Consider the following 72,089-nt stretch of genomic DNA (forward strand, 5'->3'; position numbering starts at 1 on the left):
AGGCCTGAACTCAATAGAAAATTCAATGCTCAAAAGCAGCTCTCAGGAGAGGCTTAAAAAGGTAAATAAGTGAAAGAAAAAAACTTATTGCTCAATAAGGGCAAACTGTTTACTTCCACATAAGGGAAGATGATACTTGTTAACACTGAGAATTGAAATATGAAATATAAATAAGATATTCAGAGAGGCAGTGGGAAAAAAGTAAATGATATGATGATAAAATGTTATTTATGGGTGCAAAGGAATTGTAGCAGGAGATGTGAAAAGGAAGAGGCAGAAATGGTAAATTATATCATAGAAAGAAGCACAAAATTATATTATTGAAGAGTGAAAGAGGAGAGGGAGATGAACATTCTTTGAGAGATACTCTCTTCTGATTTGGTTCAAGAACAGAACAACAAACTTAATTAAATATATAAATGTAACTAGCTCTGTAGGTAGTAGGAGGGAAAAGGGGAAAGAAATGGGATGGGAAGCTAAATTGGAGGGAAGAAGTAGTAAAGGTAAAGGGGAGTAAAAGAAAAGGGTCTGGAAGAAGGAAGGGAATATTGTGGGAAGTAGTGGTCAAAAACTAAAACTCTATTGTAGAGGGCAGGGGTGAAAGGATAACTAAAAGCAAAAATGGTGGAAAAGAGGATGAAGGAAAATACACAGATAGTAAGCATGATGGTGAATGTGAATGGGAGGAATTCTCCCTTGAAACGGAGGATAGCAGAATGGATTGAAAACTATAATCCAACAATATGATATTTACAAGAAACACATTTGAAATGGGGTCATGCACACAGGGATAAGATTGGAGAAGAATATTTTGTGCTTTAACTGATGTAAAAAAGGCAGGGGTAGCAATCCCAATCTCAGACAATGCAGGAGCAGAAATAGAACATCAAAAGAGATAAGGAAGAAAAGTATATACTGCTAAAAGACACCATAAACAAGAAAGGAATATCATTACTAAACATATATGTTCCAAGTGGTTAGCATCCAAGTTCGTAGAGGAGAATTTAAGGGAGTTACAGGAAGAAACAGAGAGCAAAACTATACTAGTGAGGAACTTCAACCTACCCCTCAATGAAATAGATAAATGTAACCTTAAAATAAACAAGAAAGAAGTTATGGAGGTGAATAAAACACTGGGAAAGGTAAATATGATAGATCTCTGGAGAAAATTGAATGAGGATTGAAAGAAATATATCTTTTTATTAGTGGTACATGACACATACACAAAAATTGACAATGTATCAGAGCATATAAACCTCACAATCTACTGCAGAAAGGCAGTTTTAGTCAATGCATTTTTCTCAGATCGTAATGCAATAAAAATTGTATGTAGCAAAGGGCCATGGAAAGATAGAAAGAAAAATAATTAGAAACTAAATAATCTAATCTTAAAGAATAAGGTGGTTAAACAACAAATCATAGAAAGTACAACCAACTTCATTCAAGAAAATGACAATAATGAGACAACTTAGCCAACCTTATGGTATACTGCAATAGCAGTTCTAAGGGGAAGTTTTATATCGTTGAGTGCCTATATGAAGAATGTAGAGAAAGAAATCAATGAATTGGGCAATCAGCTGAAAACGTTCAAAAAGCAACAAACTAAATATCCCCAAGTAAATACTAAATTAGAAATATTGAAAACTAAAGAGAGATTAGTAAATTGAAATTAAGAAAAAATATTGAACTAATAAATAAAACTAAAAGTTGGTCTTATGAAAAAATAATATAATTGAAAAACCTTTGGTCAATTTGACTAAGAAAAGGAATGACAAAAACCAAGTTATCAATTTCAAAAAAGAAAAGAGTGAATTCACCTCCAATAAGGATCAAATTAACACAATAATTAAAAATAATTTTGCCCATAAATTCGACAATCTAAATGAGATGGATGATTATTTTAAAATATATAAATTGTTAAAATTAACAGAAGAGGAAGTTGAAAGGTAAACTACCTCATCTCAGAAAAAGAAATTAAACAAGTCATCATTGAACTCTCTATTAAAAAATATTCCAGGACTGGATGGATTTACAAGTGAATTCTGTCAAGCATTTAAAGAGTGGTTAATTCTAATACTGCATAGATTGTTTGGGGAAATTGGGGAAGAATCAGTCTTCCCAAATTCTTTTTATCATAGAAATATGGTTTTGATAACTAAACCATGAAGATGAAAAACAGAGAAAGAAAATTATAGACGAATTTCTCTTATGAAAATAGATGTAAACATTTAAAATAAGGTTTTAGGAAAAAGAACAGCAAATTATCATGAGAATTATACATTATGATCAGGTATGATTCATACCAGGAATGCAGGGCTGGTTGTATATTCAGAAAACTATTAGCATTATTGATCATATCAACGATAAACCTAAAAGAAGCCACATGATTATCTCAATAGATACAGAAAAATTTTTTGACAAAATACAACACCCATTCCTATTAAAAACACTGGAGAGCATAGGTATAAATGGAACTTTCCATAAAATAATAAGCAATATTTACTGAAACCTTCAGCAAGCATTTTAATGTAATGGGGATAAGCTAGATGCATTTCCAATAAGATCAGAGTTGAAATAAGGATGTCCATTACCACCTCTATTATTCACTATGGTGTTAGAAATGCTAGCTGTAGCAACTACAGAAGAAAAATAAATTGAAGGAATTAGAACAGGCAAAGAATAAACTAAGTTTTCACTTTTTGCAGATGATATAATGATATACTTGGAAAATCCTAGAGAGTGAAGTGAAAAAAAAAAACTATTTGAAATAATCAGCAACTTTGTCAAACTTTCAGGTTACAAAATAAACCCACACAAATCTTCTGCATTTCTGTATATTACTAAGAAAGCCCAACAGCAAGAGATAGAAACAGAAATCTCATTTAAAGCTAGGTCAGACAGTATAAAATATTGGGAAATCTATCTGCCAAAACAAATCCAAGGACTATACGAACACAATTACAAAGTACTTATAGCATGAATAAAGTGAGATCTAAATAAGTGGAAAAAACACCAGTTGCTTGTTGGTTGCCCAAGACAATATAATAAAAATGACAATTCTACATAAATTAATTTACTTATTCAGCATCATACCAATAAAACTATGCAAAAATTATTTTCTAGAGCTAGAAAAAAATCAAAATTCATCTGGATGAACAAAAGTTTCAGGATATCAAGGGAACTAATGAAAAAAATGCTGAGGAAGATGACCTAGCTCTACTAGATCTCAAACTGTATTTTAAAGCAGCAATTATCAAAACCACTTGGTACTGTCTAAGAAACAGAAGGGTAGACCAATGGAATATGTTAGGTACTAAAGGTACAGCAGTTATTGAATATAGCAATCTACTGTTTGATAAAAACAAGGACTCTACCTCCTGATATATTAACTCTCTTCTTGACAACAATAACTGGTAAAACTGGTTAACAGTGTGGCAGAGAATAGGCATGGACCAATGCCTGACACAGTACACAAGAAGAAAGTCCAAATGTGTACATGATCTAGTTTAAAATTTGATGCTATAAATAAATTAGAATAACAAGGTCTAGTGTATTTATCAGATTTATGGAGGAGGAAAGAATTTTTGACTAAGCAAGAGATAGAAAATACTATGAAGTCAGAATGGATAATTTTGATTACATTAAACTGAAAAGTTTTTGCACAACCAAACTCAATGAAACCAAGATTAGGAGAGAAGGAGAAAACAGGGAAAGAATTTTTGCAACTAGTGTCTGTGACAAAGGCATCATTTCTAAAATATATAGAGAACTAAGTCAAAGATATGAGAATACAAGTCTTTCCCCTATTGAGTTTTCAGAGGAAGAAATTAATGCTATGTAGAGTCATATGAAAAAGTGCTCTAAATCACTGTTGATTAGAGAGATACAATTCAAAACAACTCTGAGGTACCACATCACAACATGACAAAACAGGAAGATAGGGGGGTGGAGCCAAGGTGGCAGAGTGAGAGTGAAGACTCACCTAAGCTCTTGGACAAACTCCTTCTTATACTTCTGAAAGGAGAATCTGAGCAAATTATGGAGGTGCAGGATCCAATGGGAGACAGACTGTGGCAGATTTGTAGACCAGGAGAGAATGAAAGGTCCATGGAAAGAATTTGTTCTGCTGGAGTGAGCCCACAGCACACAGTGCAGCTCATGCAGCACAGTGGAGTGGAGGGGCCCCTGGAAACCTGACAGCAGCAGGCAGAACAAGCAGAGTGGCAACTGAGGGTGAAAGACCAGCAGAGCTGAGGCAGTGACAGCAGCTGAGCACTGGATATCAACGCAGCAGCTCCTGAGACTTTCAGCCCACAGATTAAATGTCAGTAAGTCACCTACTTGAACTTCCAGGAACCAGGATGGCGGAGTGATCAGTAAATTCTCTCTCCTCCTCCCCTGATGACCTTGAAAGAACCATAAACTATGTCCCCAGAAAAATCCTGGAGCAGCAAAACAGCAGAGGGGGAAAATAGTCTCATATCACTTGAGTTTAGGAAAATAGCTTAGGGGGATTCCTCCTACTGTGGCAGAGGCAAACTGGAAGGACAGAGGACCCAGGGTGGAGGAAACTCACACTAGGACCCAGGCAAGCCTCAGCAATAGTAGAGGAGCCCCAAGAGGAGTGGAAAATCACGCCAGCATCTAGGCATGCCTCAGCACTCCAGGGGAAATGGCAAGACAATAGGGCAGCTGTGATCACCATCCCCTGAACTTGCCTCTGCCACAGTGCAGCTGAGGAGCTCTCCCATGACCAGACTATCCCTGCCCCACACTTAACAAGCTAACCCCAGGGCTGATCAGGGAAACACAAAACAAAAACCTGCTGTTAGCTTTTTCACACAAGTCAGCTCAGCACCAAGTTCTGCAGCTTCTAACTGAAAGAACCAGCAGCCACAACACACAATCACCATCATGAACAAGAAAAAGCAAAATAAGCATGAAAAAACCATAGAATCTTTCTATGGGGATAAGGACCAAAAAACAAATACCAAAGAGGTCAGTACTGAGACTGTACTTCCATCTGAAACTTCAGAAGGGACTATGAATTGGTCACATGCACAAATAGCTCTCCTGGAACAGCGAAGAATGAAATAGAAGAAAAACTGGACAATGATTTTAAAAGTATAAAAAAAGAATTCACTGATAAGAAAATCTCTTTGAAAAGGAAAATTGAGCAAATGGAAAACTGAAGAAAATAACTCCTTAAGAGGAATAATTGGACAGATGGAAAAAGAAGCACAAAACCTAACTGGGAAAATTGGACAAATGGAAAAGGAAGTGCAAGAATCAACTGGAGAAAAAAATTCCTTAAAAGGAAAAATTGCTTATGTTGAAAAGGAGATGAAAAAGTTAAGTGAAGAAAACTATTTGATAAAGGTTAGAATTGGGCAAGTAGAAACTAATGACTCAATGAGACAGCAAGAATCAGTCAAATAAAATCTAAAGAATGAAAAGATAGAAGAAAATGTAAAATATCGAACTGGAAAAACAACTGACCTGGAAAATAGATCCAGGAGAGAAAATTTAAGAATTATTGGCCTGCCAGAAAGCCATGATGAAAAAAAGCGTCTGGACAATATCTTCCAGGAAATCATCAAAGAAAACTGCCCAGAAGTGCTAGATCCAGAGGATAAAATAGTCATCAAAAGAATTCACTGTTTATCTCCCAAAAGGGATCCCAAACTCAAAACCCCGAGAAATATAGTTGCAAAACTCCTGAACCATCAAGTGAAGGAGAAAATACTACAGGCACCCAGAAAGGAACCATTCAAATACTGAGGAGCTACAGTCAGGATCACACAGGACCTTGCAGCTTCTACATTAAAGGATGGAAGGAATTGAAACCCAATATTCCATAAGGCAAAGGAATTGGGCCTACAACCAAGGATCAATTACCTAGCAAAGTTCAGCATAACATTAAGGGCAAGGAGATGGCCATTCAACGAAGTAAGGGATTTCCAGACCTTCCTGGCAAAAACGCCAGAACTTAATAGACATTTCGATCTTCCAATGCAGATCTCAAGAAAGGCATATAAAGGTAAACGGGGGGCTGGGTAGGAAAAAAAAACCAAAAAAAAATTGTTACTCAATTTAGGAAAACTTTTTACCTACGTATAAGGGAAGATGATACCTGTGAATCTTGAGAATTGTGCACCTATTATGAAATATAAAAGGGATATACACAGAAGACGCGGGTATAAAGTAAATGATGTCAGGTTAAAAATATGATTTAAGAATGTGAAAGGATTGTAACAGGAGGTGTGAAAAGGAGGAAGCAGAAAAGGATAAATTACATCACAGGGAGAAGTACAAAATTACCATAGAGGGAAAGAGAGGAGGGAGATGAGCATTGTGTGAGAGGTATTCTCATCTAATTTTTTTCAAGGAGGGGACAATAAACTTAAGAACTTTCCCATAAAACGGAGAAGGATAGTAGAATGTATTAAAAGCCATAATCCAACAATATGTTGTTTACAACAAACACATTTGAAACAAGGGGATACACAGGTTACAGGTCAAAGGTTGGAGCAGAATATATTGTGCTTCAACTGATGCAAGAAAAGCAGGAGTAGCAATCCTAATCTGAGACAAAGAAAAACAGAAATAGATCTAATCAAAAGAGATAAGGATAGAAACTGTATCCTGCTAAATAACACAATATCATTACTAAACATGTATGTTTCAAGTGGTATAGCATTCAGATTCTTACAGAAGAGGTTGGGGGTGTTGAAGGAAGAAATAGACAGGAAAACTATACTAGTGGGGGACCTCAATCTTTCCCTCTCTGAACTAGATAAATCTAACCTCAAAATAAACAGGAAAGATATTAAGGAGGTAAATAAAACTTTGGATAAGGTAGATATGATAGATGGCTGTAGAAAAATGAATGGGAATAGAAAGGAATATACCTTTTTCTCAGTAGTACATGACACATATACAAAATTTGGCCATGTACTAGGATATAAAAACCTCACAATCCAGTGCAGAAAGGCAGATATAATCAATGCACCCTCCTCAGGTCACAATGCAATTAAAATTATATGTAGTAAAAAACCATGGAAAGATAAACCAAAAATCAATTGGAAACTAAATAATCTAATCCTAAAGAAGGAATGGGTTAAAGAAGAAATCATAGAAACAATCAACAACTTCATTCAAGACAATGACAATAAATAGACAACCTACCAAACCTTATGGGATACTGCAAAAGCAGTTATTAGGGGAAGTTTTATATCTTTGAGTGCCTACACAAACAAAATAGAGAAAGAGGAGATCAATGACTTGGGCACACAGCTGAAAAAGCTAGAAAAGAACGAATTGAAAATCCCCAAGAAAATACCAAATCAGAAATACTGAAAACCAAAGGAGAGATTAATAAAATTGAAATTAAGAAAACTATTGAATTAATAAATAAAACCAATAGTTGGTTTTATGAAAAAATATTAAAATTGATAAACCTTTGGTCAATCTGATTTAAAAAAGAAAGAAAAAAATCAAAATACTAATATTAAAAATGAAAGGGGTGAACTCACCTCCAATGAGGAGGAAATTAAAACAACAGTTAGAAATTACTTTGCCCAACTTCATGCCCACAAATTCGATAATCTAAATGAGATGGATGAGTATTTTAAAAATTACAAACTGCCCAGATTAACAGAAGAGGAAGTTGAACACTTAAACAACCCTATCTCAGAAAAGGAAATTGAACAAGACATCAATGAACTCCCTAGGAAAAAATCTCCAGAGCGAGATGGATTTACAAGTGAATTCTATGAAACATTTAAAGAACAGTTAATTCCAGTACCATATAGACTATTTTTGAAAATTGGGAAGATGGAGTCCTCCAAAATTCTTTCTATGATACAAATATAGTTTTGATACCTAAACCAGGAAGAGACAAAACAGAGAAAGAAAATTATAGACCAATTTATCTAATAAATATAGATGAAAAATTTTAAATAAGATTTTAACAAAATGAATACAGCATCTTATCACTAGAATAATCCATTACTATCAGGTAGGATTCATACCAGGAATGCAGGGCTGTTTCAATATTAGGAAAACTATTAACATTATCGATCATATCAACAATAAAACTAACAGAAACCACATGATTATCTCAACAGATGCAGAAAACATTTTCGACAAAATACAACACTCATTCCTATTAAAACATTGGAAAACATAGGAATAAAGGGAACTTTCCATAAAATAATAAGCAGTATCTACATAAAACCTTCAGCAAGCATTATATGTAATGGGGGTAAGCTAGATGCATTTCCAATAAGATCAGGGGTGAAACAAGGATGTCCATTATCATCACTATTATTCAATATGGTCCTAGAAATGCTATCAGTAGCAATTAGACGTGATAAAAAAAATTGAAGAAATAAAAATAAGCAAAGAAGAAACTAAGTTAGCACTCTTTGCAGATGATATGATGATATACTTAGAGAATCCCAAAGATTCAAGGAAAAAAACTACTTGAAATAATAAACAACTTTGGCAAACTTATAGGTTCCAAAATAAACCTGCACAAATCTTCTGCATTCCTATATATTAGCAACAAAGTCCAACAGCAAGAGATAGAAAGAGAAATCCCATTTAAAGCTAGGTTAGACACTACAAAATACTTGGGAGCTTACCTGCCAAAACAAACCCACGGATTATATGAACACAATTACAAGACACTTTTTGCACAAATAAAGTCAAATCTAAGTAAGTGGAAAAACATCAGTTGCTCATTGGTAGACCGAGCCAATATAATAAAAATGGAAATTCTACCTAAATTAATTTACTTATTTAGTGCTATGCCAATTAAATTAGCAGATAATTATTTTCTAGAGCTGGATAAAAAAAAATATCAAAATTCATCTGGAAGAGCAAAAGGTCCAGAATATCAAAGGGACGAATGAAACGAAATGCTAGGGAAGGTGGCCTAGTGATACCAGATCTCAAATTGTAATATAAAGCAGCAATTATCAAAACCACTTGGTACTGGCTAAGAAACAGAAGGGTAGAGAAGTGGAATATACTTTGCACTGAAGACACAGTAGGCAAGGAATATAACAGCCTCCTGTTTGATAAACCCAAGGACTCCAGCTTCTGGAATAATAACTCAGTGCTTGACAAAAATTGCTGGGAAAACTGGATAATAGTGTGGTGGAAACTAGGCATAGACCCATGCCTGACACTGTACATAAAAATAAAGTCCAAATGGGTACACGATCTAAGTATAAAGATTGATACCAAGGACAAACTGGAGGAGCAAGGAATAGTGTATTTATCAGATTTATGGAAAAGGGAAGAATTTTTTACTAAAGAAGAGATAGAAAGCATTATAAAATGCAAGATGCTTAATTTTCATTACATTTAACCGAAAAGTTTTTGCACAAACAAACCCAATGCAACCAAAATTCAGAGGGATGTAGTAAATTGGAAAATAATTTTTACAATTAATCTCTGGGATAAAGGCTTCATTTCTAGAATATATAGAGAATTGAGTCAAATGTAGAACAAGGCAAGACATTCTCCAATTGATAAATGGTCAAAGGATATGATCAGACAATTGCCAAAGGAAGAAAATAAAGGTATCTATAATCATATGAAAAAATACTCTAAATCACTTTTGATTAGAGAGATGTAAATCAAAACAACTCTGAGGTACCACTTCACACCCATAAGATTGGCAAACATGACAGAACAGGAAAATGATACATGTTGTAGAGGATGTGGGAGAGTTGGAAATCTAATCCGTTGCTTGTGCAGCTGTGAGGTCATCCAACCATTCTGGAGAGTGGTTTGGAACCATGCCCAAAGGGCTACAAAAATGTGCATACCCTTTGACCCAGCAGTATTGCTTCTAGGACTGTAACCCCAAGAGATCATAAAAATGGGAAAGGATCCCACATGTACAAAAACATTTATAGCAGCACTCTTTGTAATTGCCAAAAACTGGAAATCAAGAGGATGCCCTTCAATTGGGGAATGGCTGAATAAATTATGGTATATGAATGTAATGGAATGCTATTGCATCATAAGAAATGATGAACAAGAAGACTTCAGAGAGGCCTGGAAGGACTTGTATGATCTGATGCTGAATGAATGGAGCAGAACCAGGAGAACTTTGTGCACAACAAAGACCACAACGTGGGAAAGTTTTTTCTGGTAGACTTGGAACTTCGTAACAATGCAAGAACTTAAAGAAAAAAATTCCCAATGGTCTTCTAAGGCAAAATGCCTTCCACACTCAGAAAAATAGCTATAGAATTCATTCGCAGAATGTCACAGATCATGTGTGTGTGTGTGTGTGTGTGTGTTTGTGTGTGTGTATTATGTTTTGATTTGTTATATGATTTCTTCCATTTATTTTAGTTCATCTACACAACATGAGTATAGTGAAAATGTATTCAATAGGAAAGTATATGTAGATCCTATATAGAATTGTGTGCCATCTTGGGGAGGGAGGTGAGTTGTGGGGAGTAGGTGGGGGGGAGAAATCTAAGTTTTATGGTAGTAATTGTAGAATATTAAAAATAAATTAAAAATAGTAAAAAAAAAAGAAAAAAAAACCCAGGAACATGGTAAATGTTGGAGAATATGTGGGAGAGTTAGGACACTAATTCATTGTTGGTGGAACTGTGAGCTGATGCAACCATTCTGGAGAGCAATTGGGAACTATCCCCAAAGGGCTACAAAAATGTGCATACATTTTGACCCAGCAATACCTCTTCTAGTACTGTGTCCCCATAAGATCATAAAAATGGGAAAGAAACCCACAGGTACAAAAATATTTATAGCAGCACTCTTTTTTGGTGGCCAAAAACTAGAAGTCAAAGGGATGCCAATCAATTGGGGAATGGGTGAATAAATCGTGGTGTAAGAATGTGATGAAATACTATTGTGATGTAAGAAATGTTGAACAGGAAGACTACAGAGAGTCCTGGAAAGACTTATATAATCTGATGCTGAGCATAAGGAGCAGAACGTGGGGAACTTTGTATACAGCAATAACCAGAGTGTGTGAGGGTTTTTTCTGGTAAGCTTAGAACTTCATTGCAATGCAAAGAATTAACAATTTCCTATGGTCTTTTAAGGCAAAATGTCTTCCGAATTCATAGAAAGAACTACGGACTTCAATTGCTGAATGCAGAAGATCATTTTCTTTTGTACTACGTTTTGCTTTGTTTTATGATTTCTACCATTCATTTTAACTCTTCTATGCAACATGACTACAGTGAAAATTTATGTAATAAGAATATTTGTGTAGAATCTATATAAAATTAGATGCTGCCATCAGGGGGCAGGGTGGAGTTAGGAGAGAAGGAAGATGAGGCAGGGGAAAAAAATCTAAGTTATATGGAGATGATTTTAGAACAGTGAAAATAAATAAAATAATTATTAAAAAATTGATTCCATCAAATTCGTCAAGAAAAAGATTTTTCCCCTTAGTAAATATAGTTCTATTCTCTATTTGAAAACTGGATTAAGATCTATATTTTTCCTGTTATTATAGATACTTCATTTTTAAAGATATGCCTTTATTTGTCTTTTTTGACTTCTCAGTTTTTAGCATATAATTTGCATAATTTTTCCAATAATGTGCTTTGTGTTTTAAATTGTAGTTTTTATTGTTCTTTGGTTATTTTGTTGATTTAATTTTCTCTCTGCATTTAAAACCGGTTTTCTTGTCAAAGAAGAAGAAGATGATGATGATGATGATGATGGTGAGTATGAGAGTGATGATGTGACTTCACATTTTGTATTGTGTTTTGAAAATATTACAATGCATTTTAAAATTATTCGTTTTATCCTGACAACACCCACCTTAAGCAAGTACTATTATTATCCCCAGTGTACAGAATGCCTTTAAAGCAGGTAAAGGTTAAATGGTTTTTCCAAGTTAACAAAGCCGGTTAATTTCTGAGGTTGGATTTTAATTTAGATCTTCCTGCCTCCAGGCCCATTACTCTATCTGTGATATCTTCTTTTGTTAAGCATTCATCATTTTTGGATACAAAACTTTAAGAAGTTTACATAAACACTCTTCCCATTCTACTGCTTCCACTCCAACCCAGAAGAATTATTTGTGTTCCTGCAATTTTTTTTCATTTCCCTGTAATGAAGTTTATCTATTTCGTCTTTGATGATCTTATACTTTTTTTTAAAAACACTGCATACTGAAATCTGAGAAAGGTATATTATTTAATTACTTTCTAATATTCATACCATAATCTTTATAATCAATGTTGAATACTATTTTTTAACTTATTGTAAAGTATATTTTAGATTATTAGACTAATTCTTACTTCCTTTAAACTGTTTTTCAATTTTCACAGAATTTCTTGTTGTCAAATAAAGTTTCTTTCCTAAGTAATTTTTGCATTCAATTAATCTTTATCAATCTATGGGTAGGGATTTCCATGATATTTAATTTTCTGTATGATATACTTTGATCTTTTCAACTAAATATGAAATGACTTTGCTAACTTTGTTTATAATATATTTTAAGGTACACAATCCTATTTTCCTGCCATTCTTTTTTTCCCGTCGTACTTCTTGATATTTTGTGTACTTTGATAATTTTTCATTATTTTATTAAGTTCTAAAACTATCCACTTGATGTCTTGACTGTAGCATGAAAATTTTAAATTGATTTTGATAGCATTGCTATTGTTATTATATTGACATGGACCAGCTATCAGATATTAATATTATTCTATCAATGGGCATAATTCATTTACTCATATTTAACCGACAATATTTAGGGTTTTCGAATGGTAGATAATGCTTTCTTTTGTTTTGAAGCAGATAGTTTTTATACAAAAATGCCGTCAAAGCCTATATTTTAAGGTATTTGTCTAGATAAAATGGTGTTGAATATTATCAAAGTTCCTCCCATACATATCCATTGCAATAATTATAATTTCAGATGTTTTGTCATTTGGCACGATTAATTAGATTTTTTTCTTAATACTAAATCACGAGATGTCCATGGTATAGTTGCAACGACGTCATAATGAATTATTTATTGAACTGGTGTCTATTTAACAGGATTTTATTATATATTTTTTAGCTATGGTCAGTGGTAATGGTCACTATTTCTCCTTTTTTTTTTTTTGCTTTATCCTTCCTTAACTTAGATATTCAGATTATGTTTGACTCATAAAAGGAGTTTAGTAGAGGGCTTATTTTATCAATTTCTGAGAATAATTTGTGTAGCCTTACCATTAACTGTTTTTTTTTTTTTTTTAATGTTTGATAGTATCCTCCTGTAATTCCTCCAGGACCAGATAGCCCATCTCCTTCCTCTGCCATTAGTAGTTCTTTAACAGTTATTCACTTTATTGATAAAACATTGCTGAGGATTCCTCTGTGTGTGTGTACTGTTCTTGTTGTTGTTAGCATAGGCTCTTTTACATTTTAAAGTGCTCTAGATTTATTGAGTTCTCAGCATTATTAAATATACTACTATACGCAGTAGATTCTGGTCACATTTTTTACGGTATTGTGATTTCACCTTGTTCATCGATTTTGTTGATTTGACTTTTTGCCCTTTTATGCTAGATTTTATAAAATTTTCTCAGTTTTATACTCTTTTGAAAGAACATATTATAACATATCATTATTCATATCTATTTGTTGATGTTTATATATTTATTCTCTAATTTTCGATATCTTCTGTTAATTTATTTTGCTTTTATTTATTTTTGCTTTGCTAAATTTCAAAATAAATATTTAATTAATCTTCTCCTTTTCTATCTTAACAACGTACATTTTAGGAAATGAATTCCCTAAGAATTATTTCAACCTTATCCCAAAAATTTTGGTATAATGTTGCATCATTATTATTTTCTTATAAATAATTATTTATTTTATTATTTGTTTATGGCACATTCATTATTTAATATTTTATCAGTAAATGTCTATTTCATCTGTATTTTTTTTGCTGCTTGATTACTATTTCAATTATTTTCCTCCTCAAATAAGTCTTTACTCTTTCTGCATACTTGCATTTATTTGGAATATCTCTGAGCTTTAATGTAAGGTTAGTTTATGTAATTGTTCTGTATGACATTCACAAGTATGCATATTCCTCTGCTGAACCACTTATGATATATTGTTGGTATATAACTCTCATTTCACCATCACATTTTAAACTTTCATTTTTATTTTTTAATAATTTTTTATTTTTTCCAAACTAATAGATGGAGAGTAAGAGTCGTTGGTATTTCTATTTTAAATAAATTACTTTATTTGTTTTCAGTGTTCTACAATCATTTCCAAATATCTTATATAGGTTCTACAAGTACTTTCCTATTAAATACATGTTGCATGGAAGAATTAAAATGAATGGGAGAAACAATAAAAGAAAATAAAACAAAACAATGCAAGGAAAAATGGTCTGTTTCTATCTGCAGTCCACATCCATAGTTCTTTCTCTGGATGTGGAAGGCATTTTTCCTCAAAAGTCCATTGGAAAATTTTTAAATCGATGAATTTCAGTGAAGTACTAAGTCTACCAGAAGAAAATTCCTTGCACACTGTGGTTGTTGCTGTTTACAAAGTTCTCCTGGTTCTATACCTTTCACTCAGCATCAGTTCATGTAAGTCTTTCCAGGCTTCCCTGAAGTCTTCCTGTTCATTGTTTCTCATAACAAAATAGTATTCTATTACATTCATATGCCACAACATGTTTAGCCATTCCCCAACTAATGGAAATCCCTTTGATTTCCAGGTTTTGGCCATCACAAAGAGAGCTATTATAAATATTTTTGTACATGTGGGACCCTTTCCTATTTCTCTGATGTCTGCGGGATAGAGTCTAAAAAGCAAAATTGCTGGATCAAAGGGTATACAACTTTTTGGAGCCCTTTGGGCATGGTTCCAAATTGCTCTTCAGAATGGGTAGATCAGCTCACAGCTCCACCAACAATGAATTAGAGTTCCAACTCTCCTACATCTTCACCAACATTTATCATTTTCCTGTTTCGTCATGTTAGCCTATCTGATAAGTGTGATGTGGTATCTCAGTTATTTTGATTAGCATGTAGTGACTTAGAGCATTTTTTCATATGACTATAGATAGCTTCAATTTCTTCCTCTAAAATCTGCCTGTTCATATCCTTTGACCATTTATCAATTGGAGAATGCCTTGTTTTCTGGTACGTATGATACAATTCTCTATAAATTTTAGAAATGAGGCCTTTATCACAGATAAAAGTTGCAAAAATTCTTTCCCAGTATTCTGCTTTCCTCCTAATCTTGGTTGCATTGGGTTTGTTTGTGCAAAACTTTTCAATTTAGTGTGATCAAAATTATCCATTTTGCTCTTCATAATGCTCTCTATCTCTTGTTTAGTCAAAAACTCTGTTCTCTGTAAGTCTGATAAACACACTATTCCTTGTTCCACTAATTTGTTTATAGTATCAGTCTTTATACCTAGGACATGGACCCATTTTGACTTTATTCTTGTGTACAGTGTCAGGCATTAGTCTATGCCTAGTTTCCTCCACTGTTATTCAGTTTTCCCAGGAAGTTTTCTGGAACACTGAGTTCTTATACCAGAATCTGGGGTCCTTGATTTTATCAAACAATAGATTGCTATAATCATTGACTACTGTGCTTTGTGTACCTGAACAGTTCTACTGGTCTATCCTTCTGTTTCTTAGACAGTACCAAGTGGTTTTGATAATTGCTGCTTTATAATACAATTTCAGATCTGGTAGAGCTAAACCATATCCCCTAGCATTTCTTTTCATTAGTTCCCTTGATATTCTGGACATTTTGTTCTTCCAGATAAATTTGATATGACGTTCTCTATCTTTGGAAAATTATTGATTAATTGATTGGTATGGCACTGAATAAGTAAATTAATTTGGGCAGAATTCTCATTTTATTATATTAGTTCAGCCTACCCAAGAGCAAATGACATTTTTCCACTTATTTAGATCTGACTTTATTTGTGTGAAAAGTGTTTTGTTATCCTATTCCTGTAGTCCCTGGGTTTGTTTTCACAGGTAGACTCCGAGATATTTAATAGTATCTATTGTAGCTTTAAACTGGATTTCTCCCTGTATTTTTTATGATGGGCTTTGTTAGTGATAGACAGAAATGCAGATGATGTATGAGGGTTTATTTCAAAAACTGCACCTTTACCAAAGTTGTTTATTATTTCAAATAATTTTTTACTTGATTCTCTGGATTCTCTAAGTATATCATCATATCATCTATAAAGAGTAACTTAATTTCTTCTTTGCTTATTCTAATTCCTTCATTTTCTTTTTCTTCTCTTATTTCTATAGCTATCATTTCAAATACCATATTGAAAAATGGTGTTGATAACGGACATCCCTGTCATCCCTGATTTTATTGCAAATGCATCTAACATATAATGCTAGATTGTATATAATGCTTGCTGAAGGTTTTAGGTAGATACTGCTTATTATTTCATGGAAAGTTTCACTTATTCTTATGGTCTATAATGTTTTCAATAGAAATGGGTATTGTGTTTTGTCGAAAGGTTTTTATGAATCTATTGAGATATTTATGTGGTTTCTGTCAGTTTTGTCGTTGATATGATCAATAATGTTAATAGTTTCCCTAGTATTGAACCAGCCCTGCATTTCTGTTATAAATCCTACTCTATGATAGTATATTATCCTTACGAATAATTGCTGTATTCTTTTCGCTAAAATTTTATTTAAAATTTTGCATCTATATTCAATAGAGAAATTCATCTGTAATTTTCTTTCTCCGTTTTGGCTCTTCCTCGTTGAGGTATGAAAGCCATATTTGTATCATAAAAAGAATTTGGGAGAACTCCTTTCCCCCAGTTTTCCCAAATGGTCTATATAGTATTGAAATTAACTGTTTTTTTTTTTAAGTTTGATATAATTCACTTGTAAATCCACCTGACCCTGGAGATTTTGTTCTAGGGAGTTCTTTGAGGACTTGTTCAATCTCTTTTTCTGATATATGGTGTTGTTAGTATTCAACTTTCTCTTTTGTTAATCTGAGCAATTTATATTTTTTAAAATAATCATCCTTCTCATTTAGATTGTCGAATTTATGGGTATACAGTTGGGAAAAGTAATTTTTAATTATTGTTTTCCTCCTCATTGGAGGTTAGTACACCCTTTTCAATTTTTGATATTGCTAATTTGGTTTTGGTTTTCCTTTTTTCAGTCAAATTGAAAAAAAGTTAATCGATTTCATTGTTTTTTTTTTAATAAAAGTAACTCTTAGTTTTATTAGTTCAATAGTTTTCTTAATTTCAATTATATTAATGTATCTTTTGTTTTCAGTATTTCTAATTCAGTATTTACTTGGGGATTTTCAATTTGTTCTTTTTCTAGCTTTTTCAGCAGGGTGCCCAATTCATTGATCTCCTCTTTCTCTATTTTACTCATGTAGGCATTCAAAGATATAAAGCTTCCTCTAAGAACCTCTTTTGCAGTATCCCATAAGATTTAGTAGGTTGTCTCATTATTGTCATTCTCTTGAATGAAGTTGTTAATAGTTTCTATGATTTGTTGTTTAACCCACTCATTCTTTAGGATGACATTATTTACTTTCCAATTAATTTTTCATCTATCTTTCCACTGGCCATTTATGATATGTAATTTTTTTTTGCTTTATGATCTGTGAAGGAGGCATTCACTATATTTGACGTTTTGCACTAGATGATGAGGTTTTTATTCCCTAGTACCTGGTCAGTTTTTTGTATATGTGCCATGTACCCCATTCAATTTTCTCCAGAGATCTATCATATCTACCTTATCTAGAGTTTTATTCACCTCCTTAAATTCTTTCTTGCTTATTTTAAGGTTAAATTTATCAAGTTCAGAGAAAGGGAGATTGAGGACCCCTACTAGTATAGTTTTGCTTTTTATTTCTTCCTGTAACTCGCTTAACTTCTCCTCTAAGTATTTGGATGTCATACCACTTGGAACATATATGGTTAGTAATGAAATTGCTTCTTTGTCTATGGTGCCTTTTAGTAGAACATAGTTTCTTTCCTTATTTCTTTTGATTAGATCTGTTTATGCTTTTGCTTTGTCTGAGATTAGCATTGCTACCTGTGCTTTTTCACATCAGATGAAGCACAATATATTCTTCTGCAACATTTTACCTTTTCCCCTGTGTGAATTATCCAATTTCAAATGTGTTTCTTGTGAACAACATATTATTAGATTATGATTTTTAATCCATTCTTCTATCAATCTCCGTTTGATGGGAGAGTTCATCCCGTTCACATTCACAGTTATGATTACTTTCTGCGTCATTCTGTTCCTCCTTTTCCCCCATGTTTGTCCTTTTAGTTCTCCCTTCTCCCTTCCTCTCCACAATAGAGTTTTAATATTTGACCATCACCTCCCACAGTCTTCCCTTCCTTCTTTCAACCCCTTCCCTTTTACACACCTTTACCCAAACTACTTCTTACTTCCCTTTTAGCCTCTCTCCTCCTTTCTTTCCCCCTTCATCACCTACTGCTTATAGAGTTAGATTTATATACTTAATTAAGTTCATTGTTCCCTCTTTGAACCAAATGATATGAGAGTAAATATCAAACAGTGCTCATCTTTGTCCCCTCTTTCCCCCTACTGTAGTATAATTTTGTGCCTCTTCCAGCGTTGTCATTTACTATTTTCTGCCTCGTTCTTTTCACATCTCCTGTTACAATCCCGCCTCACCCTTAAATCACATTTTTATGATTACATCAATTATTTTATACCTACTCACTCCATGTATTTCCTTTCTATGTTTCACAACTATTTCTCAAGATTAACAAGTATCATCTTCCCTTATGGGGATGTAAACAGTTTGCCCATTTTGAGTAACAAGTTTTCTTTTGTTTTTTTCCCTGTTTACCTTTTTATGCCTGTCTTGAGACCTGTGTTTGAAGATCAAATTTTCTATTGAGCTCTGGCCTTTTCATCAGGAAGGTCTGGAAATCCCTTATTTCACTGAATGTCCATTTCCTTGCCTGAAATACTATGCTCAGCTTTGCTCAGTAGTTGATCCTTGGTTCTTGTGCCAACTCCTTTGACTTACAGAATATCATATTCCCATTGCTTTGATCTTTCAGTGTTGAAGGTGCAAGGTCCTCTGTGATTCTGACTGTAGCTCCTCTGTATTTGAATGGTTTCTTTCTGGTTGCCTGCAGTATTTTCTCCTTCACTTGATAGTTCCGGAATGGCATTGATATTCCTGGGTGTTCTTAGGTTGAGTTCCCTTTTGGGAGGTGAACAGTGGATTCTTTCGATTACTATCTTGCTCTCTGGATCTAGGACTACTGGGCAGTTTCCCTTGATGATTTCTTGGAAGATATTGTCCAGGCTTTTTTCTCTTCATGGCTTCCTGGTAAGCCAATAATTTTTATATTTTCTCTCTTGTATCTATTTCCAGGTCAGTTGATTTTCCAATGACATATTTTTCATTTTGTTCTATCTTTTCACTCTTTAGATGTTGTTTGACTGCTCCTTGATATCTCATAGAGTCATTAGCTTCTACTTTTCCAATTCTAATTGTTGTCAAATTGTTTACTTCAGTTAACTTATGCATCTCCTTTTCCATTTTTTGATTTTTCCAGTTAGGTTTTGGTACTTCCTTTTCGATTTTTCCAATTTTCCTTTTGAAGGAGTTGTTCTCTTTAGTGTATTTTTTTCATACTTTTATAATCATTGGACAATTTTTCTTCCATTTGTGTAATTTGGCTTTGAAAATCCTTCTTCAGCTCTTCCATGAGTGTTCTTTGGGCTTGGGAACAGTTCATAGTCCTTTTTGAAGTTTCAGATGGAAGTACAGTCTCACTGATGACCTCTTTGGTGTTCGTGTTTTGATCCTTGTCCCCATAGAAAGATTCTATACTATTTTCTTTCCTTCTTTGTTTTTTACTAGTGATGATGGTAATCGTTCTTTTCATGTCTTTTCAATCAGATCTCTCCTTTTAGGTCCCAAGGGACTCTGTCCCACAGTTCTTGACCTTGAACTTGAGGCTTTGTATGTTGTAGTGTCTGGTTCTTTCAGCTAGTAGCTAAAGTACTGCAGCTTACCTGGTGCTGAGCTGGATGATGTGAGAAAGCAGAGGCCAGGTGAAGTCTTTTCGTTTTTGTTTGTTGTGAAGTCTTTTTTTTGGTTCTTTCAAGGTCAACAAGTAAAGGGGGAGAGAGCATTTCCTTATCACTCTGACATTTTGTCTCCCAGAAGTTCAAGTAGATGAGTTACAGACATTTTATCTCAGGGCTGATAGACTCATCCTCTGCAGATACCTGGGGCCTGTGGCTTTCACTCCTGGTTCTGCTGGACTCCTATCCTGGGCTGATATGCCAAGATTTTGCAGTGCATCCACTGCCTCAGACCACCAGAGGCTTCTTGCTTGGCCGTTCCACAGAGCTGAAGTGCTGGTACAGCTTGAGCACTGGGCGATGTATGCTCCTCCAGTCCTATGGAACAGATCCTTCCCGTAGACCTTCCAGTCTGCCCTCGCCTGTGAATCTGACACAATCTGTCTCCTATTGGATTCTGCCCCTCCAAAACCTGGGCATATTCTCTTTTTATTCATATCTGAAGGAATTTGTCTAAGAGCTTAGGTGAGTAGTTGCTCTTACTTCGCCATATTGGCTCCACTCCCATTTAGATTGTTTTACTCACTTCTATTTGTTGGGCAAAATAGCTGGCAACAATGGCTTTATTTTCATCTTCTTCTATGGTACATTCACTCTTTTCAGTTTTGATATTGGTAATTTGTTTTCCTTTCTTTTTTTAAATCAGCCTAGCCAATATTTGTCTATTTTTTCATAAAACCAGCTCCTACTTTTATTTTTTTCTTTCAATTTTGTAAATCACTCCTTTGACTTTCAAGATTTCCACTTTGTTGCTTATTTGAGGATATTTTTTATTTGTTCTCTTCTGTTTTGCCATTTTCTTTTTTGTTGGTTTTATTTTTATGTTCACTTCCTTCATCAGTTCTTTCCCTATTAATGTATGTATTTGGAGATGTATTTTTTCCTAAGTACTGCCTGATCTTCAGCCCATAAATTTTGAAATGTTGTCTGATTATTTTCATTCTCTGTAATGAAATTATTTATTGTTTCTATGATTTGTTCTTTGATCCTCTTATTCTTTAGGATTTTTTTTTAGTTTCCAATTAATTTTAATATATGCTTTTACTGCCATTTATTGTATGCAATTTTTATTTCTTTATAGTCTGAAAAAATATGCACTTAATGGCTTTGCTTTTCTGCATTTTCAATAAATATAATTTGATTTCAACTAATGTTCCACAATTATTCATTATGAATGGATCACAGGAGCTTTCCAGCAGAGCAGTGATAGCAGCAGCTGTGGAGAAGCAGCCCTAGCCACGCTGAGCCTGAATCCAAGCTGAGCCAATCTTAGCAGAGCCAGTGCTAAGGAGTGAGGCAGGAGCAGGGGCAGAGTAAGTCTAACCACATCTCGGAGCAGCTGGAGCAGTGGCCCTAGCAGCAGCGCCAACATCTGTAGCTGCTTGAACCATCCCAGGGCAATGGGTTCGAGGCACAGGCTGAGGCTTTGACTGTTGGACTGAACGACAGAAGGTGCTGGAGCCAGAGCAGAAGTCGGGCCAGGCAGGACCAGGGGGCGGAAGCCAGCAGAGAGAGACAGGGAGAGTGGGGCCAGGGTGGCAGCAGGGAGCTCAAGTAGGGGTGCCCCTGGAGATGGCCATCAGAGGGGAGGAAGGACCACAGCCATGAGCAGGCTCATGTCCCCTTTTTGCCACACACCATGTTCGCCAAAGGCAAAGTCTCAGCAGTCCCCTAGAACAAGCAGGATGTGTAAAAGTTGGCTTTGTACATCGATGTATACTTGCTACAAGTGGGAGCCCAGAAGTCAGGCCAGACTTTTTTGTCCAAGATCTGATGGGAAAAAAAAAAATCAAGTTAGGAGAATCTTCTGGATTCTTACATTTGTGGTGGTGTGTTTTCTGAGACCTTTACTGTGCCACTCCTGAGAGACGAAGCACTTGTGACCATTTGAGTGAAGGCAAGGCCTTTTATTATTACAGTGCACCTGCAGCCTCAAGTCCTATACTGGGCAATATTTCACCAAATGATGTCAAGCCTGGAGGCCCCATCCCTTGTAGCTTCTTTCAGGGTCCTTAAGGTTCCCAGCCCTTGCCCTACGCACACCCTGCACTCCACAATTCTAACAGTATGATGAGGCCCCACAGTCAGCCCTTTATGTCACCTCCATATGCAGGTGGCCCCAGGTCCCCCATCAGAATGGGAAACAAGCCCCTTGGAGGAATTCCCAGCACACAACCATTACAGCCCTACTCAATGGACCAGATGAGACAAGAAGGACACCCCAACATGGGAGGCTCAATGAAAAGAATGAACACCCAACAAGGAATAGGACCACTGGGTACTGGTCCACAGAATTGCATCAGTGGTATGAGACCTTCACCCAACACTTTAGGGCCTGCCATGACTGGAATTAACATGGGCCCTGGAGCTATCAGACCTTGGTCCAACCCTAACAGCACTAACTCAATTCTGTACTCTTCCTCATCACCTGGTACCTACATGGGGCCCCTAGCAGGATGGCCCACCCAGAACACCCATCATGCCCAACACTGCAGAATCTGTAAACTCCAGTGAAAATATTTACACAATGATTAATCCGGTGCCACCTGGAGGCTGCCAGTTGAATTTTCCTATGGGCTCTGCCTCAGAGGGTGCCATGGGCAGCATGGAGCCTCACCACATGAATGGATCCTTAGGATCAGGTGACATAGATGGAGTTCCCCAAAATTCCCCAAACAGCATAAGTGGTATTAGCAATTCCTCCTGCACTCCCAGAGATGATGGCAAATTAGGAGGAAACCTCCTCCATTCCTTCCAACATGACAATTATTCCCCCAGTATGATGATAACTGTGTGATTTCCCCCTCACCCCACCTTCTCCCTCTTTCCTTCTCCCTTCTACCGTCTTTCTCCTTCCTCCCTCCTCACTCCTCCTCCTCTTCTCTGGGATGCAGAGCAAGCCGGCCATGGCAAGAAGGAAAATTTCAGAAATTATGCAAGAAGATGAGAAGAAGTGTTACTTACTGGCCGGAGACAGTGTGGGAGGGGGGGGGCTTTCCCCTCTCCCCCTCCCAAACTTTCCCTCCCCCTTCTGCCTCCTCAGCTCCCCCCACTTCCCCCTCCCTGGTTCTAGTTTAATACAATAAAAAGGCTGAACTTTTTATTCCATAAAACATGAAGGACAAAACTTAAAAGAAATGAAAATATATTTCAAGATGCAGAGCAGGTCCCTTCCCACCCATCCGTTCCCCCTTCCCCTCCAGAGGGCCTTCTATGGGCCTTCTATGTACGTGACACTGTTCATTTTTTCTTTTGTTTCTGTTTTATCAGAATTTTTTGGTTTGTTTGCTTTGTTGTTTTGGGGGAAGTAAAAAGGAAGCTTCCAGTAATTCCCTCTCCCCTACCCCATCAACCTCTTTGCTATTTTTTTTTTAAAGCAGAAAAGGAACTAAAAAAGGGAAAGAAAAACAAACTTGCTGTATGTTTGTGCTGTGACCTTATGGCGGGAAAGCTAGTCTAGATATGAAATATCTTGGTGCTTGTTGTAGTCATTTAAAGACTTAATAAACTGGACAGTTTGCAATCTGAATAAAAAGCAGAATGAATCACAGATATTTAGAAAGAGAAACAAAGAAGACTGAGAAGCAGACTGGCTTCATAAACATGGGTCACAGCAGATTAAACTCACTGTTGGCAGGGGGAAGGGTACAGCTATTATTTAACATTTAGAGAAATTTACAGAAAAAAATAATTGCTTCTCCATACTTCAACTAGATTTAAGCAAGAGAAGTGACATGACTTCAACAGTTCTGAATTGCCAGATCCATTGTTGTCATTATTGAGGCAGCAGCATCTTGGAGGGAAATCTCAAGTGAAATTCAAAATGACATACACTGTTCAAAGTTTTATTAATCATGTGGAAGAATGAATAGGAAATGTGCTTGTAAATTTAAATATGGCTAAGGCTTGAAGGGAATAACAAATATTTTATATCAGAGTCAGGATCTAAAATAGTTTTTAACATGCTGGAATTTGATAGCCCACTGTTAATAGGGTGAAATTTATCAAGAAAAAATACAAAGTCATACACTTGAGTTAAATAAAAACTACACATGTACAGATTAGAATTTGAAAATATATATCTATCGAAAAGTTCAGATGAAAAATATATTGGTGCCTTAGTGGACTGCAATTTTGTTATATCAACAGTGTGACATGATACTTATCACTAGACCACATAGCTCTACAGTGCTATGCTTTGGCTTGGTCATCTCTTTCAAAAGCAGAAGTATAAGGTCACTGACAAACATTTGGAAATAAGCAAACTCAAAAAGGGAGTCTTAAAATTGTGCCAGCTGGGGCGGAGCCAAAATGGCAGGTGTAAAAGGATGTACCTCTGGATGATGTCCTCCCACAGCCCATAAAATATCTGTAAAAAATGACAAAAGTCAGTGAGAAAACTTTCACTCAGGTGAGAAGAAAACACAGTGGTCTAGTCCCAGCCACAGGCAGCAGCAGCTTCTATTGCTGGAGCCCTGGCCTAAAGACCCTGGGGAAGTTGAGCAGCTGATGTGAATCTCAGCCCTAAGTGGCTGCCCTGGGGTGAAGAGGAGTGCTGGCTGGCATGGTGGAGCTTATGAAGGCTCTGGAGAGGGAATTCTTCTCACGGACCAGAACACAAGTCAGGAGAGGAATAAACTTCTCTCCCTTGATTGTGCCACTTTGGAGGAACTGAGAAACTACAGGTCCCCAGACTGTAACCTCCCCTTGACAAAGAACTCAAAAGTTAAGTAACTGGCATGAAAAATGCCTCCAAAGGGGAAAAGGAATAAGACAATATAAGGTTACTTTCTTGGTGAGCAGGCATTTTCTTCCATCCTTTTTAATGAGAGGCACAAGGCATACCATCAGAGGAAGTCAAGACTTCTGTATCCAAAACCTCCAAAATAAATATAAAATGGTTTCAGGCCATAGAAGACTTCAAAAATTATTTTGAAAATCAAGTAAGAGGTGGAGAAAAAATTGGGAAGAAAAATGAGAGAGACACAAGAAAATTATGAAAAGCAAGTCAACACCCTGTAAAGGAGACCCAAAAATGTTGAAGAAATTAACATTTTTAAAAACAGACTAACTCAAATGACAAAAGAGGCCCAAAAAGTCAATGAGGAAAAGATTGATTCAAAGAGCAGTATTAATCAAATGGAAAAGGAGGTTCAAAAGTTCACTGAAGAAAATAGTTCTTTAAAAATTAGAATGGAGCAGATGGAAGCAAATGACATTATGAGGAACCAAGAAATTACAAAACAAAACCAAAGAATGAAAAATTAGAAGACAATGTGAAATACATCATTGGAAAAAAAAACTGACCTGGAAAATAGATCCAAGAAAGGTAATTTAAAAATTATGGGACTACCTGAAAGCCAATGCCAAAAAAGAGCCTAGACATCATCTTCCATGAAATTATCAAAGGAGACTGTCCTGATATTCTAGAGCCAGCAGGTAAAACAAATATTGAAAGAATTCACTGTTCACCTGCTGAAAGAGATCCTAAAAGAAAAACTCCTAGGAATATTGTAGCCAAATTCCAGAGTTCCCAGGTCAAGGAGAAAATATTGCAAGCAGCCAGAAAGAAACAATAGAGCAGTGTGAAAATACAATCAGGATAACATAGGATCTGGCAGCTTCTACATTAAAAGATTGAATGGCTTGGAACACAATATTCCAGAAGTCAAAGGAAGTGGTACTAAAACCAAGAATTACCTACACAGAAAAACTGAGTATAATATTTCAAGGGAAGAAATGTTCATTCAGTGAAGTAGAGGACTTTCAAGCATTATTGATGAAAGGACCAGAGATGATTAGAAAATTTGGCTTTCAGACACAAGAATCAAGAGAATCATGAAAAGGTAAACAGTAAAGAGAAATCTTAAGGGACTTACTAGAACTAAACTGTTTACAATCCTACAAGGAATGATTATATTTGTAACTCTTGAAACTTTGCTCAGTATTTAGGTAGTTGGAGGGATTTTACACACACACACACACACACACACACACACACACATATACACACACACAGAGGGCACAGGGTGAGTTGAATAGGAAGGGGTGACATCTAAATAGACAAAATTAAGGTGTAAGAGAGGAATGTCAAGGGAGGAGAAAGAAAGAAATGGAATGACGCAAATTATCTCTCATAAAAAAAGCAACAAAAATCTTTTTAAATGGAGGAGAAAAGGGGAAGGTGAAAGAGAAAAAGTGAAGCTTACTCTCATCATATTTGCCTTAAGGAAGGCATAACATGCACACTCAATTTGATATGAAAGTCTATCTTACACTATAGGAAAGGAGGGGAGAAGGGGATAAGTCAGGTGTGGGAGGGATGATAAAAGGGAGGGAAAATGAGAGGAGAGGGGTAATTAGAAGTAAACTCTGTTGGGGAGTACAGGATAGGATGGAGGGAAATATAGGTAGTCTTTCACAACATTACTGTTATGGAAGTCTTTAGCAAAGCTACACATATGTGTGGCCTATATTGAATTGCTTGCCTTCTCAGTGCGGATGTGTGGAGAGAGAGGATGTAAGAGAAGTTAGAACTCAAAGTTTTACGAATGAATGTCTAGAATTGTTTTTCATGTAACTGAGAAATAAGAAACACAGGTAATGGTATAAAAAAAATCTGTCTTGCCCTACAAGAAAAAGAGAAGATAAGGGAATGGATAAGGGAAGAGAGGGGTATGATAGAAAGGAGGGTAGATTGGGAGAAGGGGTAATTGGAATGCACAGTGTTTCAGTGTGGAGGAGGGGAGAGATGGGTAGAAAATGTGAAACTCAAAATCTTGTGGAAATGAATGTTGAAAACAAAAAATAAATAAATAAATTGAAAAAGATTTTTGCCAGTTTCATTTGCCTGTCTACACGTATATCTGTTTATACATGTTATACATATATATGTATGTATGTATATATGTGTGTGTACATATACATATGTATGTATGTACGTACGTACGTATGTATGTATGTATGTATGTATGTATCTATCTATCTATCTATCTATCTATCTATCTATCTATCTATCTATCTATCTATCTATCTGGACAATGCAAGCATCTTTGAACTCCTGGGGAATAACCTCTTCTTGTCATATAACCTGGAAAATTTCAGTCAGCTTTTGCATGAGCAATGGTCCCCCTACCTTATAAATCTCAGCTGGGATAGAATCACTACCAGGTGCTTTGCCACATGAGAGGAGTCTAATGGCCCTAAAAAAGCTCTTCTTCAGTTGAAAATTCAGCTAAGGAGGGATTGATTTCAGTCTGAGGTAAATGATCTGTGGCTTCAGCATTGATTGATAATGGTCTGCTGAGAACACTATAGAAGTGTTCAGCCCATCTCTCTAGGATCATGCCTCCATTGTCTTTCTCTATAGGGTAAAGGGAATAGGTTGTCCTGAGACAATCACAGGGGGAACTCTCTCTTAGTCATTGCTGGCAAAATTCTTGCTAGAGTCCTCCTTAATAAGGTAATCCTTCACCTGAAAAATGGTCATATACCTGAGAGCCAGTGTGGCTTCAGGAAAGGCCAAGGAACACTCAATATGATTTTTGATGCCTGACAACTCTAGGAAAAATGCCAGGCACAGAACAGAGGTCTTTACACAACATTTGAAGATCTGACCGAGGCCTTTGACACTGTTAGTCGGGAGGGCTTATGGAAAATTATGTCAAAATTTGGTTGCCTGGAGAAGTTCATCAATATTGTATGTCAGTTCCATGATGGCATGTTTGCCTGGGTTCTGGATAATGGACAAAGCTCTCGTGCCTTCCCAGTCACCAGCGGAGTGAAACAGGGTTGTGTGCTTGCTCCCATGCTTTTTAGCATGATGCTTTCAGCCACGTTGACACTTGCTTTCAATGAAGATGAATATAGCATTGAGATCAACTACCGTACTGATGGTAAGTTGTTCAATTTGAAAAAGCTACAAGCCAAGACCAAAGTGGAGGGATTGTTGGTGCCTGATTTTCTGTTTCACATGATTGTAAACTCAATGCAGCCTCTCAAACTGAGATGCAACAAAGTATAGGTCAATTCTCTGCTGCCTGTGCTAATTTTGACCTAAAAATTAACACCAAGAAAACACAGGTGCTCCATCAGCCACCACCACATGATCCATATTTGGAACCATTAGTTACAACAAATGGAGAAGTTTTGAATGCTGTGGATAAGTTAAGTTACCTTGGTAGTGTACTTTCCAGGGATGTACACATTGAGAATGAGGTTGATGCACGTATTGTCAGAGCTAGCTTATTGTTGGGAGGCTCCAAAGAAAAGTTTGGGAGAGAAGAGGTATTAGACTGACTACCAAATTGAAGATCTATAGAGCCGTTGTGCTGACCCCATCATTGTATGCCTGTGAAACATGGACAGTCTACCAGCTCCATGCCAAGCAACTGAATTGCTTCCATTTGAACTGTTTTAGGAGGATTCATAGGATTACCTGACAGGTTAAGGTACCAGACGCTGAAGCCTTTGCTCGAACTGAACTGCCAAGTATTCAAACTAGGCTTCAGACAGTGCAACTCCGATGAGTTGGCCATGTTGTTTGAATGCCAAAAGTATGCTTGCCAAAAAGATTATTTTATGGAGAACTTGCATGGGGCAGGCGATCACATGGTGGCCAGAAGAAGTGATAAAAGGACACTCTCAAGGTCTCTCTCAAGAACTTTGGATTTGACTGTGCAACATGGGAGATACTGGTACAGGACCACTCAGCATGGTGTGCCCACATAAGAAAAGGTACTGTACTTTTTGAGAAAAGCAGAATTGAGACTGCACGAAGTAAACGCAGGATTCCCAAATCTGGAATACTCACCCCAAACATTCAAAGGAGTATCTGTGCCCAACCTGTGATAGAGCATTCTGAGCTCATATTATCGTATCAGCCACAGTTGGACACACTGAAATTTCGATTTACAGTGGTGATTTCATTTTGTCCTCTTCGAAGACGAAGGACAACAACCAACATACACACACACGTATATGCACATATATGTGCATATATATGTTCTGTATGCATGTGTCATATATGTATGTATATATATATATCATATATATATATGTTAAAAGAGCTATAGCTGCCACCACCTCCACTACAACTACTACACTACTGCTACTACAAATAATATATCAATAATATTAATAATAATATTAATAATTATAACAACTTCCTAAAACTTACAAAAGAGGAATTTTTTGCATTGGAAAACATTTAATTTTCTTTCACTTAAAGTCTTCTTTATGGCAGGTTTTGTGAAATAGATTTCTTGTCAAGTATAATTTTAACTAGACCTCTGAAGGTTCTTTCAACTCTGAGATTCTGAGACTTTGAAAATCCTTACAAATCTATAATGACTATCTAAGACAAATGTATTTTCTAAATATTTCAATATGGTTTTTGTATATTTTCCACCCACTTTTATATTTCCTATGTGAATTACTACATAGCTCTATTTTTAATAAATATAACCTTACCACAGTTTTCAGAGTATTTTAATCTTATATCAAAATGTTGGAATATAATCATGATTTTAAAATAGACAAAATAACCAATGTGTTCCATGAGAACACATAATGGTCAATTATATTTTTTGAATATAATACAATATTTGGATATTTCTTGTGTCCACACGCAGTAATGATTGTAATGAGTGATGTGGAGTTTAGTTTCTACAAGATTAAAACTGGCATGTTTTCTGTAATGCAATGTATAGAAACCTTCCCAATCACATCAGAGATAAAACTAGGACTAAATTTAGAGAGAAATTCAACTTGATCTTCCCCCCAATTTTATACTCCACTGTCATAGCTCTTCCTTCCATGCTTCTTTTATGCGTAATGTGTTCTCTAGTTGTGAATTTCTCTCCATTTAGTTCTTCCTTCTCTTCCTCCTCCCTCTTCTTTTTCTTTCTCCTCCTCTTCTTCAAACATTTCTTTTATGTGGGAAATTTTCCCTATTCTTCTTCTTCACAGGTGTTCCAAGGATCCTGGACAGAGGAATGTGGGTACAAAGTAGGATTTTTTGCTGTTTTAGTTTTAATATTATCAAGAAGTATAATGTCTCTATTTGAATGTGATTAAAGAAGATTTTCCCCATCCATTGATTGGCCTTACCACTGAGGGAAGCTTGTTTAGGGAAGTTGTTTTGTAGGATGGTCCCAAGTACCTTTTGTTTGTTTGTACTGAGAGTGTATAAATGCTCAGGGCGAAGTTATACTTTGGGGCTCTGCTTTGGGAAGATTTGTGTGTGAGATGAGACTCTGGGAAGCTGGTAAAGAGCTCCTAGGCTTTGAAAACCGAGATGTTGGTGCTTCTCTCTCTGCTACAGATGTATGTTTATATGTTAATGATCAGGCAGGTTGGAAGCATTATCTGTTGATTTCTCTGAAATTTTGATTTTGATATTCTCTGATAACCTATGCTTGATTAAAGCCACTGTTAACCCCTCAAAAGTTGCCTTTGCTTTTAGAGAAGCAGATCAAATAACCTGTGGTAGCAAGCACCCCGTTTTTGTTGAGTTGCTTATTGATACAGTTATCTATGCCCCTCTAGAATTTGATTTAAGAAATTATTTTAAAGTTGTTTGGCTGCTAATGTTGACAGGGTCTTTTTATAATGATTCATTGATTCTTCCATCTGTTCTCCCCTCCCAGTTGGCTATATTCATCTGTTTCCTACCCCTATATTGAACACCAAATCCTTCTCCATTCTCCCTAATTAATGGTTGTCTATTCTTCAAGTAATGATTCTTAATTCGGGAAAACTTATTATTATGGAGGCAGTCCATTCAATTTTTTATTATTTTTGTTATAACTGGTTGCTTAATAAAAAGACAAAGTCTAGGTATTTAAATGATCTTAAGATTGAAGCAACAACAAAGATAATATAGGGAAAATTTCAGAAGCTCTCAGTTCAAAAAGCTCCCAATCTTCACAGTCATTTGAGCAGAAAGAGTAAAGATTTGGGTCGTATCTATAACATAAAAATACTGTAAAATGTGTTTACTTTTTTAAGGCAGAGGGCAAAATAGGACAAAGCAAGTCATGTCAAGATAGCATGTCTAATAAAATAGCACAACATTAAGGTGACCAGGAAATTTGGAATATGTACAAAAGGTTCTCTTTGACCAGTATTACTTATGAACACAAAAATAACTTGTAGCATACTTGAAATTGCGGGAGCAAAAATGGCAGAGTGATCGGTAAATATTATCTCACCCTCCTCTTACTGACTGGAAAGAACCATAAAATATTTCCCCAGAAAAATCCTGGATCAGTGGGATCAATAGAAGGTGCAAAGAGTCTCATAGCATGTGAGGCTAGGAAAATCCCTGAGGAGGTTCCCTCTTGCTATGGCGAAGGACCAGAGTTGTCCCAGACAGCGTCACCTCAACAAACCAGAAGGAGATAAGGAGCTTGGGGGTGGGGGTGGGGGTGAAGCCTTGCAACCACCAAGACCAGGTCCCCAGATGTGTCTCAGCGCTCCCGGGAAAACGGGAATGCACTAGGGAAGCGAGGGTCACCAAGAAATGAGCTTGCCTTTGCTCTAGCTCAGCTGAGGAGATCTCCCATGACCAGACCACCCCTTAGGCACACGTAACAAGCTAGCTGTAGGGCTCATCTGGGAAAACAGAAACAGAATTCAGCTGAGCTTTGCATTGTCACACCAGCCAGCTCAGCACCAGGTTCTTTAGCTTCTAAATGAAAGAACCAGAAGCCACAACAGAAAGCCTTACCATCATGAGGAAGAAGCAAAGGAGGAACGATAAGATCACAGAATTTTTCTTTGGGGACAAAGACCAAAACTTGAATAACAAAGAGGTCAGAACTGAGACTATACTCCCATCTGAAACTTCAGAAGGGTCTATGAACTGCTCGTATGAATAAAGAGGAGTCTGTGAAGAGCTGAAGAAGGAAATAGAAGAAAAAATGGCCAATGATCTTAAAAGTATGAAAAAAGAATTCACTGAAGAGAACAGAAAATTGAACAGGTGGAAAAGCAAGCACAAAACCTAACTGGGAAAATTGGACGAATGGAAAAGGAAGTAAAAAAAGTAACTGGAGAAAATAGCTCCTTAAAAGAAAAAAAAATAGACAGATGGAAAAGGCGATGCAAAAGTTAACTAAAGAAAAAATTTATAGAAATTAGAATAGGGCAAGTAGAAGCTAATGACTCTATGAGACATCAAGAATCAGTCAAACAAAATCTAAAACATGAAAAAATGAAGAAAACGTAAAATGTCTAATTGGAAAAACGACTGACATAGGACACAGAACCAGGAGAGAAAATTTAAGAATTACTGGCCTATGAGAAAGCGGTGATGAAAAAAAGGACCTGGATAATAACTTCCAAGAAATCATCAAGAAAAACTGCTCAGAAATTCTAGATCCAGAGGCAAAATGTCATTGACTGAATACGCCATTTACCTCCTAAAAGTGACACCAAACTAAAAACGCCAAGAAATATTGTTGCCAAATTCCAGAACTATCAAGTGAAGAAGAACATATTACAGGCAACCAGAAAGAAACCATTGCAATATCAGGGAGCTACAATCAGGATCACACAGGATCTTGCAGCTTCTGCATTAAAAGATGGAAGGAATTGGAATATGATATTCCATAAGGTAAAGGAGCAGGGACTACAACCAAGGATCAATTACCGAGAAAAGTTCAGTATAACATTTCAGGCAAGGAGATGGACATACAATGAAATAAGGGATTTCCAGACCTTCCTGATAAAACGGCCAAAAACCAATACAAAATCCAATCTTCTAACTGAGGTATCAAGAGCAGCATGAAAAGGTAAACAAAGAAGAGAAAAACTTGTTCCTCAATTTGGGTAAAATGGTTCCCTCTCTAGAAGGCAAGGCAATACTTGTCAATCTTGAAAATAATATATTTATTACAAAATATGCAAGGGGTATACATAGATAGAGGGAGCAGATATAAAGTAAGTGATGTGTTGATAAAAATTTGATTTAAGAATGCGAAGGGACTGAATCAGGAGATGTGAAAAGAAGGAAGCAGAAAATGGTCAATTACATCACAGGAAGAAGTACAAAATTATAATAGAGTATAGGGAAAGAAGAGACAGAAGAGTATTATTTGAGATGTACTCTCATCTGATTTGGTTCAAGGGGGGAAAACAATCTTAATTAAATATATAAATCTAACTAGCTCTATAGGCAGTAGAAGGGAAAGCAGGAAAGAAAGGGGAGAGGAGGCTGAAAGGGAGGCAAGAAGTAGGAAAGGTAAAGGGGAGTAACAGTGAGGGGGCTGAAAGAAGGAAGGGAAGACTGCAGGGGGTGATAGTTAAAAATTAAAACTATTTTGGAGGGGAAGGGGGAAGGAAGAGCTAAAAACACAAATGGTGGGAAAGAGGATGGAGGGAAAAACACTGATAGTAATCATAATTGTGAATGTGAATGGGATGAACTCCTCCATAAAATGGAGACAGATAACAGAATGGATTAAAAGCCATAATCCAACAATATGTTGTTTACAAGAAACACATTTGAAAAAGGGGTACACACAGGGTAAAGCTAAAAAGGTTGGAGCAGATTACATCTTACTTCACGTGATGTAATAAAAGCAGGGGTAGCAATTGTAATTTCAGACAAGCAAAGGCAGAAATAGATCTAAACAAATGAGATAAGGAAGGAAAGTAAAATCTGCTAAAAGGCACCATAGACAAGGAAGCAATATCATTACTAAACATATATGCTCCAAGTAGTATAGCATCCAAACTGTTGGAGGAAAATTTAAAGGAGTTATAGGAAGAAATAGACAGCAAAACTGCACTAGTGGGGCACCTCAACCTCCCCTCTCTGAACTTGATAAATTTAACCTTAAAATAAGCAAGAAAGAAGTTGAGAAGATGAATAAAACTATAGATAAGATAGGTATGATAGATCTTGGCATAAAAACCTCATAATCCAGTGCAGAAAGGCAAAGATAGTCAATGCACGCTTCTCAGATTATAATGCAATAAAACTTATGTGTAATAAAATGCGATGGAAAGATAGACCAAAAACTGATTGGAAAGTAAATAATCTAATCCTAAAGAACGAATGGGTTAAACAACAAATCATAGAAGCAATCACTAACTTCATTCTAAAGAATGACAATAATGAGACAACCTACCAGATCTTATGGGATACTGTAAAAACAGTTCTTACGGGAAGCTTTTTATTTTCGAATGTGTACGTGAATAAAATAGAGAAAGAGGAAATTTAAAAAACTGGGCATGCAGCTGAAAAAGCTTGAAAAAGAACAAATTGAGAATCCCCAAGCAAATAACAAATTAGAAATACTGAAAACCAAAAGAGAGATTAATAAAATTGAAATTAAGAAAACTATTGAACTAGCAAATAAAACTAATAATTGGTTTCATGAAAAAGTCAATAAAATTGATAAAACTTTGGTCAATTTGATTAAAAAAAGAAAGAATAAAACCAAATTATCAATATCAAAAATGAAAGGGGTTAACTCACCTCCATTGATGAGGAAATTAAAACAATAATTAGAAATTACTTTGTCCTACTTTATGCCCATAAATTCGATGATTAAATGTGATGAATGACTATTTTTTTAAAAAAATATAAATTGCTCAGATTAACAGAACAGGAAATAGAAAACTTAAACAACCTCACCTCAGAAAAAGAAATTGAGCAAGACATCAGTGAACTCCCTAGGACAAAAATCTTCAGACCTGGATGGATTTACAAGTGACTTCTATCAAACATTTAAAGAACAGTTAATTCCAGTACTGTATAAATTATTTGGGAAAATTGGGGAAGGAGTCCTCCCAAATTCTTTTTTATGATGCAAATATGGTTTTAATACCTAAAACAGGAAGAGACAAAACAGAGAAAGAAAATGATAGACCAATTTCTCTAATGAATATAGATGCAAACGTTTTAAATAAGATTTTAACAAAAAGAATACAGCAACTTATCACAAGAATAATACATTTTGATCAGGCAGCATTCATACCATGCATGTAGGGCTGGTTCAATATTAGGAAAACTATTAGCATTATAGAACATATCAATAACAAACCTAACAGAAAACACATGATCATCTTAATAGATTCAGAAAAAGCTTTTGAAAGAAATACAATACCCATTCCTATTAAAAACACTGGAGAGCAGGAATAAATAAAACTTTCCGTAAAATAATAAGCAGTATCTACCTAAAATCTTCTGTAAGCATTATATGCAATGGAGATAAGCTAAATATATTTTAAATAATATCAGGCATGAAACAAGGATGTAAATTATCATCACTATTATTGAATATGGAACTAGAAATTTTAGATGAAGCAATAAGAGAAGAAAAAGGAATTGAAGGAATTAGAATAAGTAAAGAAGAAATTAATTAATTACTCTTTTCAGAGTATATGATGATATACTTAGAGAATCCCACAGATTCAAGTAAAAAACCGCCTGAAATCATAAATGACTTTGGCAACATTGCAAGATACAAAATAAACCCACAAAAATCTTTTACATTTTTATATATTAGTAGCAAGCTCAACAGCAAGACATAAAAACAAAATTTCATTTAAAGGTAGGGTAGACAGAATAAAATATTTAGGAATGAACCTGCCGACAAAAATACGGGGACTATATGAACACAATTACAAGATACTTTTCGCACAAATAAAGTCAGATCTAAGTAAGTGGGAAAATGTCAGTTCTTCGTGGTTAGGCTGATTCAATACAATAAACATGACAATTCTACCTAATTTAATTTCCTTGTTTAGTGCCATACCAATGAATCTATCAGATAATTATTTTTCTAGAGCTGGAAATAATATCAAAATTCATCTGGAAGAACAGAAGGTCCAGAATTTCAAGGGAAGTAATGAAAAGAAATGCTAAGGAAGGTGGCCAGCTCTACCTGATCTCAAATTGTATTATAAAGCAGCAATTATTAAAACTACTTGGCACTGGCTAAGAAATAGAAGGGTAGACCAGTGGAATAGCGTAGGTACTTAAGACACAGTAGTAATTGAATATAGCAATCTACTGCTTGATAAATTCCAGAACTCTATCTTCTTGGATAAGAGCTCACAGTTTGACAAAATTGCTGGGAAAACTAAGTGTGGAGGAAACTACGCATAGACCAATGCCTGACACTGTACACAAATAAAGTTCAAATGGGTACATAATTAAAGTATAAAGATTGAAACCATAAAAATTTAGTGCAGCAAGGAATAGTGTATTTAACAGATATATGGAGAAAGGAAGAATTTTTGACTAAAGAAGAGATAGAAAGCATATTATGAAGTGCAAAATAGATAATTTTGATTACATTACACTGAAATTTTTTGCACAACCAAACCCAATGCAACCAAGAGTAGGAGGGAAACAGAAAACTGGGAAAGAATTTTTTACAACTAATGTCTGTGATAAAGGCCTCATTTCCAAAATATATAGAGAACTGGGTGAAATGTACAAGGTACAAGTCATTCCCCAATTGAAAAATTGTCAAAAGATATGAACAGGCAGTTTTCAGAGGAAGAAATTAAAGCTATCTATAGTCATATAAAAAATCCCCTAAATAACTATTGATTAGACAGATGCAAATCAAAACAACTCTGAGATGCCATATCACACCTGTCAGATTGGCTAACATGACAAAACAGGAAGATAAGAAATTTTGGAGAAGTTATGGGAGAGTTAGAACACTTCTACATTGTTGGTGGAACTGTGAGCTGACCCAAACATTCTGGAGAGCAATTTGGAACTATGCACAAAGGGATACAAAAATGTGCATACCCTTTTACCTAGCAGTACTGCTTCCAGGATTGTATCTCCAAGAGACCATAAAAATGGGAAAGGGTTCCACATGTACAAAAATATTTATGGCAGCACTCTTTGTGTTGGCCAAAAACTGAAAATCAAGGAGATGCCCATGAATTGGGGAATGGCTGAATAAATTATGGTATATGAATGTAATGGAATACTGTTGTGCTATAAGAAATGCTGAAAAGGAAGACTTCACAGAGGACTGGAAAGACTTATACAATGTGATGCTGAGCGAAAGGAGCAGAACCAAGAGAACTTTGTACACAACAGCAACCACAGTGTGCAGGGATTTTTTTCTGGTAGACTTAGAACTTCCTTACAATGCAATGACTTAAAAAAATTCCCAATTGTCTTTTAAGACAAAATGCCTTTCCCAACCAGATAAAGAACTGTGAAATTCAATCGCAGAGTGTAGCAGAACATTTTCTTTTGTATTTTCCCTTTCATTTTAAATCTTCTATGCAACATGACTATTGTGCAAATGTATTTACTAGGAATGTATGTGTAGACCCTATATAAAATTGTATGCCATCTGGGGAAGTGACAAAGGAGGTAGGGGGAAGGGAGAAGGAGGGAAGGAAAAAATATAAGTTATATGGTAATGACTTTAGAACACTGAAAATAAATAAAGTAAAAACAGAATCCTAATGTAATTTAATAATAAAAGTCTTTTTAGAATCCTAAAAGAAAAAATAACTCCTAGCCAAGGAACCATAGAGAAAAAACATTACCAAGGAACATGAGTGAGGCAATGCATAAAAAAAGCATTTCTTTTTTATTCCTCTGTTGTGGACATATGTGAAACAACTAAGGACCCGCAAGCACATTAATGATATGATATGATAATAGCAATATATGTGTATATCTAGGTATGCACATGCATGTATACATATGTGAGTGCATGCATGTGTGTGTTTGTGTTTGAGAGGCTGCTTGTTCTTACAAGGAAAGCTGCTTCGTACATGAGTCTGTAACGTTAAGGGAATTTGAAGATCTTCTCTGACACTTCATAGGTCCACGTGAACTGATTTGAGTTTTGGTCCATCCCACAACTTTAGTCACCTGGAGTCCATGATTGGAGGAGCTTTCCAAAAGGGTGGAACAGGAAGTGAGAGTGAGCAGAGTTGAAAGAGTGTAAAGCAGAGCTGAAGCAGAGCAGCTAGTGTGAGTGAGAGATGGAGGAATTTTGCCTAGGGGATCTGCTTGGGGATGTTGGTGCTCCTTGAATTGGTGATATGTCTAAATTTATCTTTTATTATGGTGGAACTGGCTTTCTGGTATCTGAATAAATATCTTTATTTCACCCTTGAGGAAGAGAGTTATTTATATTTTGAGAATTTACCCTGAAAATACACATGTATATTCTTCCTCCACTATTGGTAATAGCATAACTAATATACAAGATTGCTGTAAGGATCCAATGAAATTATTATATAAGTAAGGATATGAAGTTCATGGCTATGAACCTAGCTAGTAGTGATGATGGTGTCCTCCGTAGTGATTGTAAAGTTAATAAGACAGATCAGCTTTAGAGATAATATGTGCTAAGATCTGACTGCACTGAGTTTCAGATACCTATTGAACAACAAACTTAAAATATCCAGTAGGCAGTTGGACATGGTGCCAAGCTTAAGTAAAAGACTAGGGTGTGTGTGCCTATGTGTGTGTGTGCATGCCTCTGTGTGTGTGTGTGTGTGTGTGTGTGTGTGTGTGTGTATGTGTAGAGAAAGAGAAAGAGAGAGAGAGTTTTCTGCCCAGATATGATAATTAACTCAGGGGAACTAAAATGGTCATTGAGTGAGAGACTGTAGAAAGAGAATAAAAGAGCAAAGTAAGTAAAGTTAGGAGAACAATATGCACAATAAGTGCAATACTTACAACAGTGAAAGGCAGTCAAGCTGATTAATTATAATTGCTAATCTTGGTTTCAAAGAACAGAGAAAACACACTTCCCTCTTTTCATTACAGAAATGGGAATAATGAATATTTACTAGATGTGGTTGTTGTGTTGTACTTTGTTTTGATTGTTTTTTTCTTGTTAGAAAAGAGATTTCATGGGGCTTAGTGGTGGGACAGGGCCTGTTTATGATATAATTGATATAAACACAGGAGGCAATCTCTTTTAAAAAGTGTAATGTCTAAAATTAATCATAATATTCCACTGTCTTTGGTTGTCTCTTTACGCTACTAACTCACATTGAACATCAAGCACACTAAAATTTCATTTCTTTTTCTAACAAACTATTGTTTCATGAGTTGTATGTTATCTTGTATATGTTAAGCTGATTTTTGGTGCCAAAGAATTTCACATATGACAAGAAGTGCAAAGGTGAAGAAGCATTGATATAGTGCTTATTACATGTCAGATGATTTTTTTAAAATTGTTTTACAAATATCTCATTTGATTCTCACAGAAATCCTGTAAGGTAGTTGTTCTTTTAACCCCATTTTGCAGTTGAGGAAAATGAAGTATAGTTAAGTGATTTGCCCAGGGTGACACAGCTACTAAGTTTCCAAAGCCAGTTTGGAACAGAGGTCTCCTGACTCCAGCTCTAGAGCTCTATGCGCTGAAGGACCTAGTTGCTTCTACATTAAGGTTCTGTCCTCTAAATGATCTTGAATATGGAGCACAAGTATTATTTTCATTTTACAGATGAGGAAACTTAGTCTGAATCAAGCCAAATTTAAATGCATATAGAGAGGTTCCAAATCAAGTATTCTTTCTAATATTCTGTGTTAGGATTTATTTTGTTATCTTGATGAACCTGTGCTTTCATCAGTGTGGCTTCTATGACCCTGACAGTTTATTTTTTTTACATTGAGCCATATGTTCCAAACTGACGAGATCTTTTCACAACTCTGTCATCAAGAAGAGAAGCTATTCCTCACATATATTATATCACCTGTAACTTGATAAGCATGAGATCTACAACCTCATTTAAATAATAATTAAAGACTTGGATATAACATTAATAAAGAAACAATACTTTAAGACTTTGCTAGGCATACTCTTCCAGGCTGACATTGCTCTATCACTGTACATTGGTTTTCAAAAATCCTCTTGACTCTTCTGTCATATTATCTATTCTTTTCTACTACAGGTACAAGCCTATCACAACGAAGGAAGGATGAAAAGCAGTATTTATCAAATATCTACAGTGTGCCAGTTGCTGCTGTAAAAGTTTTATCCATATTATCTCATGTGAGATAATTTAAGGAAGGGGTTGTATTATGCCATTTTTACACTTAAGACATTTGAGGCCAATAGCAATGAAATGACTTGCCCAGGGCCACACAACTAGTAATTGTGTGAGGCCAGAATCCAAGCCTAACATTTCATCCGTTGTGTCACCTAGCTGATAATCTCACCAGAGATTCATTAAATGCCTTGTCAAAAGTCTAGTATACTGGGCAGATGACAATTCCTTGATTTACCATTCTAGTGATTTTGTCATAGAAAACGAAATTTGCTATTCTCGCTCACTTCCTTTTTAATGGATTTATGCTAGCCCTAACTAATCATCAGTTCCTTTTCTAAGTTCATATAAAAACATCAGTGTGTTAAAAACTTCTAATTTCATTACTATGGGAATTCTTTCCATTAATGCAAATTTAAACTCATCCAAACTTACAGTCTTAGAGCTGACTGAGGCTAAGCAAGGTTAAGCAAGTTGCTCATGGCCACACAACTATCAGTTCATATAATAATTCTTTTCACATTTCCAGGAACTGGAAACTAAGTGTGCACCTGTCAATTGTAGAAAAACTGCAGGAGGAAGCAAAAAACATATCACAAAAAAGAAAAGATATCAGAATGCTAAAATAACTAAGTGTGTCTTGCTGTAATTATATCATAAATTTGTGCAAACTCTTCCCACCAACACTGGTTTTGTGGAAAAGTGTATTCCATAATTATGCCGGATTGACAGGGCATTTTTCTTAATATTCTTGCTCTAGCATCCTAGTAAATATTTTCCTTTGAGTTATTTTTTGAAATTGACTATTAAATTAAAATTCACCAATATCTCATGACCTATAATAATAAACTCCAAACACATGGAATACCCTTATATCCTGAGCTAATGGAAATACTCCATAGAATCTTTTAAGAGTGCCTGATTGATGAGGTAGTGTCCCAAGGGGTTGTGAAGTGGTGAAATGATATAATATTTTTGACGCATTTAATCAATTAACTTACCAAAAATTATTAATTAAAATGCCTACTCTGTACCAAAAGCTATAATGGATAAATAGATAAACATTTAAACATTGACCTTAAGTAAAAAGATAAAATGGTGCTAGATGCTCGCCAAATAAAGGGTGTGATACATTGTAAAATTTACAACTGAAAAGGGGAGTGATGGATATTATCATAGATACATTATGACCTAAAAGGCAGGCTAGTCATATAGTGAGGGAAAAGAAAAGTGAAAGTGAAAGAAAAGGATAACTAATGAAAAAAGTGATATTTAAATATCAGTTCAATGTCAAAACAAGTTACTGAAAACCGCTGACATATGAGGTAATTCCTCCATTGCGAATTTATGAGAAAACATGAAGAAGAATCACACATATAAAAGACATATGTTGAGAGTTACAGTAGTGGAGGAAATATTCTCATGCAGGAAATCACAGATCAACCCAAAGTTTCAAGTGTTATTTAATATTTCATGTGCTTATACAAAGAAACTTTCCCTAATCCCCTTGTTAATAACCATTCCCTTCATGTCTCATTCTTCCTTTGATAATTCTTAAATACAGTTATCACACAATTCTGTGTCCCACAGTTACCTGCACTAGTATCATTTTGTCCTAGGAGAAAATCTCCTGACACTCAAGAACTGTCTTAATGAAACGGTATCTACAGAGCATGGTAAGTATAAAAATGATAAATATCCAGCATCCTCCCCACCTTTATTCTAGATTGCAAGGCTTGCCAAGGGCAGTAAATGTGCTTTTTTGTATCTTCCTACTTTCATTCCAAATATGGAATCTTGAACAGAGAGGTTACACAATAAATATTTGCAAATTTTATTTTAATACTTGTGCTTTGATAAGGTCTGTATTGCCAATGACACATGCTGACATTTACAAAGAAAATCCCCTTATCTTCAAAAAGGTTGTGTAGGGTTTAGCTACCAAGCATTCTGGAAAAAAAGTAAAATCCTTTTCTTCCTAAGTCATGTGAAATTGGCACAGAATGCATTTTCCTTTGGTAAATCCTTCCACAAAATGCTCCATAGATGTCTCCAAGTGCAAGCTGTTATAATTCTTAAAATCATCCTGCCAACAAATCCTCAAATTCTACATATTTCAAAAATATTCCTGTGCATGCACCTCTGATCCCTTCCTGGTGTGCCCCTGGAGAGTGGCTGAGGGCCCCGGCACCTAGCCTGGAAATATCAGTCTCTACCTGGACAGGCCGCAGCCTGGGCAGGTTTTAGAAAATAGCAAAATTCATGACTCCTGTGATCCACGACTATCCCTCAGGCTGGGGTCCCTGTGCAGTCCCCAAGCAATTTTGGGACATACCTTATCAGTACTTCAGTAAAGGAGATCAGCTGGGAAAAGCTGCAGACTGGACAGGGGCCACATACCAGGAGAAGAGGTACACGAATAAGTATTCCTCCCAGTTTTGGGGTGGAAGTCAATACACTTATTTCCACGAGGAGGACGAGACCAGATTCCAACTCGTAGACATGGCTTGGACCCAGAAGACGGCTTACCAGAGGAATAGGATGAGGTTTGCCCAGCAGAATCTTCGGAGGGACAAGGACCATCGGAACATGTTGCAGTTCAGCCTGCAGACCTTGCCAAAGAGCGCCAAACAAAGAGAGAGAGACTGTACATGTCCACAAAAAAAAAAAAAAAAAAAAAAAAGTTTCAGAAGCAGTTTGGAGTAAGGCAGAAATGGGACCAAAAATCCCAGAAGCCCCGGGATTATTCCGTCCAGGTGAGGAATGAGTGGGAGATGAAAGAAGAAATGGATTTTCCTCAGTTAATGAATATGTGTTACTTGGAGGTGTTAGAGTTGCAGGGCATCGAGTGCTGTGGAGCCCTGGAATATTACCACAAAATATTAAGACTGGATCACCACGAGGAATGAGAAGCCTCTGCGTAGCATCAAGTGCATTTTCCACACTGTCACCACAACAGATTACCCCGTCATCTGCAAGCTGGCAAAGACTCAGGGCAACGTGTTTCCCACGGATGCCATCCTGGTCACTCTGAAGAGCTGCACACGCTCCGTCTATTCCTGGGATATTGTCGTCCAGAGGGTTGGGTCCAAGCTCTTCTTTGACAAAAGGGACAACTCGGACTTTGACCTCCTGACTGTGATCGAAACTGCCAATGAGACCCCTCAGGATGAGTGCAACTCCTTCAACTCTCCCCGGAACCTTGTCATGAAGGCAACCTACATCAATCACAATTTCTCCCAGCAGTACCTGAGAATAGGAAAGAAAAGATATGTTTCCCAACCCAAATCCCTTTGTGGAAGATGACATGGACAAGAATGAAATTGCCTCCGTCGCACACCGATATCTCAAGTGGAAGCTTGGTGATGACACTGATCTCATTGTCCACTGTGAGCATGATGGGGTGATGACAGGCGCCAATGGAGAGTTGTCCTTCAGATCAACATCAAGACCTTCAATGAATGGAATTCCAGGCACTCCAATGGCGTGAACTGGCATCAGAAGCTGGTCTCCCAGCGGGGGCGATCATTGCCAAGGAGCTGAAGAACAACAACTACAAACTGGAGCGCTGGACCTGCTGTGCCCTGCTGGCGGTGTCCTAGTATCTCAAGCTTGGGTACGTGTCCCGCTCCCACGTCAAAGATTCGGCTCGTCACGTCATCATGGGCACCCAGCAGTTCAAGCCCAATGAGTTTGCCAGCCAGATCAACCTGATCGTAGAGAACGCCTGGGGCATCCTGCACTGCTTGATGGACATCTGGATGAAGCTGGAGGAGGGCAAGTACCTGATCCTCAAGGACCCCAACAAGCAGGTGGTCATCGTCTACAGCCTGCCTGAGGGCACCTTCATCTCCGACGAGGAGGAGGACAATGAAGATGACAAGGAGGAGGAGGACAAGGAAGAAGAAGAAGAAGCGTGAGTGGGCTGCACATGACCCTGCACATCTTCCCTCTTCTGCCTGTATGGGATTGGAGGATACCATGGGGACTGGCCTTGTCCATACAAACTGAGGTTTAATGGGTGAAATAAAGGAGAAGCCTAACTGAAAAAAATATATTCCCCATCCACTCTGTAGCCATTGTGTATCACAGAGATCAAATGTGGACAATACTTTCTGCTGGAATTCATCCTGCCTAAGAGTGAATAAGGCAAAACATGCCAAGGAAGCAGCTAAGCATGATTTGATGTTGAAATATTCAAGCCTGTTTTGCCAAGTTAGTTGGAAACAGATAATTTCATTTCAACTGTTATACTTAAATGGCTCTTTTAAAATGAAGTCTCCAAAGTAGCTTGTGCTTACCTGAGCTGCATTATTTCTTGTCAGTAATTTCGTCAAAGCAAACTAAAAGCATTACAGAAGCCTTAGGCATAAATTTTATTTGACTTTGATCATTTAGACTCTCCATCAACCACACATTGCAAGGAGATACCTGTATTCTTCAACAAGTAAGAATTATGATGATATATAGGGGAATAGTTCTTATTTACACAATCATAATTTATATTTTCCCCACAATTTTAACTTCCTAAAAATAATTATTACCACAGATCTTTGACAATGGAAAGATTTTTAGGGATTTTCTAGTCAAAGCTCTTCATTATACAGATGAAACAAAACTGACCCAGGAGAGCTTGTTACTCACTAAAGTTACAGAGATATGGGAAATGGCAGAGATGAGACTAGAACCAAGGTCATCTCATTCATAGTCGATCAACACTATGAAACTCACAATTTTAATTCGTTTTTTTAACTGTTGATTAATTTAATTTATTTTTTTAATTTTTTAAAAATTTATTTATTTATTTAACTTTTAACATTCATTTTCACAGAATTTTGGGTTCCAAATTTTCTCCCCCTTTGTCCCCCTACCCCAAAACACCGAGCATTCCAATTGCCCCCATCACCAATCTGCTCTCTTCTCCATCATTCCTCTCTGCCCTTGTCTCCATCCTCTCCTCTGTCCTGTTGGGCCAAATAACTTTCTATACCCCTTTACCTGTATTTCTTATTTCCTAGCGGCAAGAACAGTATTCGACAGTTGTTCCTAAAACTTTGAGTTCCAACTTCTTTTCCTCCCTCCCTCCCCACCCCCTCCCTTTGGAAGGCAAGCAATTCAATATAGGCCAAATCTGTGTAGTTTTGCAAATGACTTCCATAATAATCGTATTGTACAAGGCTAACTTTATTTCCCTCCATCCTATCCTGCCCCCAATTACTTCTACTCTCTCTTTTGATACTGTCCCTCCCCATGAGTGTCGACCTCAAATTGCACCCTCCTCCCCATGTCCTCCCTTCCATCATCCCCCGACCCTGTTTATCCCCTTATCCCCCACTTTCCTGTATAGTAAGATAGGTTTTCATACCAAAATGAGTGTGCATTTTGTTCCTTCCTTTAGTGGAATGTGATGAGAGTAAACTTCATGTTTTTCTCTCACCTTCCCTCTTTTTCCCCAAACTAAAAATGTCTTTTGCTTGCCTCTTTTATGAGAGATAATTTGCCCCATTGCATTTCTCCCTTTCTCCTCCTATATATTTTTCTCTCACTGCTTGATTTCATTTTTTTAAGATATGATCCCATCCTATTCAATTCACTCTGTGCACTCTGTCTCTATGTGTGTGTGTGTGTGTGTGTGTGCTTGTGTGTGTGTTTAATCCCACCCAGTACCCAGATACTGAATAGTTTCAAGAGTTACTAATATTGTCTTTCCATGTAGGAATGTAAACAGTTCAACTTTTATAAGTCCCTTATGACTTCTCTTTGCTGTTTATCCTTTCATGCTTCTCTTCATTCTTGTGTTTGAAAGTCAAATTTTCTTTTTAGCTCTGGTCTTTTCATCAAGAATGCTTGAAAGTCCTCTATTTCATTGAAAGACCAATTTTTCCCCTGAAGTATTATACTCAGTTTTGCTGGGTAGGTGATTCTTGGTTTTAGTCCTAGTTCCTTTGACTTCTGGAATATCCTATTCCATGCCCTATGGTCCTTTAATGTAGAAGCTGCTAGATCTTGTGTTGTCCTGATTGTATTTCCACAATACTTGAATTGTTTCTTTCTAGCTGCTTGCTATATTTTCTCCTTGACCTGGGAACTCGGGAATTTGGCCACAATATTGCTAGGAGTTTCTCTTTTTGGATCTTTTTCAGGTGGTGATTGGTGGATTCTTTCGATATTTATTTGGCCCTGTGGTTCTAGAATATTAGGGCAGTTTTCCTTGATAATTTCATGAAAGATGATGTCTAGGTTCTTTTTTTGATCATGGCTTTCAGGTAGGCCCATAATTTTTAAATTATCTCTCCTGGATGTATTTTCCAGGTCAGTTGTTTATCCAATGAGATATTTCACATTATCTTCCACTTTTTCATTCTTTTGGTTTTGTTTTGTGATTTCTTGGTTTCTCATAAAGTCATTGGCCTCCATCTGTTCCATTCTAATTTTGAAAGAACTATTTTCTTCAGTGAGCTTTTCAATCTCCTTTTCCACTTGGCTAATTCTGCTTTTGAAAGCATTCTTCTCCTCACTGGCTTCTTGAACTTCCTTTGCCAATTGAGTTAGCCTATTTTTCAGGGTGTTATTTTCTTCAGCATTTTTTTGAGTCTCCTTTAGCAGGGTGCTGATCTGCTGTTCATACTTTGCTTGCATGTCTTTCATTGCTCTTCCCAGTTTTTCCTCCACCTCTCTAACATAATTTTCAAAATTTTCTGAGCTCTCTTTGAGCTTTTCCGTGGTCTGATCCCATTGAGTGGGCTAGGATACAGAAGCCCTGACTTCCGTGTCTTTCCCTGATGGTGAGCACTGCTCTTCCTCATCAGAAAGGAGGGGAGGAGAAACCTGTTCACCAAGAAAGTAACCCTCTATAGTCTTGTTTTTTTTTCCCTTTTCTGGGCATTTTCCCAGCTAGTCACTTGACCTCTGAATATTGTCCTCACACCCACCTTGCCTCCAGATCCTCCCAGCCAACGCTTGGGGTCTGAGACTCAAATGCTGTTTCCCAGCCTCAGGGCTTTGGGTGGGGGCAGGGCTGCTATTCAGTGTGAGATCAAGTTCAGGTGCTCAGGTGGGGGCAGGGCTGCCTCATGGGCTCAGTTCCCCCAGGGGGTTTATGCAGAGACCTTCAACAATGGATCCAGGCTCCTCCCTGCTTGGGGAGCCCCAGTCTGCTCCCACCTCCGCTGGTGCCTGCCGAAGGGGCCTGAGCCATGGGGGCTCCCCACTACCCTCTCGACCCGCCAAAGAGACCCTCTCACTGACCCTTGTCACCTGTGGGTGGAGGGACCCACGCGGCTGCTGGAAATTCTGTCCCTGAAGCCTGCTCAGATTAGGTCCTCTCTGTGTTGTGTGGCCAACACAGGGTTGGGCTCTGCTCCACTCCCGCAGCGGGAAGAACCTGTTGTGAGAGGTTTTCAGGCTCTCTGGAATAGAAATCTCGTCTGCTCCACTGCTCTGTGGCTACTCCTGCTCCTGAATTTATTGGCAGCTCTTTTCTACAGATATTTCATGGGCTGTGGGTTCGGAGCTAGCTTATTTCTGTGTTTCTACTCTGCCATCTTGGCTCCACCCCCACAATTTTAATTCTTTCTGAGAAATTCCTGGTAAATGATGTAACTTCTTTTTTTAATTTTTCTCTGTTAATTAGCTTCACCAATTTGTCATTGGTGTCCTTGGGAAAGCAAGATGTTACACTGAAAAGAGTACAATATTCAGAGCTAAAGGACACAGGTTTGACTCTTCTTCCTGACACTGACTGTCTGTGCAATCTTAGTCACATGCCAAGTTTGCTAGGCATAAATTTTCTCATCTATAAAAGGAAATCAAAAGACTAGATAACTTTAGTGGCCTTTTCAACCTTTAAATCTGTTATCCAAAGTATGCTTAATATTTTCCTAAATTATTCTGAGAGAAATGGATTTCTATTGACTATATTTGTGTGTGTTTACACAAACATACATATGTATGTGTGTATGCATATTTTCCAATAACTACATGGACATATCTAAGGTGCATACTACATGGTAGTATATCTACTACCTGAAGGATAGTGTACTATGAAATGGTGATATTATTGTGCTGCATAATAACAAATATGATGAATATAGAGAATCAAGAAAAGTCTTAACCTGTTGTAGAATGAAGTAGAGCCAATGGTGATACAAAAATAACAAGTACTTACCAAATTTACAGCAATAGCTAGATGCACAGTGAATGGGTCTAGAGTCAAGAAGAGAGGAGTGCAAAACTAGGCTCAGCCACTTATTATTGGGATGAACTGTGACAGGTCATTTAACCTCTTTTTTTTCAGTCCCCTCAACTGCAAAATGGAGAAAATTACAGCAGCTACCTTCAAAGGATGTTGTTACAATCAAATGAGATATTTGAAAAATTTCTACTATACTGTCTGAAACAAAATAATTGTTATGTAAATGCTTGTTTCTGTTCTCCTTTATGGCTTCTAAGATAATTTTTGAGTTAGCATTAAAGAAGAATTTGCAAGAATTAGAGAATAAACCTGTTAGTTGCTTGAAATAGAGAGAAACTCAATGGTGCATTGTCTTCAGAGCTGCAATATGCTACATTATTATGGTGAGTATTGTTATATAAAATTGTACTTTTCAGTTTTCTTTCAGTACCCAAGTAATTTAAACAGATACACACACACACATTCAAGATTTACTGTATAGAGTTCCAGTTTCCTTACTTAACTCATTAGAACACTAAATTATATTTCCATACTTCTATGGATCAACAATCTCTTTTAATATAGGTTGTCCTTTCAGGGGTGTGGCAATCAGAAAAATAATCTTCTAAGAGGTGATGCTTGACCAATGCCTTCAAGGGAGGGATTTCATGAGAGAGTGGTAACTCATTCCAGATAGAAAGACAGACTGTGAAAAGAAGGAACAGATCAGGTGGAACATCATTTGTAAGGAACAAACAGAAGGCCAATTTATCAGACCACAGAGGTTAGAGGAGATAATGTCCTGTGTTACTAGGAAGACAGTTTTGGCCCCATTCTGAAGGGCCTTAAAAGCTATCTAGATGGGATTATTGTTTTCCTTTTTCCTGTAAATATTAGGCAGCCACTGATTTTAACTGAATAAGAGATAACTGCACTTAAAGAAAAGTACTTTGGCAGCAGGGTTAAGGATGGATTAGAAGAATGAGTGACTTGAGGTAGTGAGATTGATTAGGATACTATTGCAGTAACCTGGGATAGAGGTGATGAGCTCCTGAACTAAGGGTATAGTAGTATGAATAGTAAGAAAATATGAAATGTGAGATCTGATGTGGAGGTAGAAAATTCAAGATTTGGGAAAATATTGGATGTGTGGGGCAAGAAAAAGTCAAGAGTAGAGAATAATGCAAATATTACACATACATTTATATGTATATATATAATATATATATATATATATATGTGTGTAAATATATATGTATGTATGTGTGTGTGCAAAAAATATATATGTATATAGAATCCATTGCACCAAATTTTGCTAATTTTGCCTTGATAACCTCTTACATATGCCTTGCTTGGAGGATACCATCTTAGTTCAAGTCTCCATCTCCTCCAGCCTATTATATTACAGTGGCTTTCTAATTGGTGTTACTTTTTGGTGTCATTTTTATATACACCCAAACCTCATTCCCTTGTATCTCTACATTACATAGCTGCCAAAGTTCTATTTTTAGAACACCAATCTTACTCTTTCATTTCCCTCTTCAAATAAGTCTAATGGTCCCACATTGCCACTAGCATAAAATAAATTTACTTCTTTGGTGTTTAAAACCTAAATTATCTAGTCCAAGTCTACATTCCAGGACTTATTACATGGTCTTATTCTTCACACATTCTATGCCATTGAAACAAGTCTTGCTGGAGAATATATTTTTTCTCTAATATTCATGCCTCATATTTGTCTCCTAGACACAAAATTGCTCCCTCCTTACCTCTCTGCATCTTAGAATCCTTACATTCCTTCCAGATTCCCCTAAAGTGCTTTTTTTCTGAGGCTTTTTTTAACTCTCCTTATTGTCATTGCCTCCTTCTCTGAAATAAATTGACTTTTTTTGGGGTGCACATTTGTGTATGTACATTTAAGTTTTCCCAATATAATTGAAACTTTATGAGGACAGAAACTGTTCTTCCATTATTTCCTCTTACCTCCCTATTGTTTAGTACGTTGCCTGGCAAGGTAAACACTGTCAGCAAGCACAAATTAAACACATTACAAACACATGATTACTTAACTGTGCGTTCGTCCTTTGTTGCCAAAGAAGACCATGCCATCAGAGAAGAAATGGCATGACTTACACTTGACTTTGTTTTGAGTGAGGGAGGCATGTGCAGGTCACCAGCCTCACTTCTCCTCCAGAGTCATCTGAATCCAGTGACCAAATATTCATCAGGATGACTGGAGATGACCCAGGATGAAGCAATTGGGATTAAGTGACTTGCTCAAGGTCACACAGCTAGTGGGTGTCAAGGGTCTGAGGTGAGATTTGAATTCAGGTCCTCCTGACTCTTGCACTGGTGCTCTATCCACAGTACCACCTAGCTACCCCTGATTACTTAACTAACTCAGCTTTGAATCCTTAGCTCTGTGTAGTTTCAACCTACTACCTGTTTTTGTACTGTCTTCCCCATCTGAGTGTACGCTTCTTGAGGGTAGGGTGTGTCCTTTTAATTTTAATTTCCAGAGCTTGGTTCAGTGATTGGCACATACTAGGTGATTTTGAAATGTTTAGTGAATTGATTGATTGAACAAAAGTGTTTAATTATGAGCCACTGAAGAATTTATTTTTCAAAGGCTCCTTTATTCATTTTACTCATTATACCTTTACCTGTTTTAACCAATTATGCCTTAATGCAAGAGTACCTCTTCCCATAAAGATTTTGCAGAGATCTTACATTAGGCATTTGATTCCAAAAACATAATTATTTTCTTCTTCAATTTTTTAGTAGCATCATTTTTATCTTCTTTTTCAGATATGTAGAGAAGTAATTCCTCAAAGGCACAGAAACTGCCATCTCCTCCATGAACCTCCTCTGTGTATTATTCAGTCTGATTCAACAGCTCTTTCAAGCTTTGTTCAGTCTTGTTTCTAATTCATGATTTTGGAGTTCAAAAATTTTTAGCCCCAGTTTCATTAATGAAGAAAATAGTATTATAGATTTTAAAAATATTACGTACTTTTTTTTGTTTGTCTCCCCATTTCTGTTTTATCCTTAAGTGCCCTTGGTGTGATACACTCTTAATTTATTCTCTTATGGAAAGCCTTTTGTTCTGCTGTTTCTCATTGTTTTACCAAGTGATACTATTCGAAAAATCTTTTACTAATCTCCTGGGAAAGATTTTACAAATGAAGTCATAGTACAAACGTGTTCTTTTGCTTACTTGTGCTCTTGCTCTACTTATGAAGGAAGCAAAGTACTAGCTCACTGAGGAAGTTTCTAAACTCTTTTAGTCTTCTTGCTGCAGTGATGATATGTGTGTGTATTAATTTGTTAGGAAATGATGATTTTTTGTTGATGCCCCTTTTAAATAAAAGCAATAAATAATATACCCTGTCATGTATATAATGCATAATATACCCCTTTACAGAAATAATTGTCTGACTCCTGCTGCATTAGTGTGGATTATGCAATTGTTCACAACTTTTCCTCAGTATTAATAATTCCATAAAAATGGTACCTTAATAAGGGTAACATTTCCCTAAAGTATCTAATTTTATCTATATACCTCTGCTACCACTGTTCCCCAAATCCCTGTACAGAATTGCAGTTTGTGAACAAATGCATGATGCTTTCTGTATATAATAAAAGGAAATTTGGGAGCTCAATTTTGCTAGGTATTCAAATCAAAATTGCTGTATGTTCTAAAAATCTGAATGCATTCAGCATATTGTGCAAGGATAAGGCAAGATTACTGAGCGACATAAAGTGGCATGAAGATCTTCTGCCCTCAAACATTATAAAAATCCTTAGCCTCTGAGAACCATGCATCACTGGAATATCATCACTCAGGTATGTGAACATGTGTCCATGAGAATGTGGTTCGTTAATCACAAGCATTTTAAAAGTTATCCCCATCATCAATTAAAGCAATGAATTATTAACTTTCTTAGAAGGATGCTACCATGGAAAGAACAGAAGAGAATTGGATTATAGTTGCAATTTTTTAAATTGTTAAGTGATATTAAAGTCATCTTGCTTGTCTCCATCTTAGTTGCATCATTTATAAATGTGCACATTGGATTATATAACTTTTAAAGTCTTCCCTAGCCCTAAGTTTCTGTGGTTCTCTAATTCCAGTTTATACAGTTTATTACCTATGATTCCCATTAGCAGATGTTCATAGACTTTAGTTCAAACTGCAGAGACTCACAATGATAAATTCTGTATCTTTCTTTGTATTCCCTAATGCAGTTCGAAAAGGTCTTCTAAGATCTGAAAATAATTCAAATATTCATTTACTTACTATGCAAATAGACCTACACAATGGCAGTTTTGAGAGAGTGAAGTAATTAATACAAAGAGAAATTTAAAATAAACAAAAATGAACTTTATCTTTCACTTTTCTGAATGAATATAGTGTTCTGTTTCCTCACAGAGTAGCCTGGGCAGCGAACTTTTCACTCCCTCCCTGACAAGTTTAGACACAGGCTCAGTTGATCTCATTAGCAGGGAAGTATTCCTGCATGATGCAGTGCTGAGGGATCCAGGGAAAGGTTGAATTTGTTTCCTATAGACCCTTCCAAAAAAACACCCAGTTCACAACAGGGCTCTCTCTGGCCTCACTTATTATCAGCAAGTGTTAGGTAGAAATGTTGCTTTTCCCTGACTGAGCAGTGATCCTCTCCAGGGAAGTTGAGGCTTTCAGGATACCCCAACCCTCAAGAGAGTTCTAACTTAAGCTTCTTGACCTTAGGATTCCACATATAGACAGCATCTGTTGCCAACTATTAACTGGTAATTGGTGGATAGCTCCTGCTTGGAGGCCACTTCCTCAGGTTTCCATTGTACCTGTGTTCTCTTTTCCAAAAAAATCAATCCATCTATATCCCCTACAGGTTGGGGATGGTTGCAATTTTGTAATTTTTGCTGATTCTCAACCTTTCTGCAAAGCTATTTTTGAAGACTCTCCAATTTATTATTTTTTAAGCATTGCATACAAGATGACTTTCTACTTTCATTTATCTTTGAAAATTATGTGGATACCATTGGAATACATGTAATGACTGAGAATTATTTTTCACCCTTACCACACAGTCAACATCCTTTTCCAAATAAAAATATTCTAATACTCTTTATTCTATAAAATATTTTATCCATCATATATTTCAATGAAGCCATTCTACCTTTAAAAGCATGGTGGAAGAACACAGCTATAACTATGTATTCTATTATGAAGGGAAAGTAACAGAAAATTTGATTAGTACGAGAAATATGAGAGGTGCTTTAACTGCAAATCAACTTTTGAAGATATCTTCAGATGAAATTGAAGAAGTGAGCAATGAAATTAATTTGGGAAGTGACTTCAAAATTCTTTACAAGGTCTTCATAAGGAAGAGATCTGGAAATATTTCTTTGCAAAAGGAAGGAGCGAGAGTTCAATGAGGTAGTTTTTTTTAAATGATTTTATTTGTTTTCAGTGTTCTGCTATCACTTCCATATAACTTAGATTTTTCCTCCTCCCAGCCCTGCCTTCCCTCCCACTTCCTTCAATGAGATGGCATACAGTTTTAAATAGATTCTACACATATATTTCTATTAAAGTCATTTTCACCTTAGTCATGTTGCATAGAAGAATTAAAATGAATGTAAAAAATCATAAAACAAACCAAAACGTAATATGAAAGAAAATGATCTGCTACATTATGCCTTAAGACCACTGAGAATTTTTTAAGTCCTTGCATTGTGATGAAGTTCTAAGTCTACCAGAAAAAAAATCCTCCCACACTGTGGTTGTTGCTGTGTATAAATTTCTCCTGGTTCTGCTCCTTTTGCTAAGCATCAGTTCATATAAGTCTTTCCAGGACTCTATGAAGTCTTCCTGTTCATCATTTCTTATAGCACTACAGTATTCCATTACATTCATATGCCACAATTTATGCAGCCATTCTCCAATTAATGGACATCCCCTGGATTTTCAGTTTTCGATCGCTACAAAGAGTGCTGCTATAGATATTTTTGTACATATGGGACCCTTTCCCATTTTAAAGATCCCTTAGAATACATCCTAGAAGCGATATTGTTGGGTCAAAGGGCACGCACATGTCTGTAGCCCTTTAGACATAGTTCCAAATTGTTCTCCACAATGATTGCATCAGCTCTCAGCTCTACCAAAAGTGAAATACTGTTACAACTCTCCCACATCTTCTTCAACATTTCTCATCATCCTGTTTTTTCATGTTAGCCAATCTGATAGGTGTGATGCAGTATCTCAGAGTTGTTTTGATTTGCTTCTCTGTGATCAAGAGTGATTTACAGTATTTTTTATATGACTGTAGATAGCTTTGATTTCTTCCTCTGAAACTGTCTGTTCATAACTTTTGACCATTTATCAATTAAGGAATGACTTATATTCCTGTATATTTGACTCAATTGACTATGTATTTTAGAAATGATGTCTTTATCACAGACATTAGTTGCAAAAATTCCTTCCGAGTTTTCTGCTTCTCTCCTAGTCTTGGTTGTATTAGATTTCCTTGTGCAAAAACTTTTCAACTTAGTGTAATAAAAACTATCCATTTTGCCCTTCATAATGTTTTCTATCTGTTTAGTCAAAAATTCCTCCCTTCTCCATAAATCTTATAAATACACTATTCCTTTCTAAACTAACTTGTTTATAGAATAGTTCTTTATACCTAGACCATGTACCCATTTGGACATTATTCTTGTGTAAGATGTCAGGCATTGGTCTATGTCTAGTTTCTGGCACACAGTTATCCAGTTTTTCCCACACTTTTTGTTGAACAGCTAGGTCTTATCCCAGAAGGTGAGTTCCTTGGGTTTATCAAATAGTACATTGTGTATTCATTGACTAGTGTGACTTGGGTACCTAACTCATTCCACTGGTCTCCTCTCCTATTCCTTAGCCAGTACCACGTGGTTTTGATATTTGCTACTTTATAATACAATTTGAGATCTGGTAGAGCTAGGCCACTTTCCTTATAATGCCTTTTCATTAGTTCCCTTGATATTCTAGACGTTTTGTTTGTCCAGATGAATTTTGATATTATTTTTTCTAACTTTATAAAAATAATTGTCTGGTAGTTTGTTTGCTATGGCACTGAATAAGTAAATTAATTTAGGTAGAATTGTCATTTATATTATATTGGTTCGACCCACCCATGAGCAACTGATGTTTTTCCACTTACTTAGATCTGACTATATTTGTGGAAAAAGAATCTTGTAATTGTGTTCATATAGTCCCTGGATTTATTTTGGCAGATATGCTCCCAGATATTTTATAGTGTCTACCATAGCTTCAAATAGGATTTCTCTTTCTATCTCTTTGCTGTTGGGCTTTTTTTAGTAATATATAGAAAGGCAGAAGATTTTTGTGCGTTTGTTTTGTAACCTGAAACTTTGCCAAAGTTGTTTATTATTTCAAGTAGTTTTTGCCTTGAATCTCTGGGATTCTCTAAGTATATCATCATATCATTTGCAAGGAGTGATAACTTAGTTTCTTCTTTATCTACTCTTATTCCTTCTGTTTCTTTATCTTGTCTAATTGATACAGATAACATTTCTAGAACCACATTGAATAATAATGGTGATAATGGATATCTTTGTTTCACCCCTGATACTATTGAAAATGCATCTAGAAGAGAGGAGCCAAGATGGTGGAATATAAAGATACACATATGCTACCTCCTAACCCACAGCCCATAAAATACCTGTAAAGAAGAACTCCCAACAAATTCTGGAGCAGCAGAAGCCACAGAACAAAAGAGTGGAGGAGATTTCTGTTCCAGAGAAACCTGAAAAACTGACACCGTTTGTCGCGCACTGGACCTGGAGCAGAGCCCAGCCCTGCCTTGGCTGCACGGCACTGAGAGGAGCAGATCTAAGCAGGCTTCAGGGACGGAATCTCCAGCAGCCCAGAAGGTCCCTCCACCCACAGGTGCCAAAGGTCAGTGAGAGGGTCTTTTTGGCTGGCCAAGAGGGGAGTGGGGTGTCCCCATAACTCAGGCCCTCTCAGGAGGCAGCAGTGGACAGGGGCTCCCAAAGCAGGCAGTAGCTCAGATCCATTGTTGAAGGTCTGCACATAAATCCCCTGAGGGAACTAAGCCCCGTGTGGAGGCCCTGCCCCTACCTGAGCATCTGAACTTAATCTCACACTGAATAACAGCCCTGCCCCACCAAAGCCCTAAGGCTGGGAAGCAACATTTGATTCTCAGACCCCAAGCACTGGCTGGGCGGATCTGGAGGCGAGGTGGGTATGGAGAGGAAACTCAGAAGTCAAGTAACTGGCAGAGAAAATGCCCATAAAAGGGGGAAAAATAAGACCATAGAAGGTTACCTTCTTGGTGAACAGATATCTCCTCCCATCCTTTCAGATAAGGAAGAACAATGCTTACCATTAGGGAAAGACATAAACGTCACGGCTTCTGTATCCCAAATATCCAAAATAAATATTCAATGGGCTCAGGTCATGGAAGAGCTCAAAAAGGCATTTAAAAATCAAGTTAGGCTCAGATGCAATACAGCTCAGACTCTGTCTAGCTGAGATACTGTCTGGCCTGCTTGTGAATACGAGCGTTACAAATGCTTAGGCTCCTTAAGAGGCAAGCCAATTTGGAGAATCTTTAATAAACTTTGTTTTCTTTGGCTTTAAGAAGGCTTGAGTCAAATTCATTCGAGCATGGCCCAGACTGTCGGTATTTTGGGGTCCCCTTTCACCTCTCAACCTCTTCATTTATGGTTCCCTGACTGGGAAAGCTGCTAATCTCAAGTTCTTCTGCTCAAACTGGAAGGTATGTAAGCCTCCCTCTCTGTCTATCTCCTACTTGCTCTCCAAGCATCTTGGAAGCAGATTTTCGGACCTGGCTTCAGGTCCCAGTGTCAGGCAAAGTCTCTGAACTTTCTGGGTGCTACAGAGTTAGAGACTCAGGTTGTGGGTCCATTGGTTAGGCAGTGGACCTGGGAATTCTCTGGATTTTCTGGGCACAAGGAAATTGGGGAAAACTTGGTTACTTTTTAGTGTGCGCCCAAGTCTCTGAACTTTCTGGGCACTAGAAAGTTAGAGACTCAGGTTGTCAGTCCAGAGGCCATGTTTGAGGCCGTGGACCTGGGCATACCCTCCAAAGCACAATTCTCTGAACTTTCTGGGCGCTAGAAGGTTAGAGAAACGTCAGTTAAGTGGGTGCCCAATTCTCTGGATTTCCTGAGAGCAAGGAAATCAGGGAAAACTCTGTTACTTTTGTCTTTTTTTTTTCTCTCAAGGCTTACTTCACCTTCTCCTTTAAGGGGTGGGGGGGGCTTCCAGCCCCAAAGGTAAAAAAAAAATGGGTCAAAATCATTAATTCCAAGCAATTCGCCTTTGGTCTGTCTTTTACAAAATTGGAAAAAAATTAACTTCTCTAAAGACCTTAAGAAGAAAAAGTTGGTATTCTTTTGCAACACACTCTGGCCTCAGTATCACTTGGAGGACAACGAAGTGTGGCCCATATCTGGGACCTTACAATGTAATATCCTTTTACAATTACAATTATATTGCCTCCAAAAGGGAAAATGGATAGAAATACCTTACATAAGAGCCTTTTGTCGAACTCTCTCAGGACCCCATTTTCAGAACAGATTTTAAGATGCTTGTAGCTAGAGCCGTCCCACAAAAGGGAAATGGGGGTGAATTGGATGTTTTGGATGACCCCCTATTTATGGCTCCTAGGGTCTCGGACTCACTTCCTCCCCTATCTCCATTCCCAACCCCTGCTCAGTTCCCTGCCAAGGGGCTTGCTGAGGTACCTCCCTCTGCAGCCCCTCTCACTGGGGCAACATTCACTCAGACCTCAGGCCCCACCCCCAAAGCAGTCTCTACAGTATCACTGCCTGTAACCCACCCCTCCTTGTGGACTCTACCTCAGTCCCCAACTATAGGTCTTGCTGGGGTGCCTCCCTCTGCAGCCCCTCTTCGCTGGGGCAATATTCACTCAGGCTTTAGGCCACACTTCCATGGCATTCTCTGGGGCATCTCCCCCTTTGATCCTTATTCTTACTCAGGTACCAGTGGATCTTTCTCCTTGCCAGCCAGATCCCCTGGCCCTGCAGCCTAATCCAGTTCAGCAGGCATTCTTCCAGCCCCTCCCTCACAAGAAGTGGGACTTCCTATCTTCCTCCACAAGCTCCTGTCTCCACTGGGCCGTTAGGGCTGTTTCCCTTGAGAGAAGTGCCTTCCCCACCCAGTGGGACAACCGGGGTGAGTGTTCTGCTCTCTCTGATCTCACCCAGATTAAAGAGAAACTGGGGAGATACTCGGAAGACCCCATTATGTTTACTGAGGGTTTTAGGGACATATCCCTACAATTTGAACTTTCTTGGAAGTATCTGCATATTCTTTTCTCTGTCTGTTGTACCACTGAGGAGAAGGGGAGAATTTGGGAACACGCCCAAAAGTTTGGGGATCATATGGCTAGCAATAATCCCATAAAATACCCCTCAGGAACAGCTGCTGTTCCCACGAGTGACCCCAGGTGGGACTATCAAAAGAGTGAGGATAGGGGAAAGAGAGACTTTATGGTAATTTGCCTGTTAGAAGGCCTAAAAACTGCATTTCAAAAACAAGTAAATTTTCAAAAAATTAGGGAAATTACTCAGGGAGAAAAGGAAAACCCTGCCCCTTTTCAAAACTGGCTGGTAGAAGCTATTAAAAAGTATACAAATTTGTATCCTGACTTTATAGAAGGGTCAGTAATCCTTAGCATGTATTTTATTAATCAGTCTGCCCCAGATATTCAGAGGAAACTGCAGAAGTTGGCAATGGGACCCCAAACACCTCAGGTCCAGTTACTGGAGATGGCCTTTGGAGTCTTTAACAACAGAGGTCTAGTTGCAGCAGAGAAAAGGGAACAAAGAAGAAGGTCCAGGACCAGGGAGCATGCTCAATTCTTGGCTGCTGCCTTGTCCAGGAAAAGACCCAGGGAGTACCCCTCCAGGGAACCCCCTTGGAGGAAGGCTGGCTATTTGGTCAGTGGGGAAACCTGCTTTCGTTGCCACAAGGAGGGTCACTCCCCCCCGAGGGAGCCCCAGGAACTAACACCTGTGGAACCGTGCCCATGTGACCAGAAGGGACATTGGAGGAAAGATTGTCCCTCAGGTTGGAAAAGTGGTGGAGCTGCCCCCTGAGTACCCTGTTCTCCAGTCTTCTCAAGACTTCGAATGTTGGGAAAGCCTGGGTGCTGGAAGTGCTCCCACTTTCTCCACCTCTCTCACCAAGCCCTGGGCAAAAAGGAAGGCTGAAGGTAAGGTTACCCACTTTAACATGGCTAAATTCTCTGCTTTAACCAGTCACTCTGGTCCCTTGACCCCTTGGGTCATAGGCATTGAAGGGGAAACTAAGGAATGCCTCCAGACATATCCCCTCCCCAGCCTGCTTGAGAATCTGTTGTTTAAACACTCCTTCCTTATGCCCTCCTCTGACCCTGCCCCATTATTGGGAAGGGACTTGATGGTGAAATTGGGGAGCCAATTTTCTCTAGTTAAACCTCCCATCTCCCTTTTGCCGCTGTTCACTATGTCTTCACCGGTTTGCTTGAGAGTGTGGGAGACAGTCAGGCCAAATATTTGGGACACTGGAATTCCAGAGAGAGCTACTTCTGCCACCCCAGTCATTGTTAGCCTCCCAGACCCTAAAGTGCTCCCCCATCTCAGCCAGTATCAGATTAAGACTGAGACATGGAAAGGACCACAACCTTTAATTGAAAAATTCCTTAAGTATAGAATCTTTGTCCCTTATTTATCTATTTGCAACTCTGCAACCCTTCCCACAAAAAGGCCTAATGAAGAATACTCACAATTTATTTTTGCTTTTGAATGTACTTTTCCTGGGAAATCAAGTCCATATCAGCTAACTTGGACAGTCTTGCCCCAAAGCTTTCGAGATAACCCTCATTTATTTGGCCAGACTTTGGGAAGGGCTTTAAGGCACCTGAAACTAGCAGGCAGTAGCTTAATTCAGTAAGTGCATGATATTGTTATTTGAAGCCCCACCCAGGAGGCTTCTTTGGCTGCTGCCACGGAAGCCCTTAATTTCTTTGGCATTCGAAGCTATAGGGTCTCTTTGAACAAAGTCCAGGTAGCACACCAGTCCATAAGGTATCTGAGCCATGAACTCACACCCACCTCTCTCTCCTTAACCTCTGACAGAAAAAGGACAATCCTGTTTATCCCTGTTCCAGCCACTAAGAAACAAGTTCAAATGTTTTTAGAAATAACTGGATTTTGTAGACTCTGGATTCTTAATTTTGGTTTTATTGCTAAACCCCTTTAAGACCCTACTCAGGGATTGACTCAGACCAGGCTGAAGTTTTTGAGACTCTGAAAACTAATTTGATCACCACCCCATCACTAGACCTACCCAATCTGGGAACACCTTTCACTCTGTATGTTGATGAAAGGAGAGGACAGGCTTTGGTAGTCTTAACCCATTTCTTAGGACCTGATCCCAGACCACTTGATGTTTTTATTTACTCAAAATATGCTTCCCTTGCTCTACATGCCCATGGAGCCATCTGGACAGAAAGGGGATATCTGACAGAAAAAAAAAAAAAACCTCCCCTATCGAACATTCCCTTCTATGTTTTGGCCTTACCATAGTCATCTTTAATTCTTTCCAGAGAAATTACCTTTTATGTCAGGGAAATTGTCTTTTCTTTATACTCCGTTTGTACCTGTTTGATGTGTATTTCCCTAACCTCCTTGCCAGGTTTGTCTTTTCCAGAGTGCAAGCCATCAACTTCCAGATGACAGCCCAGGCTCTATACCAACCTCCCTCTGAATCCAAGGTCTCCAGCCCAATGGATGTGTCACCACCCAGGTTCTGAAGTCTGACACCTTGAACAGGACCCATCAAGTCAGGGACAGCTCTATTCCCCTTGCCAGCAGGAAGAAGTTTCAGAAGCTGAGAACTTTGCTCTTTACCCCAAAAGAATTTGGGTTCAATCTGTTTGAGGGGGGAATGATGAGGTTCAGACTCTGGGAACTTCCTTGAGTTCCCCTGGAATCTCCTCACAGAATCTGGCCTTTCATACTCAAATTGAGCTCCCCTTCTATCTCCACAGAACCTGGCTTTTCATACTCAAATGTGTGAACATTGTCTGTTATCTCTTGATTGTCCCACGTGATTCCCACCCAAACCCTCCATTGTCTGATATCTCCTGATAGCCTCCACCTGTTTCCAGCCTTTGACCCTCCTTGGATTCCCTCCTTGGACTTCTCCTCAAGACCCTTCTCAAATCCCTCCTCCCATCACCCTGGACTCCCAGACCACCTCCCGCGATCCCTCCTATACGCTTTTCTGTATTTAAGCTCCATATTGCCTCCATGAAGGTGCTCAGATGCAATCCAGCTCAGACTCTGTCTAACTGAGATTCTATCTGGCCCGCTTGTGGATACAAGCGTTACAAATGCTTAGGCTCCTTAAGAGGCAATCCAATTTGGAGAATCTTTAATAAACTTTGTTTTCTTTGGCTTTAAAAAAAAAAAGAAAATGAAATTAGAGAGGTGGAAGACAAACTGAGAAGAGAAATGAGAGGGATGCAAGAAAAGCATGGAAAGTAGGTCAACACCTTGGTAAAGAAGACCCAAAATAATGCTGAAGAAAATAACACCTTGAAAAATAGGCTAACTCAATTGACAAAAGAGGTTCAAAAAGTCAATGAGGACAAGAAGGCTTTAAAAAGCAGAATTGGCCAAATGGAAAAGGAGGTTCAAAAGCTCACTGAAGAAAATAGTTCTTTCAAAATTAGAATGGAATAGATGGAGGCTAATGACTTCATGAGAAACCAAGAAATCACAAAACAAAACCAAAAGGATGAAAAAATGGAAGATAATGTGAAATATCTCATTGGAAAAACAACTGACCTGGAAAATAGATCCAGGAGAGACAATTTAAAAATTATGGGACTGCCTGAAAGCCATGATCAAAAAAAGAGCCTAGACATCATCTTTCATGAAATTATCAAGGAAAACTGCCCTGAGATTCTAGAACCAGAGGGCAAAATAAGTATTCAAGGAATCCACCAATCACCACCTGAAAGAGATCCAAAAAGAGAAACTCCTAGGAACATGGTGGCCAGAGTTCCCTGGTCAAGGAGAAAATATTGCAAGCAGCTAGAAAGAAACAATTCAAGTATTGTGGAAATACAATCAAAATAACACAAGATCTTGCAGCTTATACATTAAGGGATCTAAGGGCATGGAATACAGTATTCCAGAAGTCAAAGGAACTAGTACTAAAACCCAGCAAAATTGAGTATAATACTTCAGGAGAAAAAATGGTCTTTCAGTGAAATTGAGGACTTTCAAGCATTTTTTATGAAAAGAGCAGAGTTGAAAAGAAAATCTAATGTTCAAACACAAAAATGAAAAGAAGCATGAAAAGGTAAACAGCAAAGAGAAGTCATAAGGGACTTACTAAAGTTGAACTGTTTACATTCCTACATGGAAAGACAATATTTGTAACTCTTGAAACTTTTCAGTATCTGGGTAGTTGGTGGGATAACACACACACACGTACACACGCATACACACACACAGACAGAGAGCATAGAGTTAATTGAATAGGATGGGATAATATCTTTAAAAAATGAAATTAAGTGGTGAGAGAAATATATTGGGAAGAGAAAGGGAGAAATGTAATGGGGTAAATTATCTCTCATAAAAGAGGCAAGCAAAAGACGTTTTAGTGGAGGAAAACAGAGGGGAGGTCAAAGAAAAAGATCAAGTTTACTCTCATCACATTCGATTAAACGAAGAAATAAAATGCACACTCATTGTGGTATGAAAACCTATCGTACAGTACAGGAAAATGGGGAAGAAGGGGATAAGCAGGGTGGGGGGAATGATGGAAGGGAGGGCAATGGCAGGAGGGAGCAATTTGAAGTCAACACTCTTGGGGAGGGACAGGATCAAAAGAGAGAATAGAAGTAATGAAGGACAGGATAAGATGGAGGGAATTATAGTTAGTCTTATACAACACGACTATTATGGAAGTCATTTGCAAAACTACACAGATATGGCCTATACTGAATTGCTTGCCTTCCAAAGGGAATGGGTGGGGAGGGAGGCATGAAGAGCATTTGGAACTCAAAGTTTTAGGAACAACTGTGGAGTATTGTTCCTGCTACTAGAAAATAAGAAATACAGGTAATAGGGTATAGAAAGTCATGTGGCCCTACAGGACAAAAGAGAAGATGGGGACAAGGGAAGGGAGGGATGATAGAAGAGAGGACAAATTGGTGATAACGGCAATTAGAATGCTCGGCGTTTTGGCGAGGGGGGAGGGGACAAATGGGGAATAAATTTGGAACCCAAAATTTTGTGAAAATGAATGTTAAAAGCTAAATAAATAATTTTTAAAAATGCATCTAGGTTATCTCCATCGCATATAATGCTTGCTGAAGGTTTTAGGTAGATACTGTTTATTATTTTACGGAAAGTTCCATTTATTCCTATGTTCTCCATTGTTTTCGATAGGAATGGGTGTTTTATTTTGTCAAAAACTTTCTCTGCATCAATTGAGATAATCACGTGGTTTCTGTTATTTTTGTTGTTAATATGATCGATAATGCTAATAGTTTTCCTTATATTGAACCTGCCCTGCATTCCTGGTATAAATCCTGTCTGATCATAATGTATTATGTTCTTGATAAGTTGCTGTATTCTTTTTGCTAAAATCTTATTTAAATTTTTACATCTATGTTCATTAGAGAAATTGGTCCATAACTTTCTCTGTTTAGTCTCTTCCTAGTTTAGGTATCAAAACCATATTGGTGTCATAAAAGGAATTTGAGAGGATTCCTTCTTCTCCAATTTTCCTGAGTAGTCTATATAGCAGTGGAATTAAATGTTCTTTAAATGTGTGATAGAATTCACTTGTGAATTCATCTGGCCCTGGAGATTTTTTCATAAGGAGTTCACTGACAGCTTGTTCATTTCTTTTTCTGAGATAAGGTTACTTACTTATTCGACTTCCTCTTCTGTTAGTCTGGACGATTTAAATCTTTTAAAATATTCATCCTTCAGATTTACATTGTCAAATTTATGGGCATACAGTTGGGCAAAGTAATATCTTATTATTATTTTAATTTTTTCCTCATTGAAGGTGAGTTCACCCTTTTCATTTTTGATATTGGCCATTAGGTTTTCTACTTTCTTTTTTAAATCAAATTGACCAAAGGTTTATCAATTTTATTGGTTGTTTTGTACAACCAACGCCTAGTTTTATTTATTCATTCAATAGTTTCTTTAATTTCAATTTCATTAATCTCTCCTTTGGTTTTCAGTTTTTCTACTTTGGTATTTACTTGAAAATTTCCAATTTGTTCTTTTTTGAGGTTTTTCGGCTGCATGCCCTATTCATTGATTTCCTCTTTTCTATATTTTATTCATGTAGGCACTCAAAGATATAAAACTTCTTCTAAGAACTGATTTTCCAGTATCCCAAAAAATTGGGTAGGTTATTTCTTTATAGTCATTCTCTTGAATGAAGTTTTTGATATTTTATATAATTTGTTCTTTAACCAACTAATTCTTTAGGATTAGATTTTTCAGTTTCCAATTAGTTTTTGATTTGTACTGCCATGGTCTTTGATTACATATAAGTTTTATTGCAATATTATCTGAGAAGGATGCATTGACTATCTCAGCCTTTCTACACTGGATTGTGAGGTTTTTGTGGACTAGTACATGCTTGATTTTTGTATATGTGCCATGTACCACTGAAAAAAAGGTATATTCCCTTCTATCCGCATTCAGTTTTCTCCAGAGATCTATCATATATACCTTATCCAGGGTTTTATTCACCTCCTATAATTCTTTCTTGTGTATTTTGAGGTTAGATTTATCAAGTTCTGAGAGATGAAAGTTGAGGTCCTCCACTGGTATAGTTTTGCTATCTATTTCTTCTTGTAACTCCCTTGCCTTCTCCTGTAAGAATTTGAATGCTATACCACTTATTGTATATACATTTAGAAATGAAATTGCTGTGTTGTCTATGGTTCCTTTTAGCGGAGCACTGTTTGCTTCCTTTTCTCTTGTGATAAGATCTATTTCTACTTTTGCTTTTTCTGATATAAGGAGACATTAGCTTTTTTTTTACATCAGCTGAAGCACAATATGTTCTGCTCCAAGCTATTACATTTACCTCATTTGTATCTTCATGTTTCAGATATGTTTTTTGTAGACAATATAATATTGGATTATGGTTTTTAATCCATTTTCCTGTCTGTCTCCATTTAAGGGAGAGTTCATCCCATTCACATTCACACTTATGATTACTATCTCTGTCTTTCCTTCCATCCTCTTTCCCCTTGTTTATGCTTTTCTTTTGCTCTTCTCCCTTCCCCTCCACAATAGAGTTTTAATTTTTGACCACCACCTCCCTCAGTTTTTCCTCTCTTCTTTCAGTGCCCCCTCCCATTTAATCCCCATTTCCCTTACTACTTCTTCCCACCCTTTTAACTTCCCCTCCCTTTTCTTTCCCCCTTCCACTCCTACTGCCTATAGAGCTAATTATATTTCTATACTTAACTGAGTTGTTGTACCCTCCTTGTATCCAGATGAGATTACCTCTCAGACAATACCTATCTCCCTCCCCTCTTTCCCTCTACAGTGATATATTTTTGTGCCTCTTCCTGTGATAGCATTTATGTTTTCCTGCCTCCTCCTTTTCAAATCATAAAACAATCCCTTCTCACCCTTAAATCACATTTATTGTCATCGCATCATTTAATTTATACCCACTTCCTCTCTCTCTCTCTCTATATATATATATCCCTTTTACATTTCATAGGAAATATACAGTTCTCAAGATTAGCAAACATTATTTTCCCTTATGGGGACGTAAACAGTTTGCCCATATTGTGTAACAAGTTGTTTTTGTTTTTTTCACTCCATTTACCATTTTGTGCCTCTCTTGAGACTTTTGTTTGAAGACGTTTCTAGATTGTTTCATCTCCATACTGTCTCTTATATTCAAATTGTCTTCAAACCCAAAAGGAGAAATAATTACTTTTCCTATATTGTCTTTTTCTATGCAGTAAGAATTATCGCTAATTTTTCACTTCTCCCTTGCCATCTCTTGCTCAATGGTAAAACCTGAATCATGGGCTAATAGATAAACAACCAGAAGAGAACTTAGAGGCTATTTCTTCTGACCTTCCCATGTAACAGGAAACATATTCTATCAAACCTTTCCAACAATAGCAAGAAGAAAATTTTATTTGGCAGAGAGGGGGAGGAAAAATAACCTTTAACCCAGATTTATACCACCTGAGCTGTTAGAAGATGGGGTACCTAAGTCATAATTAGGAACTTAAATTTAGTGGACATTAACAGCATTTATCTGATTTCAACAATTGAACATTAGCATGTAGTTAGCAAATATATAATTGGAAAAACAATTGACCAGGAAAATAGATCCAGGTAAGAAAACCTAAGATGATTGGTCTACCAGAAAGCCATGATGAAAAGAAGAGCCTGGACAAAATCACCCAAGAAATCAAAGAAAATTGCCCAGAAGTCTTAGACTAAGAGGTAAAATAGTCGTCGAAAGAATACACTGTTCACCTCCTGAAAGGGAACCCAAACTAAAAATACCAAGGAATATCTTTGATAAATTACAGAACTATCAAGTGAAGGAGAAAATACTCCAGGCAGCCAGAAAGAAACACCTCAAATATTGAGAAGCTACAGTCAGGATCACACAAGACATTGCAGCTTCTATATTAAAAGATCGAGGGAATTGGAATATAATATTCCATAAGGCAAAGAAGCTAGGACTACAACCAGGGATTAATTACCCCTCAGTTGCTCATGGGTAGGCTGAGCCAATATAATAAAAATGACAATTCTACTTAAATTAATTTACTTATTTAGTGTCATACCAATTCAACTACCAGATAATTATTTTCTAGAACTAGATAAAATAATGTCAAAATTCATCTGGAAAAATAAAAGGTCCAGAATATCAAAGGGACTAATGAAAAGAAATGCTAGGGTATGGGGCCTAGGGCTACCAGATCTCAAATTTTATTATAAAGCAACAATTATCAAAAGCACTTCATACTGGCTAAGAGACAGAAGGGTAGACAAGTGGAATCGTCTAGGTACTCAAGACACAGTGGACAATGAATATAGCAGTCTGTTGTTTGATAAACCCAAGGACCCCAGCTTCTGAGATAAGAACTCACTGTTTCACCAAAATTGCTGGGACAACTGGATAACAGTGTGGCAGAAACTAGGCATAGACCCAAACCTGACACTGTACACAAGAATAAAATCCAAATATCTAGGTATAAAGACTGATGCCATGGACAAACTGGAGGAGCAAGGAATAGTGTATTTATCAGATCTATGGAGACAGGAAAAAATTTTGACTAAAGAAGACATAGAAAGCATTATGAAGTGCAAGATGGATAATTTTGATTACATTAAACTGAAATGTTTTTGTACAACCAAACCCAATGCAACAAAAATTCAGAGGGATGTAGTAAATTGGGAAAGAATGTTTACAGCTAATCTCAGAGATGAAGGCCTCATTTCTAGAATATATAGAGAACTGAGTCAAATGTACAGCAATACAAGTCATTCCCCAATTGATAAATGGTCAAAAGATATGAACAGGCAATTTTTAGAGGAAGAAATTAAAGATATCTATAATCATATGAAAACATGCCCTAAATCACTTTTGATTAGAGAGATGCAAATCAAAACAACTCTGAAGTACTATACCACACCTATCAGACTGGCAAACATGACAGAACAGGAAAATGATAAATGTTGGAGAGGATGTGGGAGAGTTGGAACACTAATTCATTGTTGGTGGAGCTGTGATCTCATCCAACCATTCCAGATGGAGTTTAGAACTATGCCCAAAGGGCTACAAAAATGTGCATTCCTTTTGACCCAGCAACACCTCTTCTAGGACTGTATCCCCAAGAGATCACAAAAATGGGAAAGGGTCCCACATGTACAAAGATATTTATAGCAGCACTCTTTACAGTTGTCAACAACTGAAAATCAAGGGAATGCCCATCAACTGGGGAATGGCTGAATAAATTATTGTATATGTATATAATGGAATACTATTGTGCCATAAGAAATGATGAACAACAAGACTTCAGAGAGACCTGGAAAGACTATATGATCTGATGTTGAGTGAAAGGAGCAGAACCAGGAGAACTTTGTTCACAGCAATGAACACAGTGTGAGAGAGTTTTTCCTGGCAGACTTGGATCTTCATAGCAATGTAAGGACATAAAAAAAAAAATTCCAAATGGTCTTCTAAGGCAAAAAGCCTTCCACATTCAGAGAAAGAACTATGGAATTCAATCACAGAATGTAGCAGATCGTTTTGCTTGTGTGTGTGTGTGTGTGTGTGTGTGTGTGTGTGTGTGTGTGTGTTTTACGTTTTGGTTTGTTGTATGATTTCTCTGATTTATTTTAGTTCTTCTACATGGCACGACTATAGTGAAAATGTATTCAACAGGAATGTATGTGTACATCCTATGTAGAAATTTATGTCATCTTGGGGAGGGAGGGGAGTGGTGAGGGGTAGATATTGGGAAAAAAAATCTAAGTTTTAGGGTAGTGATTGCAGAACGTTAAAAACTAATAAAATGAATATATATGTATATATCATGTATATATACATATATATGTGTATATATCTCTATATCCATATCTATCTATCTGTATATCTATCTGTCTATAAAGATAGAAGAAAAGTTAATTGGAAAATAAATAATCTAATACTGAAGAAAGAGTGGGTTAATCAACAAATAACAGAAACAATGAACAATTTCATTCAAATGAATGACAATATGAGACAACATACCAATTCTTATGGTATAGTGCAAAAGTAGTTCTTAGAGGAAGCTTTATGTCTTCGAATACCTACATGAATAAAATAGAGTAAGATGAGACAAATAATTTGGGTACACAGCTGAAAAAACGAAAAAGAAGAAATTGAAAATCCCCAAATAAATACTAAATTAGACATACTGAATACCCAGAGAGATATTAATAAAATTGAAATTAAGAAAATTATTGAACTAAGAAATAAAATTAAGGGGTGTGTTTATGAAGAAACCAATAGAATTGATAAACTTTTCCTCAATTTGCTTACAAAAAGCAAAGAAGAAACCGAAATTACCAATATCAAAAATGAAAAGGGTGAACTCACCTCCAATGAGGAGGAAATTAAAACAATATTTAGAAATTACTTTGCCCAACTGCATGCCTATAAATACGACAATCTATATGAGACTGATGATTATTTTAAAAAATATTTAAATTGACCAGATAAACAGAAGAGAAAGTTGAATATTTAAACAACCCCATCTCAGGAAAAGAAATTGAACAAGACTGCAATGAACTCCCTAGGAAGAAATCTCCAGGGCCAGATGGATTTTCAAGTGACTTCTACCAAATCTTTAGAGAACAGTTAATTCCAATACTAAATATACTATTTGGGAAAATTGGAGGAAGTCCTCCCAAATTCTTTTTATGACACAAATATGATTTTGATACCTTAACCAGGAAGAGCCTAAAGAAAGAAAATTATAGACCAATTTCTGTAATGAATATAGAGGCAAAATTTTAAATGCAATTTTATCAAAAAGAATACAGCAACTTATCACAAGAATATTACATTATAATCAGGTAGGATTCATACCAGGAATGCAGGGCTGGTTGAATATTAGCATAATCAGTAGCATTATTGATTACATCAGCAACAGTCCTAGCAGAAACCACATGATTATCTCAATAGATGCTGAAAAATCTTTTGACACAATACCTATTCCTCTTACAAACACTGGAGGGCATAGGAATAAACGGAAATTTCCATAAAAATAATAAGCCATTTCTACATAAAAGCTTGAGCAAGCATTATATGCAATGGAGATAAGCTAGATACATTCCCAATAAGATCAGGGGTGAAACAAGGATGTTCTTTATCACCACTATTACTCAATATGGTACTTGAAATTTTTGCTGTAGCAATTAGGCAAGATAAAGAAATTGAAGGAATTAGAATAGGCAAAGAAAAAACTAAGTTATCACTCTTTGCAGATGATATGATGATATATTTAGAGATTCCCAGAGATTCAATGAAAAACTACTTGAAAGAGTAAACAGCTTTAGTAAAGTTGCAGGTTACAAAATAAGCTCACAGAAATCTTCTGCCTTTCTATATATTAGTAACAAAGTCCAACAGCAAGAGATGGAAATTTGAAACCCTATTTAAAACTATGGTAGGAAGTATAAAATATTTGGGAATTTACCTGGGAAAAGAAACCCAGGTACTATATGAACACAATTGCAAGACAAAAATAAAGTCAGATATAAGTGAAAAAACATCAGGTGTATTTTCAAAATTCATCTGGAAGAATTAAAGGTCCAGAATATCAAGGGAACTAATGAAAAGAAATGCTAGGGAAGGTGGCCTAGCTGTACCTGATCTCAAATTGTTTTACAAAATAGCAATTATCAAAACCACTAAGTACTGGCTGAAAAAAAGAAGGGTAGAACAGTGGAATATGTTAGGTACTCAAGACACAGTAATCAATGAATATAACAATCTACTTTTTGATAAACCCAAGGAACACCAGTTTCTGGGATAAGAACTCATTGTTCGACAAAAATTGCTGGGAAAACTGGATAACAGTGTGGTGGAAATTAGGTATAGACCAATGTCTGACACCATAGAAAAGAATAAAGAATAAAGTATAGTCTAGGTATAAAGATTGATGCTAAGGATAAATTGGTGGAGCAAGGAATAGTGTTTTTATCAGAGTTTTGGAGAAGGGAAGAATTTTTGACTATAGAAGAGATATAAAGCATTATGAAGTGCAAAATGGATAATTTTGATTACATTAAACTAAAAAGGTTTTGCACAACCAAACACAATGTAACCCAGATTGGGAGGAAAACATAAAACTGGAAAAGAATTTTGGCAAATAGTGTCTGTGACAAAGGCCTCATTTCTAAAATACATAGAAAACTGAGTCAAATGCACAAGAATACAAGTCGTCCCCCAATTGATAAATGGGCAAATGATATGAACAGGCAGTTTTCAGGGAAAGAAATCAAGACTATCTATAGCCCTATTGAAAAATGCTCTAAATCACTATTTATCAGAGAGATGCAAATCAAAACTACTCTGAGATTTCACATCACACCTATCAGATTATCTAACATGACAAAACAGGATGGTGACAAATGTTGGAGAAAATGTAGGAGAGTTGGGCCACTAATTCATTTTTGTTGAGCTGTGAACTGATCCAGTCATTCTGGACAGCAATTTGTAACTGCCCAAATGGATACAAAAATGTGCCTACCCTTTGACTCAGCAACACTGCTTGTGATCCCCAAGAGATCACAAAAATGGGAAAGGGACCCACATATACGAAAATATTTATGGCAGCACTCTTTATGGTGGCCACAAACTGGAAATCAAGGGGATGTCCATCAATTGGGGAATGGCTGAATAAACTGTGGTATATTATTGTAATGGAATAGGATTGTGCTGAAGGAAAGGTTAAACAGGATGACTGTAGAGAGGGCTGGAAAGACTTATAGGAACTGATGCTGAATGAAAGGCACAGAACCAGGAGAACTTTACACACAGCAACAATCACAGTGTGGGAGAAATTTTTGCTGATAGACTTAGAACTACATTGCAATGCAAGGACTTAAAAAATTCATAATGGTCTTTTAAGGCAAAA

At 37.0% G+C, this 72,089-nt stretch overlaps 2 pseudogenes; both read left to right on the forward strand.

Moving 5' to 3' along the window:
- The first annotated feature begins 21,771 nt into the window (after positions 1–21,771).
- LOC140498396 (single-stranded DNA-binding protein 3-like) lies at positions 21,772–22,929 on the forward strand (annotated as a pseudogene).
- A 5,025-nt stretch (positions 22,930–27,954) lies between these two features.
- LOC140502490 (eukaryotic translation initiation factor 3 subunit D pseudogene) lies at positions 27,955–44,059 on the forward strand (annotated as a pseudogene).
- Positions 44,060–72,089: the final 28,030 nt, after the last annotated feature.

Source organism: Notamacropus eugenii, chromosome 4, assembly GCF_028372415.1.
Source record: "Notamacropus eugenii isolate mMacEug1 chromosome 4, mMacEug1.pri_v2, whole genome shotgun sequence".
Classification (NCBI taxonomy): Eukaryota; Metazoa; Chordata; class Mammalia; order Diprotodontia; family Macropodidae; genus Notamacropus; species Notamacropus eugenii.